This window comes from Triticum dicoccoides, chromosome 7B, assembly GCF_002162155.2.
Source record: "Triticum dicoccoides isolate Atlit2015 ecotype Zavitan chromosome 7B, WEW_v2.0, whole genome shotgun sequence".
NCBI classification, from domain to species: Eukaryota; Viridiplantae; Streptophyta; class Magnoliopsida; order Poales; family Poaceae; genus Triticum; species Triticum dicoccoides.
Genome location: NC_041393.1, coordinates 452,187,816 through 452,247,509, shown reverse-complemented (window position 1 = coordinate 452,247,509; position 59,694 = coordinate 452,187,816). Strand labels below are relative to the sequence as shown.

The following is a 59,694-nucleotide window of genomic DNA, read 5'->3' as shown; positions in this document are numbered from 1 at the left end:
TCAGGATCTTCCTCTGGCAGTGGATCCGTGGGCGGGTTCCGTCCGGAGTCGAGGTGCTGAAGCGTAATGGCCCCGATGATGGGATGTGCCCCCTGTGCGGGACGCTCGAGGATTCCAATCGTATCTTCTTCTCCTGTGTCTCTGCCCAATTCCTGTGGAGTTGCCTCCGCGAAGTAGTAGGAGGTCGTTGGTGTAACACCAACCTCCCAGATCTCTTCGCCGAGGTTCCGGCTTCGCCCCAACCTGGTCGCCACATTAGGTGGCTGGTGGTTGGGGTCCTTGCGTGGACGCTGTGGACGATTCGCAACAAACTAGTGATTCAACGAGTTCCCCTTCGCCGATCGACTGACGCAATCTTCAAAATGCGTGGTTACTTGTAGCTTTGGCAGCTACTTAGCCGCCCCCAGGATCTCGATGCCGTCAACAACATCATCGCGACTCTCCGTGTGTTGGCCATCCGCTTGGCGCCACCGCTTCCTCCTCCTCCCCCATAGCCGGATTAGATCTTGTAGTTGTTGTCCTGCCTGCGGCTTGGCCTTGTTTTTTATGTTTTGGGCTTGCTGAGTTTTGCCCTTAGCAGAACCTAGTACTTTTCGTCTCTGCCGCTCTATGTTTGTGTGTGTGGGTGTGAACCTTATTGTACTCGTTGGCTATGGTGGTTTGCTTTATTTATAAAGCGGGGTGAAAGCCTTTTTCGGTAAAGCCTTTCTAGGACGCACACCGTCCACAAGTAATAAGAATGAGACCGCTTGATTGTAAATCTCTTACTATTATGGTTCAAAAGATAATCTCCTCCACACTCAAAAAATCTCACAAGATGGAGCTCTTGATTTGAGAGGTTGGAGTGGTAAGTGGTGGTGGGGGTGGATTTGCCTGAAAATTAGCACATGATATGTATGAGGTCAAAATGGGATCTTAATGTAGTTGCTTTGAGCTACAAGTGAGTTAGTGGGGTAGGTGTATAATCTAGAGCAACAAATCAGACTATTACACATATTTTTGCAATGTACGTTGGCTCTAAAGGTTTACGCTGGAATCACCGAACAAAACTAAAGGGTGCAATTTTCCGACAGTTAGGACGGTATGGCCATAACTCATTTGAAGGCTTCGACTAGCACTGGCTCACTAGCGCATGCTACTGGAAGCGTACGGAAATTATGACTGCATGTCGTTCAGAATAGGGAGCCACATACAAAGGAGTGCATAGTTGATGTGTATTCGAGTCATAGGAGTGGTTGGTAACCAACAACATGCTCGTATTGATTAAGTTATTGTTGTTGTAATCAAAGAAGCATTGCCCAAAATGCTTTTAGAAAGATCCGAAGTAATTCAAACTGTAATTGTCCATACATGTATAATAATCCACTATGATGAGCAAACTTTCCCCTCCAGACATCACGGACGAGCCCGTGGATTCGCCTTCTCTCTGCTTGCGGCTCCGGCGGCCGGTGGTGGGGAGGGGAATGTTGGTGCCTCCGCTCCGGTTAGTATTTTAGGTTAGGATTTTTTAAAATCCTCGCAGGTGCGTTGTTTGAGCGGATGGGGCGATTTTTCTTTGAGTTTGTCTTCTGGCTTTCGACCCTCCTCGGGTTCGTCTGCCTGGACATAGTCGTTGGAGCTCCGGCATAGATTCATGTCGTCTCCTTGGAGCCGTGAGGTTAGAGTTTCTCGTCATGTGGCGAGGTTTGATGTCAGGTGCTTTAGATCTATGGATGGGTTCAATGACGACCATTGCCTCCATGGCGCTGGTCCTTATAACGTGCAAGAAGACTTTATGTTTGTTATCGACAAGGTCAAGCCGACTCCGGTAGGGGAGTGATGACAACGGCACGTCAGCGGCTCGTTCTCGCGGCAATGGTGATCGATGGTCGTGGAATCTTGATGTAATTTTTATTATGTATGAGATCCTTTGTACTTTTGGTTAACTTTTTAAATAGATAAAATGCTTTTCTCAAAATAAATAAATAATAATCCGCTAATGGATGTTTTTCTAACATGATACGGCGCCTCGTAGTCGGAATGTCAAATCTAGGATTTGAATTCTCGTGGGATTGGTGTACCACTGTTTTTTTAACCATCCAATCACAACAGGTTGTTTTGCAATGAAGATGGATGTTTGAGGGTAGAAATTCACATCCGGTTAGTTTGAACTAGGTTAAAAAACGAAAGATGAAATAAGATATACATTCTAGAGATATAGGGGTTGTTTCTTTCCAGGGACTTTCTGGTGTAGGTACTAGAAAAACTTAGAGATTTTTTAACCAAACAGGAGAGATTACTAGGGACTAAAAGTTGCTTCTTGGGACTAAATGAAGAAGACTCTCAGGAAGAGTCTTTTTTGAGACTTTTCCAATAACTAGATGACCCGTTGCGTCAATGGCACAAAGGGCGAGAGCAAACCAGACATTTGAGGCAAGCTCGTCAGAATATTTAGTCATAAAGAAATATATACTTAGGTATGATGTTGATACATAACAGCCATTTACAATGCTTTTAAAAAGCAAGCAACATAGGCAGAGATACCTCATATAGATAAGCATACATAATTTGAGCAAAGAAGATTTCTTTGGCCGATTGTGGTCTTCTGAGGGTGTGCATGCATGAATAAGCAGACTTGTTATTTGTTGGATAATGCTTGCATGGGCATTCCTCCGAAGGACTTGTCATTTCTCTCCATACAGATCCCCATACGGCAACAATGAAAGTTTCATGAACAAGGGTTTGTGCCAAGTTTGTTTTCCCATGTGCAACATCTCAAGTCTACATTCAGAGTTTGGCCAAGTTACCCCAGAGAATTGCCAGGGTTTCCTCGGGAGGATTATCACACAACAGGCATGTATAGTCATTGGCAACTCTATAGTGCCTCAAGCGTAGCATATTCATATTCATCCTGTCAGCCAAGAGAAGCCAGGCGAACACCTTTCCATTTCATATTGCACTTGGCTTTCCAAATCCAGTTAAACGCAGCATCAACCGACATCTCTCTAAAGCAAAATGAATAGTACCTATTTGTGACAATGCTGGTGGAATCCCCACTTCTCGTATGAGGACTGTAGAAGGAGCAATGCATGAAAAAAAGGAAGTCAAAGTTAGCGGATAGAAAGAAAATATGAGGAATGCACCTATCATGCCTCATGCATGTAACTTCTCATAGTAAACGAAAAGCTGGCAAGCAAACTTCATTTAGCATAGCAAGGGGAGACCAGGCAAACAAAAAAAATTGAAAAATACAGTAACGACTACTAATCCATCAAACTATGAATTCCAGAACTTTGTTTTAATAGGAATATCCATGTCATCGACCAAAAAGAGGGCACAAACGATGAGCTATATTTAGGAATGAAGAAAATCACATTAGAAAAGAAACCCTTCCGAGTTCATTGCTCTTGCGCATGCACAAATGAAATGGAAACCTGTTGTGCTTATGCCCATGATCAAGCCTCTCGCACATAAAAGCTACAATGAGACCTGAAGGGAGGGAAGCTGGAGGAGAAAGGAGAGAGATGACCTGCGTCGCGAGGTTCCTATAGTGCAAACGGTCATCGTGGCACGCTATGGGCAGTGCTCAGAGTACTCTCAACTCAGGAGAGAATTGCCCAGAGTAATCCAAACTGGTACAAAACAATACATAAATTCTTTGCGCCAATATATGATCCTTTCAGTTTGAGAAGAGTTCAAAACTATCTTACGAATTCTTGCAAGCCTTCCTACTGTACTGATCATGTAAAATCTGTGAAATTATTACAGGCATTTTTTTTCTCTAGAAATCTCCAATCCGATGTTTCAAGATGAGCAGTTGGAGTCCATTTTGATGAATTATGAAAAAAAGAAGCCCATTGCACTGTGAATATCTACGTTATGTAATTCCCATAAAGTAAAACAAAATGGTTTAAATAACCTTCTATCAGGGTAAATTCGAGTTCTTGCATTCCTTTTATTTGACTCACACTTGGCTGCTGCTCATTGCCTACTACTCTTAGCTAAAAGGAGGTGATTCGAATATAAGCACTATTTCTTCCGGCTATACAAATTATTGTGGTCATCAAGTTAATTCAACCACTCAACGTTATATTGAAGGAAATATGCCCTAGAGGCAATAATAAAGTTATTATTTATTTCCTTATATCATGATAAATGTTTATTATTCATGCTAGAATTGTACTAACCGAAAACATGATACATGTGTGAATACATAGACAAACATAATGTCACTAGTATGCCTCTACTTGACTAGCTAATTAATCAAACATGGTTATGTTTCCTAACCATAGACATGAGTTGTCATTTGATTAACGAGATCACATCATTAGGAGAATGATGTGATTGACTTGACCCATTCCGTTAGCTTAGCACTTGATCGTTTAGTATGTTGCTATTGCTTTCTTCATGACTTATACATGTTCCTCCAACTATGAGATTATGCAACTCCCGCTTACCGGAGGAACACTTTGTGTGCTACCAAACGTCACAACGTAACTGGGTGATTATAAAGGAGCTCTACAGGTGTCTCCAAAGGTACATGTTGAGTTGGCGTATTTCGAGATTAGGTTTAGTCACTCCGATTGACGGAGAGGTATCTCTAGGCCCTCTCGGTAATGCACATCACTATAAGCCTTGCAAGCAATGTAGCTAATGAGTTAGTTACGGAATGATGCATTACATAATGAGTAAAGAGACTTGCCGGTAACGAGATTGAACTAGGTATTGGGATACCGACGATCGAATCTCGGGTAAGTAACATACCGATGACAAAGGGAACAACGTATGTTGTTATACGATTTGACCGATAAAGATCTTCGTAGGATATGTAGGAGCCAGTATGAGCATCCAGGTTCCGCTATTGGTTATTGACTGGAGACGTGTCTCGGTCATGTCTACATAGTTCTCGAACCCGTAGGGTCCGCACGCTTAAAGTTTCAATGACGATTATATTATGAGTTTATGAGTTTTGATGTACCGAAGGTTGTTCAGAGTCCCGGATATGATCACAGACATGACGAGGAGTCTTGAAATGGTCGAAACATGAAGATTGATATATTGGAAGCCTATATTTGGATACTGGAAGTGTTGCGGGTGAAATCGGGATTTTACCGGAGTACCGGGGGTTTACCGGAACCCCCCGGGGGCTTAATGGGCCATAGTGGGCCTTAGTGGAGAAGAGGAGAGGAGGCCAGGGCAGGGCCGCGCGCCCCTCCCCCTAGTCTGAATAGGATAAGGAGAGGGGGGCGGCGCCCCCCCTTTCCTTCCTCTCTCTCCCTCCTCTTTCCCCCCTTCTCCTAATCCAACAAGGAAGGAGGGAGTCCTACTCCCGGTGGGAGTAGGACTCCCCTTGGCGCGCCTCCTCCCTGGCCGGCCGCCCCCTCCCCCCTTGCTCCTTCATATACGGGGGTAGGGGGCTCCTCTAGAGACACAACAATAGATCATTGATCTCTTAGGCGTGTGCGGTGCCCCCCTCCACCATAGTCCTCCTCGATAATATTGTAGCGGTGCTTAGGCGAAGCCATGTGACGGTAGAACATCATCTTCGTCACCACGCTGTCGTGTTGACGGAACTCTCCCTCGACACTCGGCTGGATCGGACTTCGAGGAACGTCATCGAGTTGAACGTGTGCTAGAACTCAAAGGTACCGTGCCTTCGGTGCTTGATCGGTCGGGCCGTGAAGACGTACGACTACATCAACCACATTGTTTTAACGCTTCCGCTTTCGGTCTACGAGGGTATGTGGACGACACTCTCCCCTCTCGTTGCTATGCATCACCATGATCTTGCATGTGCGTAGGATTTTTTTTGAAATTACTACGTTCCCCAATAGTGGTATCAGAGTCGGGTTTTATGCGTAGATGTTATATGCACGAGTAGAACACAAGTGAGTTGTGGGCGATACAAGTCATACTGCTTACCAGCATGTCATACTTTGGTTCGGCGATATTGTTGGATGAAGCGGCCCGGACCGACATTACGCGTACGCTTATGCGAGACTGGTTCTACAGACGTGCTTTGCACACAGGTGGCTGGCGGGTGTCAGTTTCTCCAACTTTAGTTTTACCGAGTGTGGCTACGCCCGGTCCTTGAGAAGGTTAAAACAACACTAACTTGACGAACTATCATTGGGGTTTTGATGTGTAGGTAAGAACGGTTCTTGCTCAGCCCGTAGCAGCCACGTAAAACTTGCAACAACAAAGTAGAGGACGTCTAACTTGTTTTTGCAGGGCATGTTGCAATGTGATATGGTCAAGACGTGATGCTATATTTTATTGTATGAGATGATCATGTTTTGTAACCGAGTTATCGGCAACTGGCAGGAGCCATATGGTTGTCACTTTATTGTATGCAATGCAAACGCCCTGTAATTGCTTTACTTTATCTCTAAGCGGTAGTGATAGTCGTAGAAGCAATAGGTGGCGAAACGGCAACGATGCTACGATGGAGATCAAGGTGTCACGCCGGTTTCGATGGTGATCATGACGGTGCTTCGGAGATGGAGATCACAAGCACAAGATGATGATGGCCATATCATATCACTTATACTGATTGCATGTGATGTTTATCCTTTATGCATCTTATTTTGCTTTGATTGATGGTAGCATTATAAAATGATCTCTCACTAAATTTCAAGAAGTGTTCTCCCTGAGTATGCACCATTGTGAAAGTTCTTTGTGCTGAGACACCACGTGATGATCGGGTGTGATAGGCTCTACGTTCAAATACAATGGGTGCAAAACAGTTGCACACGTGGAATACTCAGGTTAAACTTGACGAGCCTAGCATATACAGATATGGCCTCGGAACACTGAGACCAAAAGGTCGAGCGTGAATCATATAGTAGATATGATCAACATAGTGATGTTCACCATTGAAAACTACTCCATCTCATGTGATGATCGGACATGGTTTAGTTGATTTGGATCACGTGATCACTTAGATGATTAGAGGGATGTCTATCTAAGTGGGAGTTCTTAAGTAATATGATTAATTGAACTTAAATTTATCATGAACTTAGTACCTGATAGTATTTTGCTTGTCTATGTTTGTTGTAGATAGATGGCTCGTGCTGTTGTTCCGTTGAATTTTAATGCGTTCCTTGAGAAAGCTAAGTTGAAAGATGATGGTAGCAATTACACGGACTGTGTCCGTAACTTGAGGATTATCCGCATTGCTGCACAGAAGAATTACGTCCTGGAAGCACCGCTGGGTGCCAGGCCTGCTGCAGATGCAACTGACGATGTTAAGAATGTTTGGCAGAGCAAAGCTGATGACTACTCGATAGTTCAGTGTGTCATGCTTTACGGCTTAGAACCAGGACTTCAATGACGTTCTGAACGTCATGGTGCATATGAGATGTTCTAGGAGTTGAAGTTAATATTTCAAGCAAATGCCGGGTTGAGAGATATGAAGTCTCCAATAAGTTCTATAGCTGCAAGATGGAAGAGAATAGTTCTGTCAGTGAACATATACTCAAAATGTCTGGGTATAATAATCACTTGATTGAACTGGGAGTTAATCTTCCTGATGATAGTGTCATTGACAGAATTCTTCAATCACTGCCACCAAGCTACAAGAGCTTTGTGATGAACTATAATATGCAAGGGATGGACAAGACTATTCCCGAGCTCTTCGCAATGCTAAAGGCTGCGGAGGTAGAAATAAAAAAGGAGCATCAAGTGTTGATGGTCAATAAGACAACCAGTTTCAAGAAAAAGGGTAAAGAGAAGAAGAAGAAGGGGAACTTCAAGAAGAACGACAAACAAGTTGTCGTTCAAGAGAAGAAACCCAAATCTGGACCTAAGCCTGAGACGGAGTGCTCCTACTGCAAGCAGACTGGACACTGGAAGCGGAACTGCCCCAAGTATTTGGCGGATAAGAAGGATGGCAAGGTGAACAAAGGTATATGTGATATACATGTTATTGATCTGTACCTTACTAATGCTCGCAATAGCATCTGGGTATTTGATACTGGTTCTATTGCTAATATTTGCAACTCGAAACAGGGACTACGGATTAAGTGAAGATTGGCTAAGGACGAGGTGACGATGCGCGTGGGAAATGGTTCCAAAGTCAATGTGATCGCGGTCGGCACGCTGCCTCTACATCTACCTTCGGGATTAGTTTTAGATCTGAATAATTGTTATTTGGTGCCAGCGTTGAGCATGAACATTATATCTGGATCTTGTTTGATGCGAGACGGTTATTCATTTAAATCAGAGAATAATGGTTGTTCTGTTTATATGAGTAATATCTTTTATGGTCATGCACCCTTGAAGAGTGGTCTATTTTTATTAAATCTCGATAGTAGTGATACACATATTCATAATGTTGAAGCCAAAAGATGCAAAGTTGATAATGATAGTGCAACTTATTTGTGGCACTGTCGTTTGGGTCATATTGGTGTAAAGCGCATGAAGAAACTCCATACTGATGGACTTCTGGAATCACTTGATTATGAATCACTTGGTACTTGCGAACCGTGCCTTATGGGCAAGATGACTAAAACGCCGTTCTCCGGAACTATGGAGCGAGCAACTGATTTGTTGGAAATCATACATACTGATGTGTGTGGTCCAATGAATATTGAGGCTCGCGGCGGATATCTTTATTTTCTCACCTTCAAAGATGATTTGAGCAGATATGGGTATATTTACTTAATGAAACACAAGTCTGAAACATTTGAAAAGTTCAAAGAATTTCAGAGTGAAGTGGAAAATCATCGTAACAAGAAAATAAAATTTCTATGATCTGATCATGGAGGAGAATATTTGAGTTACGAGTTTGGTTTACATTTGAAGCAATGCGGAATAGTTTTGCAACTCACGCCACCCGGAACACCACAACGTAATGGTGTGTCCAAACGTTGTAATCGTACTTTACTAGATATGGTGTGATCTATGATGTCTCTTACTGATTTATCGCTATCGTTTTGGGGTTATGCTTTAGAGACGGCTGCATTCACGTTAAATAGGGCACCATCAAAATCCGTTGAGACGACGCCTTATGAACTATGGTTTGGCAAGAAACCAAAATTGCCGTTTCTTAAAGTTTGGGGCTATGATGCTTATGTGAAGAAACTTCAACCAGATAAGCTCGAACTCAAATTAGAGAAATGTGTCTTCATAGGATACCCAAAAGAGACTATTGGGTACACCTTCTATCACAGATTTGAAGGCAAGACTTTTGTTGCTAAATTCGGATCCTTTCTAGAGAAGGAGTTTCTCTCGAAAGAAGTGAGTGGGAGGAAAGTAGAACTTGATGAGGTAACTGTACCTGCTCCCTTATTGGAAAATAGTTCATCACAGAAACCGGTTCCTATGACGACTACACCAATCAGTGATGAAGCTAATGATATTGATCATGAAACTTCAGATCAAGTTAGTACAGAACCTCGTAGGTCAACCAGAGTAAGGTCCGCTCCAGAGTGGTACGGTAATCCTATTCTGGAAGTCATGTTACTTGACCATGGTGAACCTACGAACTATGAGGAAGCGATGATGAGCCCAGATTCTGCAAAATGGCTAGAAGCCATGAAATCTGAGATGGGATCCATGTATGAGAACAAAGTATGGACATTGGTTGACTTGCCCGATGATCGGCAAGCCATTGAGAATAAATGGATCTTTAAGAAAAAGACTGACGCTAATGGTAATGTAACTGTCTATAAAGCTCGACTTGTTGCGAAAGGTTTTCGACAAGTTCAAGGGGTTGACTACGATGAGACTTTCTCACCCGTAGCGATGCTTAAGTCTGTCCGAATCATGTTAGCAATTGCTGCATTTTATGATTATGAAATTTGGCAAATGGATGTCAAAACTGCATTCTTGAATGGATTTCTGGAAGAAGAGTTGTATATGATGCAACCAGAAGGTTTTGTCGATCCAAAAAGTGCTAACAAAGTGTGCAAGCTCCAGCGATCCATTTATGGACTGGTGCAAGCCTCTCAGAGTTGGAATAAAATCTTTGATAGTGTGATCAAAGCATATGGTTTTATACAGACTTTTGGAGAAGCCTGTACTTACAAGAAAGTTGTGGGAGCTTTGTAGCATTTTTGATATTATATGTAGACGGCATATTGTTAATTGGAAATGATATAGAATTTCTGGATAGCATAAAAGGATACTTGAATAAAAGTTTTTCGATGAAAGACCTCGGTGAAGCTGCTTACATATTGGGCATCAAGATCTATAGAGATAGATCAAGACGCTTAATTGGACTTTCACAAAGCACATACCTTGATAAAGTTTTGAAAAAGTTCAAAATGGATCAAGCAAAGAAAGGGTTCTTGCCTGTATTACAAGGTGTGAAGTTGAGTCAGACTCAATGCCCGACCACAGCAGAAGATAGAGAGAAAATGAAAGATGTTCGCTTCAGCCATAGGCTCTATCATGTATGCAATGCTGTGTACCAGACCTGATGTATGCTTAGCAATAAGTTTAGCAGGGAGGTACCAAAGTAATCCAGGAGTGGATCACTGGACAGCGGTCAAGAATATCCTGAAATACCTGAAAAGGACTAAGGATATGTTTCTCATTTATGGAGGTGACAAAGAGCTAGTCGTAGATGGTTACGTCGATGCAAGCTTTGACACTGATCCGGAAGATTCTAAATCGCAAATCGGGTACATGTTTATATTAAACGGCGGAGCTATCAGTTGGTGCAGTTCTAAACAAAGCGTCATAGCAGGATCTACATGCGAAGCGCAGTACATAGCTGCTTCGGAAGCAGCAAATGAAGGAGTCTGGATGAAGGAGTTCATTTCCGATCTAGGTGTCATACCTAGTGCATTGGGACCAATGAAGATCTTCTGTGACAATACTGGTGCAATTGCCTTGGCAAAGGAATCCAGATTTCACAAGAGGACCAAGCACATCAAGAGATGCTTCAATTCCATCCGGGACCAAGTCCAGGTGGGAGACACAGGGATTTGCAAGATACATACGGATCTGAATGTTGCAGACCCGTTGACTAAGCCTCTTCCACGAGCAAAACATGATCAGCACCAAGGCTCCATGGGTGTTAGAATCATTACTGTGTAATCTAGATTATTGACTCTAGTGCAAGTGGGAGACTGAAGGAAATATGCCCTAGAGGCAATAATAAAGTTATTATTTATTTCCTTATATCATGATAAATGTTTATTATTCATGCTAGAATTGTATTAACCGGAAACATGATACATGTGTGAATACATAGACAAACATAATGTCACTAGTATGCCTCTACTTGACTAGTTCATTAATCAAAGATGGTTATGTTTCCTAACCATAGACCTGAGTTGTCATTTGATTAACGGGATCACATCATTAGGAGAATGATGTGATTGACTTGACCCATTCCGTTAGCTTAACACTTGATCGTTTAGTACGTTGCTATTGCTTTCTTCATGACTTATACATGTTCCTACAACTATGAGATTATGCAACTCCCGTTTACCGAAGGAACACTTTGTGTGCTACCAAACGTCACAACATAACTGGGTGATTATAAAGGAGCTCTACAGGTGTCTCCAAAGGTACATGTTGAGTTGGCGTATTTCCATATTAGGTTTTGTCACTCCGATTGACGGAGAGGTATCTCTGGGCCCTCTCGGTAATGCACATCACTATAAGCCTTGCAAGCAATGTAGCTAATGAGTTAGTTACGAAATGATACATTACATAACGAGTAAAGAGACTTGCCGATAACAAGATTGAACTAGGTATTGGGATACCGACGATTGAATCTCGGGCAAGTAACATACCGATGACAAAGGGAACAACGTATGTTGTTATGCGGTTTGACCGATAAAGGTCTTCGTAGAATATGTAGGAGCCAATATGAGCATCCAGGTTCCGCTATTGGTTATTGACCGGAGACGTGTCTCGGTCATGCCTACATAGTTCTTGAACCCGTAGGGTCCGCACGCTTAAAGTTTCAATGACGATTATATTATGGGTTTATGAGTTTTGACGTACCGAAGGTTATTCGAAGTCCCGGATATGATCACGGACATGACGAGGAGTCTCGAAATGGTCGAGACATGAAGGTTGATATATTGGAAGCCTATATTTGGATATTGGAAGTGTTCCGGGTGAAATTGGGATTTTACCGGAGTACCGAGGGGTTACCGGAACCCCCCGGGGGCTTAATGGGCCATAGTGGGCCTTAGTGGAGAAGAGGAGAGGAGGCCAGGGCAGGGCCGCGCGCCCCTCCCCCCTAGTCCGAACAGGACAATGAGAGGGGGGCGGCGCCCCCCCCCCCTTTCCTCTCTCTCCCTCCTCTTTCCCCCCTTCTGCTAATCCAACAAGGAAGGAGGGAGTCCTACTCCTGGTGGGAGTAGGACTCCCCTTGGCGCGCCTCCTCCCTAGCCGGCCGCCCCCTCCCCCCTTGCTCCTTTATATACGGGGGCAGGGGGGCACCTCTAGAGACACAACAACAGATCATTGATCTCTTAGCCGTGTGCGGTGCGCCCCTCCACCATAGTCCTCCTCGATAATATTGTAGCGGTGCTTAGACGAAGCCCTGCGACGGTAGAACATCATCATCGTCACCACGCCGTCGTGCTGACGGAACTCTCCCTCGACACTCGGCTGGATCGGAGTTCGAGGGATGTCATCGAGATGAACGTGTGCTAGAACTCGGAGGTACCGTGCTTTCGGTGCTTGATCGGTTGGGCTGTGAAGACGTACGACTACATCAACCGTGTTGTTCTAACGCTTCCGCTTTCGGTCTACGAGGGTACGTGGACGACACTCTCCCCTCTCGTTGCTATGCATCACCATGATCTTGCGTGTGCATAGGAATTTTTTTGAAATTACTACGTTCCCCAACATATACGACATACATGATCTAACTATTGTCAGTACAGATGTTATCATAGAGTTATCTACAAAAGCTAAATAGGAGTAAACACAAGACAAAATAAAAGTTTGTCACACCAAATCCCTGTCACCTAATCTCTTTCTCACTTTTAACTTCAAACCAACTTCGAAAACAATAATAATCTAAAGCAAAATTAAATCAGACTCATTTGTTCATCGACACAGAAGCAAATAATTCACCTAGTACTAAATCTAACTAAAAGGAGTAACCATAATTTATTGGCTAGGCTGCCCATCAAAAGAAACCTCTGCATAAGAAACAGACCTTGCAAAAACCTGGGACTAATCAGGTGGATCTTAAATAAAACATGTCCTCACCTCCTCCTGTAGTCCTACTCCAACCCCTCGTGTATCTCGGCGCCCCCTCACGTTAAGAGTTAAGACTACGCATTGCCTAATAAGCACTTGTGTCACATACTGAATCAAGAATAAAAAGGACAAAAATGGAAATGGGAAGGTGATATACATGAATGGACTCACCTACATGATTGTCGGTAGACCTCAATGGAGGCCGCTTGTTTACTTTCAAATTGAAGAATGACCATCTTCACACCACACATATAACCACATACAGTCACATAGTGTGCCATGTGAGTCAACATATTACTAAACGTAAATGACAACATTATAATAGCAAAGCACCTGAGTCAATAGAGTACTACACGCAAATGACAGTAAAACATGACAACCCAATGCCATCCTGCTATTCAAGCATTTCTTTAATCAGGGTTAGATGCAAGAATGAAATTTTGTAGACAAGCAAGAGCATGTACGACTGTAATCTAGTAGTATGAAATTAGCAAGATCGCGTATAGTTTTCCAGAAATACTAAATACTAAATAGAAAAAATCACATGCTTTTCTTGTTTGGATTAATTGAAAATCTTATTACTAATACATATAACCATATTGACAGGTTTCCTAACTATAATCATTCGTTTTGACGGATTAATCCCTACCCACCTAGTACTGAAATGAGAATCAGCTCTGCTTTCATTCATGATGCAAACTCTTACACGTAAGAGCTAAATTTGGATCTAGAGGGAGAGGGCGGTTAGAGACTGTGAGGGAGGAAGGAGAGGAAGATTACTCATGCCATGCAAAACTCCTGTTGTGCATGTGGTTTTGATGGCACGCTACAGGTAGGTGCTCAGAGTACTCCAAACTCCTACAAAACTGTACACAAATAGAGTACTCCCTCCATTCCGAAATAGATGACTCAACTTTGTACTAACTTTAGTACAAAGTTAGTATAAAGTTGGGTCATCTATTTTGAAACGGAGGGAGTACTTCAGTAGATGAGCCGTTCAATTGGAGGAGTTCGGAATTGTAAACAAACTCATGAAAGTTCATGTAATGTTTGCTGCAACAGAAAAGAAGGTGATCTTGATATGAGAGAACCAGTAACGTTTGCAATAGCAAAAGGTTGGCATCACCACGAGTAAGCATATGAAACACATGAAGGTTTTCTCTCCTTTTTTTGTAAAGTGAACGTGCATTGGCTTTTATCCATTGAGACGTTGACCAAAGAGGCCCTACATATATATCGTGTACCTTGCTCCTCAAAAACAACAACTCTGTCCTAAGGACAAAACATTTAGGGATTTTTTTAGACTTCCATTTTCAGGTTTGAAACAATAATTAACACACAGGTGGCCAGTATATCTTTCTTATTTTTATCACAAGCTATTTTACTAATTTAATTTTCATCAATAACACTAACCAGAGCGACCAAAATGAATAGAAACAGGAGTGGAACTTTGGTAATGCTGGAAAGCTTCCATTATTTTAGGTTGCCATTGTAACGTTAAAATATTCTAACTCCATATGAAGGACATATTTTGAAATGATTTGGCAACACAACCAAAAACACGGGCAAACCTTGTAACAACCCTGATCTGCTCGAGGGGATTGGGGTCCAGAGAAGGGACGAGGGGAACAGAGGAGAAGGGGGATGAGCTTGGAGAAGGGGGCTGAGATTGCAGAGGAAGGTTGAGTACAGAGATTCGTTTACACACGCATACCCCCACACAGCCATAGGTGGCCACCCTTTAACGCTACCTACGCCTCCACTTGGCCGGCCAGCTGGCTGGGCCCACCAGCCAGCTCCTTCGTCACGCTAACAGCTGCTTAGGCGTGACATTCTCCCCTCCTTAAGACGAGGCTTCTCCCTCCCAGATGGTGGCCGTGGGAAAGCGTCGGCATAGAACGTCGTAGTCCTCCCAGGTGGCCGCGTCCGGAGACGACGATGACCATGGGATCTTGAGCTGCACCACGGGCGCGTCGCCGTGCTTCATCATGCGCCGCTCCAGGATCTTGACGGGTTCTGTCAGTGAAGCCAACAGGTCGTGGACTCGGGGAAGCTCGGCGAACACTAGCGTGTAATCCGTCGTGAACGGCTTCAGCTGGGAGACGTGGAAGACTGGATGCACGCGGCTGTCCGGCGGCAGATCCAGCCTATACGCCAGTGGTCCAATCTTCTCCAAGACGGTGTAGGGGCTGAAGAACATATATCCAAGCTTGGCGCATGGGCGCGAGACCACCAAGCGTTGCACGTAGGGCTGCAACTTCAGGAGGACTTGTTCCCCCACCTGGAAGGAGCGCTCGACGCGGTGCTTGTCCGCCTGCTTCTTGAAGCGGTGCTGGGCGAGCGTCAGCTGCGCACGGATGGCATTCGTATGAGCTGCCTAGTCCAGGTCGTCGCCGGTTGGTGCCTCCTCTGCCCAGGTTGCCATGGTGCCCAAATTGGCTTCTCGGCCATACAGGGCCTTGAAGGGTGTGCAGTTGAGGGAGGAATGGAAGGTCGAGTTGTACCAGAACTCAGCCATCGGTAGCCAGCGGCGCCACTTGTTGGGGGAGTCGTGGACGGCGCAGCGCAGGTACATCTGCAGACACTGGTTCACCCGCTCGCTCTGGCCATCGGTCTGCGGGTGGTATGCCGTCGAGTACAGCAGTTTGGTGCCCGCGCTCTCGAGGAGTTTGCGCCAGAGGTTGCTGGTGAAGATCTTGTCGCGGTCGGGGACAATTGAAGAAGGAATCCCGTGCAGCTTCACAATGTTGTCCCAGAACGCGCGGGCGACTGTTGCTGCGGTGAAGGGGTGGCGAAGTGGCACAAAGTGTGCAAACTTGGTGAAGCGATCGACAACGACCATGATGGAGTTGCAGCTCTCGGACGCCGGCAAGCCCTCGATGAAGTCCATTGTTAGGTCCTCCCATGGCGCAGACGGAATGGGCAAGGGCGCGAGGAGGCCAGCTGGCTTGGTGTGCTCGTGCTTGGCCTGTTGACAGATGGTGCATTGGTGCACGAATTCCTCCACGTCCTTCTTCAGGCCCCGCCACTCGAAATGCTTCTTGACCCGGTGGTAGGTCGCCGTGACGCCAGAGTGGCCGCCCACCGCGCTGTTGTGGAGCGCGGCGATCAGCTTAGTGCGCAGGGCCGTGTTAGCCCCGATCCAGAGCCGGCCTTGGCAACGAATGATGCCTCGATGAAGCTCATACCCCTCTGCATCCGGGCTGGACACGGCTAAGTGCTGAAGATGTTCCTGGGCATCCGCGTCTGTCGTGTAGGAGTTAGCCACCTCCTGCAACCATGCCGGCTGACAGGTCGAGAGCGCGGCCAGGTCCATCAGCTTGCCCACTCTGGAGAGCGCATCTGCCGCTCCATTGTCGAGGCCGCGCTTGTACAAGAAGCGAAATTGAAGGCCGACGAGCTTGGACATGGCCTTGCGCTGAACGTCTGTCTCCAGGTGCTGTTCTCCCAAGTTGCAGGATGTCGAATGGCCCGCACTAAAGACACTGACACCATTTGTCCACTGCCATCATCACCGCGAGAAACTCCTTCTCGTAAGTGGAGAGTTTCTGGTTACGCGCGCCCAGCGCCTTGCTGAAGTAAGCCACGGGATGCCCTTCCTGGGTGAGCACCGCGCCGATGCCCGTGTCGCAGGCATCCATCTCGATGGTGAACGGCTTGTCGAAGTTGGGGAGTGCGAGCACCGGGGTGGTGACCATGGCCTGCTTGAGCAGGTTGAACGCGGCCTGGGCGTGCTCTGTCCACTCGAAGCCTTTCTTGGTGAGGAGTTGCGTGAGGGGCTTGGCGATGATGCCGTAGTGTGGCACAAACTTGCGGTAATAGCCAGTGAGGCCGAGGAAACCACGAAGCTCCGTCGCTGTCGTAGGCGTAGGCCACTGCACCATGGCCTAGGTTTTCTCCGCATCGGTGGCGACGCCCTCGCGGGAGATCACATGGCCGAGGTAGTCGATGTGATCGGTGGCGAACTCACACTTGGAGGCCTTGACATAGAGTTGGTGTCGACGAAGCAGTCCCATCACCGTGCGCACATGTTCCAGGTGTTCTTCCATTGTTTCACTGAAGACCAAAATATCGTCAAGGAAAATGATGACGAACTTGCGGATGTACTTACTGAAAATCGCGTTCATCAGGCACTGAAATGTTGCCGGAGCGTTGGTGAGGCCGAACGGCATGACGCGAAACTGAAAATGGCCGTGATGGGTCTTGAACGCCGTCTTGGCCTCATCTTCTTCTCGTGTTCGAATCTGATGGTAGCCGGACTGTAAATCCAACTTGGAGAAGACTGTGGCGCCCGCTAGTTCATCAAGCAGTTCATCCACGATTGGTAGGGGAAACTTGTTCTTGATTGTTGCGTCATTGAGCCAGCGGTAATCGACGCAAAACCTCCAGGTGCCGTCCTTCTTCTTAACGAGCAACACCGGTGCCGCGTAGGGGCTCACGCTGTGTGTGATCACCCCTGAATCCAGCATTTCACGGACCTGTCGCTCGATCTCGTCTTTTTGCAGGGGAGAGTAGCGGTAGGGGCGAGTGTTGGCCGAAATCGTCCCTTCCACCAACGTGATGGCGTGGTCGTACTGTCAGTGTGGCGGCGGGCCGTGGGGCGCGGCGAAGACATCTGCATACTCATCGAGGATATCGGCAAGCGGGGTGTGGCTCGGTGTCTTGCGCTTAGTCTGGACAGGCGGGCAGGCATCCACCATGGCCATTGCCCACACCTCATTGCCGGCGATCAACTTGTGAAGCTCTGCTGGTTCCACCGCCGTCAGGGTCTCGGTGGTCTTGGGCTTGACGCCGCGCAGCGTGACTTGTTCGCCGTCGTGGATGAATGAGACAAACTTGTCTTGCCAGTGGCAAGTCATGGGATTGTGCTATGCCAGTCAGTCCATGCCCAGAATGCCGTCATAGGCGCCGATGTCGAGCTCCCGCATTGGTGTGGAGAAGGTGTGCCCCTGCATCCACCATTTCAGATCGGGCACGATGCGATCACAGGTGATGCGATCACCGTTGGCGACACGTACTTCCACCGGAGGCAGCGGTTGAGTTTGCACGCCGATACGGTCGACGAAGCTCTTGTTGACGAAGCTGTGGGTGCTGCCCGAGTCGAGGAGCAGCAGCATCACCTGATTCCTCACCAGAGCACACAGCCAAATGGTACTTGGCGAATCGGAGCCGTCCAGCACCTGAGCTGACAGCACGTAGCACTCCGCCGGCCGCGCTGGTGGTTCGGGATCGTCCAAGAGTTGGAGAGCATGGATCGCGTTGTCGGAGAGAACCTCGCCATGCTCCCCCACATGGATGGTGAGCAATTGTGCCGGCTGCGCGCAGCGGTGCTCCCGGGAGTATTTGTCCCCACACTTGAAGCAAAGATTGTTGGCGCGCCGATAATCTCGCAGCTGTCGCTCCCGTGCGAATTCGTCACCGGTGGCGCGTGGAACAGCCGCATGCCGCGGCGGCGCCGCGTTCGTTGGTGGAGGCGGGCGCCCTGGAGGAACCGGTCGGACCCGTGGGCGTGTCGTGCCCAGCTCTTCCTCTTGAATGCGCGCAAGCACAGACGCGCGGGTGATGCTCGACGGGCTTGTAAGCAAATTGCTGCGCGTAGCTCGTCCTTCAAGCCCAAACAGAACTGAGTGATGAAGAATTTGTTGTTGATGGAGGGATCCAGCGCCAGAAGATGATACATGAGCTCATCAAACAATGTGCGATACTCGGCGACGCTGCCCGTCTGCCGTAGTTGAAGGAGACAGTGCATGGTGAGCTCGAACTCGTCTGCACCGAATTCTTCAAGCACGGCGGCGGCGAACATGTCCCATGACAAGTTGCGGTGGCTCTGGCGAAACGCCTGGAGCCAGTGTGCTGCCTGGCCCTCAATGTACAGAGCAGCGGTGGGCACCCAAACATGTTGACCCACCTTGTAGAGCTCAAAGTATGCTAAACACCGATCCAACCAGAGGTAGGGTGCGGATCCATCGAAACGGGGAAAATCGTGTTTCGGTGGTTTGTGGTAGGAGTTCTCTGTGTAGTTGGGGCTGGGCGGCGGCGCGGTGACCCCAGCCATGGGCGCACCAAGAGGGGGAACCGGGATGAGTGGTGGTCGATTGTCCCCCAAGCGAGCGTGAGCAGAAGCGGGGCGATGGGGTTCCGCGTGGTGGGGCTGGTGACGCGGAGACGGAGGCGGCGGCGGCGGCGGCGGCGGCGGCGGTGGTGGTACCAACGTGGTGACGGATCCCGCATGTGAGGCCGAGCAGTCGACGGTCTTGCGGGTCGCATCAACGTCGGCCTGCGTCAGATCGAGCTGCCGCGCAAGACCCCGCAGCTCCTGCGCGATCTGGTTGTTGAAGGAGAGTTGCGCCTCCAGTTGCTTGTCGCGGAGGGCGGTCTGCTCGTCGAGCTTGGTGAGGAGGGAGTCGAGCATCTTTGCGATGTTGGCGTTCCCTTCCTCCATGGCCTCCAGGACTTGCCGTGTCGCAACGGAGGGCTTCGACGGTGCCGTTGCTTCGGCCTGAAAGGGGATCGAACCCTGTGACGGATTTTGGGCGAGATCCGGCGAGCGGACTCGCACCGTACGCGGTGGATGTTACCGATCCACCTCCCAAGCTCCGGCGGTGCAGCGGCGGTGAGGGGAAGAAAATTTGGCTCTGAAAACCAATGTAACAACCCTGATCTGCTCGAGGGGATCGGGGTCCAGAGAAGGGACGAGGGGAACAGAGGAGAAGGGGGATGAGCTTGGAGAAGGGGGCTGAGATTGCAGAGGAAGGTTGAGTATAGAGATTCGTTTACACACGCATACTCCCACACAACCACAGGCGGCCACCCTTTAACGCTACCTACGCCTCCACTTGGCCGGATAGTATGTAGACAGAACGACCTATTAGTTTGTAGATAACAAAGCACAAAGTTAGATGAAAGAAATATATGATTGACCTGTTACTGAAGAGAAATAATCACATCTGGACAAGCACCTCAAAATGTCCTTTTGAACAATTACGCAAAGAACCACTGGCTACTGGACCTGAATAACAAATGTAGCATAAAACGGTGGCGTTACACATGGATTTGTAATCAGATCGTTATTGTAGCTGGAACTATTTTATAACTGAACATCTTGAGAAATGTCTTGAATTCCTATCTCTTTGTCAAATATTCAGATCTGCAAGCATTTGTGCCTTATCTTTAAGCTAGTTCTTTCTTTAAGATCAAAACGTTATGCATTGTTGAGATTGAAATTAGTGTTATACTTTGTGGCTCTTCATGTTCATCTCCATTGTTATTAAGTTAGAAACTTGGTACCTCACAGCCATTGCTCACATGTTATGTCTTCAATTAATTCAAACCAGAAGTCCTGGGTGCTTGGTGTGCTGACATTTGATATCAAATATGCAGGACTTGCCATTCACCAAAGTACCTTGTGACCTTCACTGTTGGATATGCATAGAAAGAAAATATAAACAGAGCAGTGAAGAAGGTAATGCTGTTGTCAACTTTATTGAGCAGAATAACCTAAAAATTAGCTCTGCGCAGTTTTAGTAGAAATTGAATTTTCTTATCAACGCATGCCATTTCACTTGATTACCATCCTGATTGTTTTTTCTTCTTCTTTGTTGCAGTTTTCCGACAATTTCGCTATCCTGTTATCTCATTTTGTGTGCTTTTGATGTTAACTTGCAGCAATATCCAAGAGTATATTTGACAAATTCTGGTTCCCATCCAACTCTAGTTATAGTTAAAGAGGTAAAGGATGACATAATGTATTAGATGTTTTTTCAACAAACTATGTACTGTTGTATGTTTTATACTTCTATTGGATTTAAAAATCTAACATGCATAAGTAATTTCCCATTTTCCAGTCATGGTCACCATTTCTCCTTGGCAACAATGTAGCTTCTGGTGAGATTGGGAGAAACACCAGTCGCTCAGATCACCTCTTTGATTCTTTGGTAAGCTGGTATTAGTGTGCTACATTATTTTCTTATGCTGTATTCATATTTGCAAATTCTGTTTTCCTGCTTATGAACATATTTGTCTTGAGTTTCCCTGCTCTTATTGGACCAAGAAGCACATCCTCACTGTATGTTCTTGGGGCCTGGGTATTTTAGCCTACATTATGCCTTTACAGGTTTTCTTCTACTTTTGTTCTTGTCCCCTAGCCACTTGATTACTTGAGTTCCTTGAACACTACTTTTTACTGTTGTATTATATGTTGGTAAATATTTTAAGTAGGAATTAGGAACTATCTTTTGGATGTTAAAAGACTATTTTGCAATACTTATTATCATAGTATTTGGCTTCCTCATTTTTCTGTGTCCGAAGTATCTGATTCAGTTTTACCCTTCTTCAGAGATTTTCTTTGTTGACCGAGGCTATGGTTGAAGCATCGAATGACACAGGTGCTAATAATGGGCTTAAGGTAAATCCCTGATGGTCTCTAACTCCAGAGAATATTGGAAAAGTCCACTTCTCAAACTTAAACTTCCACAAATGCCCACTTTTAAGTCACAAACTCAACTGTACGAGTTGTGACTTGAACTATCCTGTCCATTTTTCAATCACAGGTGGTTTTAGTTGACGCAGATGCCGCATGTACGCACATCAGCACCATGTCATTTAACAGATCAGTCCAAGTTGACTGGATGGATGAGTCTAGGTTAAACCACCGAAAGAGGCCTACCCCTGATCCACTTATCCTCCTAGAATCTAATAGATTTGCCATTCCCCACACTAAATGATCCAAACTGAACAAATCTATCCTTACTTTCATGAGGCCCTTCCAAAAGTGAGAGTCCGTTGGTTTGGCTTTAATCGCCATGAGTGATTTTTGCCCCAAATACTTACTTCATAGGAGCGACCGCTAAATTTCATCCTTGCTTAGCAGCTTAAACAACCATTTACTCATAAGTACATAATTTTTTACTAGTAATTTATGAATCCTGAGGCCACCCTGGTCTTTTAGGGGTACAGAAAGAATTCCCATCGTGCTAAACGATCCTTTCTCTTGTGCTTCTGGAGAAAAATCCTGCTTGTTGTCTCCAAATGGCAACAAAAAAGTTTGTGTTCTTTAACTAAGTCTGAAACGTGACTATGTTTAGCCAGGTCCCTAAAACTCTTGCTATTCCAAAAAATCCCTCTCATTTCTTATTATTCTTTCATTTTGAGAACCGCCAAAGTAAATGATACCTAATAAAGATAACCTGAGGGTGTACCTCAAATTAGGAAGGGTTACACTATGAGTTTTTCTGTTATGGTATCGCATTCCTTGGCAGTACTATGGAAACTTTGCATCTATAATATACGTTTCTTTGTCTGTTGTTGAGATTTGAAGCTTGTTCTGTTCTGTAATTTAGCATATAGAGAACATGGTGCTGTTCCAATATCTCGTTCGCACACTTGAGGCTGATTTTGTACCTCATCATATTGCATATAAAGGTAAAAGTGCCTGTCAACTTAACTGTTTTACATTCCTGTGTATAAGACAATATATTCTTAAACATTCTTGTGATTTTGTTGCAGAGTCATTAGACTGGGTGATTATCAGGGAATCTGTTTTAAACGTGCTTCTGGTAAGACCTACCTACATCTGTAATTTATAAAAAGTAGCTTAGCTTTCTGGGCTAAAACTTTGTTTGTTGTTTCTTTGCCTCGTCATATTTTATTGAAGATTTTTTTTACCATTGACATAGTCATAGTTATGTGAAAGTATTGCAACGTCTGCGTTATTTTATGACATTTTTGGAATCCCTAATATTCATTAACAGGGATCGCGAAAACTGGTATTCAAAATGTTTGTCAAGAACTGCATATCCCTTCTGAACCAACATCAGCGGGAAGTTGAAGATGACATATCTTCTAAATCAGCATCTGATTTAGATTCTTCCTTAACCTTTCCATTGGTTGAGTTTGAAAGAGAAGCGCTTATATCCGTGAAAAAACTTTTCATTATGGTGAGCTATACCATAGTGTTTTTGATCATACACAGATTGGTGTGAAGTGCAGATGCTAACTATTTCAGTTTTTTTGTAGGTTATAAACCTTGACTTGATTAGGAAAGAAGCAGACAAATTGGGCCTGACTTCAAGGGCTGATGGCCTCAGGTTTGGTTCTTAGTTTCATTTGCTTAAGAATGTAGCCATTGTGCCTGACATTCCATTTCCTTCTCTGTAGGAATCCTATCCTGGAAGTTATTCTAGAGGAGCTAACTTACAACACAATCTACTTATCCCCATTTCTTTTGGTAAATGCAAACCACTGCATCCTTCTGGCCTCTTACTCATTTTTCATGGATATCTTAATGTTATTATAATGTTGAACTTGCACGAGAAACTGAATTGGTGGTTCATTTAAAGCTTGTTGTAAACCCACTCAAAGTTCCTAGTAAAGCTTGACTGAATGCTTACCAATTTTCACTTTATTACGAGTTCGCTTGATGCCAGCTAAAGATAGGAAATAAAGACCACATACTGAATTAGAATAGCTGACTTTACTTGAAATCTAGTACTCTAATGTTCTGTTAATTCATCAATCAGTAATCCGCACATGTGCTGGATTTTCCCCAGGAAAAGGAAATGTGCACAACCCTTAAGCTTCCGCGTACTAGTTGCTGAGATAGAAGAATAAGACTGCACAGTCAAGCATAATGCCAGTTAAATTAGCTTTAGTTGTTACACATCTATAATTAATTTTCCTATCCCCTGTGTGATGTCCCTGTTGTATAGGGGGATTCCTGTTCTTTTTTCCAAGATCATGCAGGAGAGCTGCATGCATCAGTAATAAGATAAAATGAGTTCTACAATGTCATTTGAAAGGCATGACCCAAAGAAATGACACAACCCAGAAAAAGGGAAACACACAGCCACCTAGGCAGCCTGAAACGACCTAAGGATTGCTACCACTAAAATACTTGTGCCGACGGCCATCCATGACCTCAAACACAATCGTCCTCACCAGGCCACACCCTAGTCAATTACAAGTATAATCTGTAAGGCATGGGAAGCAGTCATCCACCATGGGAGTTTGCAGCAACAGCCAAATGTACAAGCATCACGGAGGCAGCAGCAACTTTTTTTTTTGGAAAAGGAGGATATACACCCGGCCTCTACATCTGGACGATGCATGCAGCCATTTTATTAATTATTCACAAAGACCATACAAAGTAATACATCAGTAACCCTGAAGCCACCATCTAGGCAACACCTGTTGCTATTCCTACCCCTTCGATGAAGGTGTGCTGAATATCCGGGCCGAATACCAAACAGACATTGCACCAAACCCTAACATCTAAAGTCGGATGCCCCAGCCCAGCCACACACCGGGACTGGGTCACACCGGTCCGATGCACTCTCAAAGATCACCGCAGCCGTCTTCCACCAATCCCTCTCCAGAGCAAGCACTGACGCATCACCATTGCCAGGCTGCCGTCGACGCCACCACGGCGCCACACAGCGCCACCACCCTTCACGTATCCATCCACACGTGCTCGTTGCCGAAACTCCGCGGCGCCATGCCACCGAGATCCGTTGCCGGCCATGCGGTAGATGTAACACCGCTTGTCCTCTTGTCCCCTCTAGCCAGCGGTTGCTCCAAAACGACGCCCCTAGGAGGGAGAACGATACCGCAGGCGTCATCATCGTCCGATCCGGTAGACCCAGATCTAGGGTTTCCCCCGGAACACCCACCACCTTCCCATGCTCACCGAAGGCGACACCTCCATGAAGATGACGACGCCATGAGCGTCACTGCCGCCCAATCCGGAGGGATTTGGGTTTTCACCCCGGTACACGAGCAAATGAGGGAGGCAGAGGCGGAATGGAGAACCTTGACGACGCTTATATGTAGGGGACGGCGCCCGCCGGCGTCGCCGTCGTCGTGGCCGGAAGATCCGGCCTTGGATTTCTCTGGGCTCCACACTTCCCCATCCCTTTCTTCAGACGCGGCACCGGCGACCAAGGGCAGCCGGAGACCAGATCAAGAGGCTTGGATTGGGACGGCGTCAGATCCGGGACGGGTGCCCCCGAGGCCACCACGCCCGCAGGCACCACCCGCCACCATCTCGCCACCCGTGCGGCCAAGGGGGGTGGCCAGCACCTGCAACAGCCGCCGACCAAGGGCTACCTCATGAGGCCGCCTCGGTTCCAAGTCCCCCGTGCGCGGCAGGGCGGACAGGATCCTCACCGCCATCTTCCCCGACGGCATGCGGCATTCCAGCGACCCCCTCCCATGGCAGCGAGGGAGAGGAGAGAGGGAGAGGCGGCCGGCGGCGGACTAGGTTTAGCGCCGCCCAAGTCGGCCCTGCGGGAGCGACGCGGGGGCTGCAAGCTGTGATCACCTTAATTCTCAATTTCAGAGGCAGCAGCAACTAGTCCCTAGCGACGACCGACCTCCAGTTGCATGAGCATCAGGTTGACCAGGGGCAAATGAACCTGGTGTGGAGAATGGTCAATGCAGCCACTCCAACCACGACGCCTTCAAGGACCGTCACCAGCCTGTCCAGCACCGTCAAGACTACCAATGCCTAGCCATGGAACCGAACGGATAGAAGAGAGCCGGCAGTGACGAGGGTTTGGTGAGGTGGGAGAACGACGAATGGTTTGGGATGGGGTTGAGGCAGTGAGGGTTTGCTTCATGGGTTTACAAGTTACCCTAACATTGGTCGTTTTATTTTTGAGAGCCCCCGTTTTAAATTCCACTGAATCTATACAAATCAGCTAAAGGTGACTGACTAGAGTTAAGGTCTCAGTAGAGATCTGATATGCATATTACTGACTACTTTGATTGCTTTGCTTCATGAGTAGTACTCAAACTTGCACAAGAATGTCTTAGTAATACCCATGATTGTACTTTCCAAATTCCTAACTTTTACGTCTTGTAAAGCAATCAAACCAAGACCTATGATGGTTAAGCAGCTACTATGTTAGTGTTTTGGGTCTTCATGTGGTTTTACAGGTAAAAGGGTGTTCCGGGTCAGCTGTACGGTTGAAACTGAAACTTGTCTCTTTTATTTTGGGTCATTTATATGGAATAGCTGTGCTTTAGCAGGCTATACACTAATAGAAACAGCACCACTATGAAGGAAATATGCCCTAGAGGCAATAATAAAGTTATTATTTATTTCCTTATAATCATGATAAATGTTTATTATTCATGCTAGAATTGTATTTTCCGGAAACATAATACATGTGTGAATACATAGACAAACAGAGTGTCACTAGTATGCCTCTACTTGACTAGCTCGTTAATCAAAGATGGTTATGTTTCCTAACCATGAACAATGAGTTGTTATTTGATTAACGAGGTCACATCATTAGTAGAATGATCTGATTGACATGACCCATTCCATTAGCTTAGCACCTGATCATTTAGTATGTTGCTATTGCTTTCTTCATGACTTATACATGTTCCTACGACTATGAGATTATGCAACTCCCGTTTACCGGAGGAACACTTTGGGTACTACCAAACGTCACAACGTAAATGGGTGATTATAAAGGAGTACTACAGGTGTCTCCAATTGTCGATGTTGGGTTGGCGTATTTCGAGATTAGGATTTGTCACTCCGATTGTCGGAGAGGTATCTCTGGGCCCTCTCGGTAATACACATCACATAAGCCTTGCAAGCATTACAACTAATATGTTAGTTGTGAGATGATGTATTACGGAACGAGTAAAGAGACTTGCCGTTAACGAGATTGAACTAGGTATTGGATACCGACGATCGAATCTCGGGCAAGTAACATACCGATGACAAAGGGAACAACGTATGTTGTTATGCGGTCTGACCGATAAAGATCTTCGTAGAATATGTAGGAGCCAATATGGGCATCCAGGTCCCGCTATTGGTTATTGACCAGAGACATGTCTCGGTCATGTCTACATTGTTCTCGAACCCGTAGGGTCCGCACGCTTAAGGTTACGATGACAGTTATATTATGAGTTTATGCATTTTGATGTACCGAAGGTTGTTCGGAGTCCCGGATGTGATCAAGGACATGACGAGGAGTCTCGAAATGGTCGAGACGTAAAGATTGATATATTGGAAGCCTATGTTTGGACATCGGAAGTGTTCCGGATGAAATCGGGATTTTACCGGGTTACCGGGAGGTTACCGGAACCCCCCGGGAGCCATATGGGCCATCATGGGCCTTAGTGGAAAGGAGAAAGGGGCAGCCCAAGGTGGCTGCGCCTCTTTCCCCTCCCCTAGTCCTTTTAGGACTAGGAGAAGGTGGCCGGCCCCCCTCTCTCCCTTCCCCTCCGAGGAATCCTAGTTGGACTAGGATTGGGGGGAGGAATCCTACTCCCAGAGGGAGTAGGACTCTCCTGCGCCTCCCTCTTTGGCCGGCCAGCCTCCCCTCCTCTCCTCCTTTATATACGGAGGCAGGGGCACCTCTAAACACACAAGTTGACACAAGTTGATCCACGTGATCGATTCCTTAGCCGTGTGCGGTGCCCCCTGCCACCATATTCCTCGATAATACTGTAGCGGAGTTTAGGCGAAGCCCTGCTGCTGTAGTTCATCAAGATCGTCACCACGCCGTCGTGCTGACGAAACTCTTCCCCGACACTTTGCTGGATCGGAGTCCGGGGATCGTCATCGAGCTGAACGTGTGCTCGAACTCGGAGGTGTCGTAGTTTCGGTGCTTGATCGGTTGGATCGTGAAGACGTACGACTACTTCCTCTACGTCGTGTCATTGCTTCCGCAGTCGGTCTGCGTTGGGTACGTAGACAACACTCTCCTCTCGTAGCTATGCATCACATGATCCTGTGTGCGCGTAGGAAAATTTTTGAAATTACTACGAAACCCAACAGTGGTACCAGAGCCTAGGTTAATGATGTTGATGTTATATGCACGAGTAGAACACAAGTGAGTTGTGGACGATACAAGTCATACTGCCTACCAGCATGTCATATTTTGGTTCAGCGGTATTGTTGGACGAGACGACCCGGACCAACCTTACGCGTACGCTTACGCGAGACCGGTTCCCTCGACGTGCTTTGCACAGAGATGGCTTGCGGGCGATTGCCTCTCCAACTTTAGTTGAACCAAGTATGGCTACGCCCGGTCCTTGCGAAGGTTAAAACGGAGTCTATTTGACAAACTATCGTTGTGGTTTTGATGCGTAGGTGAGATTGGTTCTTACTTAAGCCCGTAGCAGCCACGTAAAACATGCAACAACAAAGTAGAGGACGTCTAACTTGTTTTTGCAGGGCATGTTGTGATGTGATATGGTCAAGGCATGATGCTGAATTTTATTGTATGAGATGATCATGTTTTGTAACCAAGTTATCGGCAACTGGCAGGAGCCATATGGTTGTCGCTTTATTGTATGCAATGCAATCGCGATGTAATGCTTTACTTTATTACTAAACGGTAGTGATAGTCGTGGAAGCATAAGATTGGCGAGACGACAACGATGCTACGATGGAGATCAAGGTGTCGTGCCGGTGACGATGGTGATCATGACGGTGCTTCGGAGATGGAGATCACAAGCACAAGATAATGATGGCCATATCATATCACTTATATTGATTGCATGTGATGTTTATCTTTTTATGCATCTTATCTTGCTTTGATTGACGGTAGCATTATAAGATGATCTCTCACTAAATTATCAAGAAGTGTTCTCCCTGAGTATGCACCGTTGCAAAAGTTCTTCGTGCTGAGACACCACGTGATGATCGGGTGTGATAGGCTCTACGTTCAAATACAACGGGTGCAAAACAGTTGCGCACGCAGAATACTCAGGTTAAACTTGACGAGCCTAGCATATGCAGATATGGCCTCGGAACACGGAGATCGAAAGGTCGAGCGTGAATCATATAGTAGATATGATCAACATAATGATGTTCACCGATGAAACTACTCCATCTCACGTGATGATCGGACATGGTTTAGTTGATTTGGATCACGTGATGTCTATCTAAGTGGGAGTTCTTTAATAATATGATTAATTGAACTTAAAATTTATCATGAACTTAGTCCCTGATAGTATCTTGCTTGTTTATGTTGATTGTAGATAGATGGCTCGTGCTGTTGTTCCGTTAAATTTTAATGCGTTCCTTGAGAAAGCAAAGTTGAAAGATGATGGTAGCAATTACACGGACTGGGTCCGTAACTTGAGGATTATCCTCATTGCTGCACAGAAGAATTACGTCCTGGAAGCACCGCTGGGTGCCAGGCCTGCTGCTGGAGCAACGCCAGATGTTATGAACGTCTGGCAGAGCAAAGCTGATGACTACTCGATAGTTCAGTGTGCCATGCTTTACGGCTTAGAATCGGGACTTCAACGACGTTTTGAACGTCATGGAGCATATGAGATGTTCCAGGAGTTGAAGTTAATATTTCAAGCAAATGCCCGGATTGAGAGATATGAAGTCTCCAATAAGTTCTATAGCTGCAAGATGGAAGAGAACAGTTCTGTCAGTGAGCATATACTCAAAATGTCTGGGTATAATAATCACTTGATTCAATTGGGAGTTAATCTTCCAGATGATTGCGTCATTGACAAAATTCTCCAATCACTGCCACCAAGCTACAAGAGCTTCGTGATGAACTATAATATGCAAGGGATGAACAAGACTATTCCTGAGCTCTTCGCAATGCTAAAAGCTGCGGAGGTAGAAATCAAGAAGGAGCATCAAGTGTTGATGGTTAACAAGACCACTAGTTTCAAGAAAAAGGGCAAAGGGAAGAAAAAGGGGAACTTCAAAAAGAACGGCAAGCAAGTTGCTGCTCAAGAGAAGAAACCCAAGTCTAGACCTAAGCCTGAAACTGAGTGCTTCTACTGCAAGCAGACTGGTCACTGGAAGCGGAACTGCCCCAAGTATTTGGCGGATAAGAAGGATGGCAAGGTGAACAAAGGTATATGTGATATACATGTTATTGATGTGTACCTTACCAATGTTCGCAGTAGCACCTGGGTATTTGATACTGGTTCTGTTGCTAATATTTGCAACTCGAAACAGGGACTACAGAATAAGCGGGCACTGGCAAAGGACGAGGTGACGATGCGCGTGGGAAACGGTTCCAAAGTCGATGTGATCGCGGTCGGCACGCTACCTCTACATCTACCTTCGGGATTAATATTAGACCTAAATAATTGTTATTTGGTGCCAGCGTTGAGCATGAACATTATATCTGGATCTTGTTTAATGCGAGACGGTTATTCATTTAAATCAGAGAATAATGGTTGTTCTATTTATATGAGTAATATCTTTTATGGTCATGCACCCTTGAAGAGTGGTCTATTCTTACTAAATCTCGATAGTAGTAATACACATATTCATAATGTTGAAACCAAAAGATACAGAGTTGATAATGAAAGTGCAACTTATTTGTGGCACTGTCGTTTAGGTCATATCGGTGTAAAACGCATGAAGAAACTCCATACTAATGGACTTTTGGAACCACTTGATTATGAATCACTTGGTACTTGCGAACCGTGCCTCATGGGCAAGATGACTAAAACACCATTCTCCGGTACTTTGGAGAGAGCAACAGATTTGTTGGAAATCATACATACCGATGTATGTGGTCCGATGAATATTGAGGCTCGTGGCGGATATCGTTATTTTCTCACCTTCACAGATGATTTGAGCAGATATGGATATATCTACTTAATGAAGCATAAGTCTGAAACATTTGAAAAGTTCAAAGAATTTCAGAGTGAAGTTGAAAATCATCGTAACAAGAAAATAAAGTTTCTACGATCTGATCGTGGAGGAGAATATTTGAGTTACGAGTTTGGTGTACATTTGAAAAACTGTGGAATAGTTTCGCAACTCACGCCCCCCGGAACACCACAGCGTAATGGTGTGTCCGAACGTCGTAATCGTACTTTACTAGATATGGTGCGATCTATGATGTCTCTTACAGATTTACCGCTATCATTTTGGGGATATGCTTTAGAGACGGCCGCATTCACGTTAAAATAGGGCACCATCAAAATCCGTTGAGACGACGCCTTATGAACTATGGTTTGGCAAGAAACCAAAGTTGTCGTTTCTTAAAGTTTGGGGCTGCGATGCTTATGTGAAAAAGCTTCAACCTGATAAGCTCGAACCCAAATCGGAGAAATGTGTATTCATAGGATACCCAAAGGAAACTGTTGGGTACACCTTCTATCACAGATCCGAAGGCAAAACATTTGTTGCTAAGAATGGATCATTTCTAGAGAAGGAGTTTCTCTCGAAAGAAGTGAGTGGGAGGAAAGTAGAACTTGACGAGGTAACTGTACCTGCTCCCTTACTGGAAAGTAGTTCATCACAGAAAACTGTTTCAGTGACACCTACACCAGTTAGTGAGGAAGCCAATGATAATGATCATGAAACTTCAGATCAAGATACTACTGAACTTCGTAGATCAACCAGAGTAAGATCCGCACCAGAGTGGTACGGTAATCCTGTTCTGGAGGTCACGCTACTAGATCATGATGAACCTACGAACTATGAAGAAGCGATGGTGAGCCCAGATTCCGCAAAGTGGCTAGAAGCCATGAAATCTGAGATGGGATCCATGTATGAGAACAAAGTATGGACTTTGGTTGACTTGCCCGATGATCGGCAAGCGATTGAGAATAAATGGATCTTTAAGAAGAAGACTGACGCTGATGGTAATGTTACTGTCTACAAAGCTCGACTTGTCGCAAAAGGTTTTCGGCAAGTTCAAGGAATTGACTACGATGAGACCTTCTCACCCGTAGCGATGCTTAAGTCCGTCCGAATCATGTTAGCAATTGCCGCATTTTATGATTATGAAATTTGGCAAATGGATGTAAAAACTGCATTCCTGAATGGATTCCTGGAAGAAGAGTTGTATATGATGCAACCAGAAGGTTTTGTCGATCCAAAGGGAGCTAACAAAGTGTGCAAGCTCCAGCGATCCATTTATGGACTGGTGCAAGCCTCTCGGAGTTGGAATAAACGTTTTGATAGTGTGATCAAAGCATTTGGTTTTATACAGACTTTTGGAGAAGCCTGTATTTATAAGAAAGTGAGTGGGAGCTCTGTAGCATTTCTGATATTATATGTGGATGACATATTACTGATTGGAAATGATATAGAATTTCTGGATAGCATAAAGGGATACTTGAATAAAAGTTTTTCAATGAAAGACCTCGGTGAAGCTGCTTACATATTAGGCATTAAGATCTATAGAGACAGATCAAGACGCTTAATTGGACTTTCACAAAGCACATACCTTGACAAAATTTTGAAGAAATTCAAAATGGATCAAGCAAAGAAAGGGTTCTTGCCTGTGTTACAAGGTGTGAAATTGAGTAAGACTCAATGCCCGACCACTGCAGAAGATAGAGAGAATATGAAAGATGTTCCCTATGCATCAGCCATAGGCTCTATCATGTATGCAATGCTGTGTACCAGACCTGATGTGTGCCTTGCTATAAGTTTAGCAGGGAGGTGCCAAAGTAATCCAGGAATGGATCACTGGACAGCGGTCAAGAACATCCTGAAATACCTGAAAAGGACTAAGGATATGTTTCTCGTATATGGAAGTGACAAAGAGCTCATCGTAAAAGGTTACGTTGATGCAAGCTTTGACACTGATCCGGACGATTCTAAATCGCAAACCGGATACGTGTTTACATTAAACGGTGGAGCTGTCAGTTGGTGCAGTTCTAAACAAAGCGTCGTAGCGGGATCTACATGTGAAGCGGAATACAAGCAGCAAATGAAGGAGTCTGGATGAAGGAGTTCATATCCGATCTAGGTGTCATACCTAGTGCATCGGGTCCAATGAAAATCTTTTGTGACAATACTGGTGCAATTGCCTTGGCAAAGGAATCCAGATTTCACAAAAGGACCAAACACATCAAGAGACGCTTCAACTCCATCCGGGATCTAGTCCAGGTGGGAGACATAGAGATTTGCAAGATACATACGGATCTGAATATTGCAGACCCGTTGACTAAGCCTCTTCCACGAGCAAAACATGATCAGCACCAAAGCTCCATGGGTGTTAGATTCATTACAGTGTAATCTAGATTATTGACTCTAGTGCAAGTGGGAGACTGAAGGAAATATGCCCTAGAGGCAATAATAAAGTTATTATTTATTTCCTTATAATCATGATAAATGTTTATTATTCATGCTAGAATTGTATTTTCCGGAAACATAATACATGTGTGAATACATAGACAAACAGAGTGTCACTAGTATGCCTCTACTTGACTAGCTCGTTAATGAAAGATGGTTATGTTTCCTAACCATGAACAATGAGTTGTTATTTGATTAACGAGGTCACATCATTAGTAGAATGATCTGATTGACATGACCCATTCCATTAGCTTAGCACCTGATCATTTAGTATGTTGCTATTGCTTTCTTCATGATTTATACATGTTCCTACGACTATGAGATTATGCAACTCCCGTTTACCGGAGGAACACTTTGGGTACTACCAAACGTCACAACGTAAATGGGTGATTATAAAGGAGTACTACAGGTGTCTCCAATGGTCGATGTTGGGTTGGCGTATTTCGAGATTAGGATTTGTCACTCCGATTGTCGGAGAGGTATCTCTGGGCCCTCTCGGTAATACACATCACATAAGCCTTGCAAGCATTACAACTAATATGTTAGTTGTGAGATGATGTATTACGGAACGAGTAAAGAGACTTGCCGTTAACGAGATTGAACTAGGTATTGGATACCGACGATCGAATCTCGGGCAAGTAACATACCGATGACAAAGGGAACAACGTATGTTGTTATGCGGTCTGACCGATAAAGATCTTCGTAGAATATGTAGGAGCCAATATGGGCATCCAGGTCCCGCTATTGGTTATTGACCAGAGACATGTCTCGGTCATGTCTACATTGTTCTCGAACCCGTAGGGTCCGCACGCTTAAGGTTACGATGACAGTTATATTATGAGTTTATGCATTTTGATGTACCGAAGGTTGTTCGGAGTCCCGGATGTGATCACGGACATGACGAGGAGTCTCGAAATGGTCGTGACGTAAAGATTGATATATTGGAAGCCTATGTTTGGACATCGGAAGTGTTCCGGGTGAAATCGGGATTTTACCGGGTTACCGGGAGGTTACCGGAACCCCCCGGGAGCCATATGGGCCATCATGGGCCTTAGTGGAAAGGAGAAAGGGGCAGCCCAAGGTGGCTGCGCCTCTTTCCCCTCCCCTAGTCCTATTAGGACTAGGAGAAGGTGGCCGGCCCCCCTCTCTCCCTTCCCCTCCGAAGAATCCTAGTTGGACTAGGATTGGGGGGAGGAATCCTACTCCCAGAGGGAGTAGGACTCTCCTGCGCCTCCCTCTTTGGCCGGCCAGCCTCCCCTCCTTTCCTCCTTTATATACGGAGGCAGGGGCACCTCTAAACACACAAGTTGACACAAGTTGATCCACGTGATCGATTCCTTAGCCGTGTGCGGTGCCCCCTGCCACCATATTCCTCGATAATACTGTAGCGGAGTTTAGGCGAAGCCCTGCTGCTGTAGTTCATCAAGATCGTCACCACGCCGTCGTGCTGACGAAACTCTTCCCCGACACTTTGCTGGATCGGAGTCCGGGGATCGTCATCGAGCTGAACGTGTGCTCGAACTCGGAGGTGCCGTAGTTTCGGTGCTTGATCGGTTGGATCGTGAAGACGTACGACTACTTCCTCTACGTCGTGTCATTGCTTCCGCAGTCGGTCTGCGCTGGGTACGTAGACAACACTCTCCTCTCGTTGCTATGCATCACATGATCCTGTGTGCGCGTAGGAAAATTTTTGAAATTACTACGAAACCCAACACGACCCGCATCTCCATAACACTCGACCCAAAATAGGAAGAAGCGCTCATCCAGTTCCTCCGTGAGAACTGGGACATTTTTGCATGGAAGCCCGCTGACATGCCAGGTGTTCCCAGGGGACTGGCTGAGCATCGCCTAAGAGTCGACTCGTCTGCAAAACCAGTCAAAGAGCATCTTCGGCGGTCCGCCGTCCAGAAGAGAAAGGCCATCGGTGAAGAAGTGGCTCGACTGTTGGCGGCAGGATTTATCCGAGAGATATACCACTCCGAGTGGCTCGCTAATGTCGTCATGGTTCCTAAGAAGGACAAGTCGCTCCGAATGTGCATTGATTTCAAGCACATCAACCGGGCCTGCCCGAAAGATCACTTTCCTCTCCCTCGCATAGATCAAATTGTTGACTCGACCGCGGGATGCGAGAGGTTGTCTTTTTTAGATGCTTACTCCGGGTACCACCAGATCCGTCTGTACGGGCCCGATGAGGTAAAAACAGCTTTCATCACTCCATTCGGGTGCTTCTGCTATATCACCATGCCATTCGGCCTCAAGAATGCCGGAGCCACTTTTATGCGAATGATTCAGAAGTGTCTACTCACCCAAATCAGTCGGAATGTGGAAGCTTATATGGATGATATGAAGGAAATATGCCCTAGAGGCAATAATAAAGTTATTATTTATTTCCTTATAATCATGATAAATGTTTATTATTCATGCTAGAATTGTATTTTCCGGAAACATAATACATGTGTGAATACATAGACAAACAGAGTGTCACTAGTATGCCTCTACTTGACTAGCTCGTTAATCAAAGATGGTTATGTTTCCTAACCATGAACAATGAGTTGTTATTTGATTAACGAGGTCACATCATTAGTAGAATGATCTGATTGACATGACCCATTCCATTAGCTTAGCACCTGATCGTTTAGTATGTTGCTATTGCTTTCTTCATGACTTATACATGTTCCTACGACTATGAGATTATGCAACTCCCGTTTACCGGAGGAACACTTTGGGTACTACCAAACGTCACAACGTAAATGGGTGATTATAAAGGAGTACTACAGGTGTCTCCAATGGTCGATGTTGGGTTGGCGTATTTCGAGATTAGGATTTGTCACTCCGATTGTCGGAGAGGTATCTCTGGGCCCTCTCGGTAATACACATCACATAAGCCTTGCAAGCATTACAACTAATATGTTAGTTGTGAGATGATGTATTACGGAACGAGTAAAGAGACTTGCCGTTAACGAGATTGAACTAGGTATTAGATACCGACGATCGAATCTCGGGCAAGTAACATACCGATGACAAAGGGAACAACGTATGTTGTTATGCGGTCTGACCGATAAAGATCTTCGTAGAATATGTAGGAGCCAATATGGGCATCCAGGTCCCGCTATTGGTTATTGACCAGAGACATGTCTCGATCATGTCTACATTGTTCTCGAACCCGTAGGGTCCGCACGCTTAAGGTTACGATGACAGTTATATTATGAGTTTATGCATTTTGATGTACCGAAGGTTGTTCGGAGTCCCGGATGTGATCACGGACATGACGAGGAGTCTCGAAATGGTCGAGACGTAAAGATTGATATATTGGAAGCCTATGTTTGGACATCGGAAGTGTTCCGGGTGAAATCGGGATTTTACCGGGTTACCGGGAGGTTACCGGAACCCCCCGGGAGCCATATGGGCCATCATGGGCCTTAGTGGAAAGGAGAAAGGGGCAGCCCAAGGTGGCTGCGCCTCTTTCCCCTCCCCTAGTCCTATTAGGACTAGGAGAAGGTGGCCGGCCCCCCTCTCTCCCTTCCCCTCCGAGGAATCCTAGTTGGCCTAGGATTGGGGGGAGGAATCCTACTCCCAGAGGGAGTAGGACTCTCCTGCGCCTCCCTCTTTGGCCGGCCAGCCTCCCCTCCTCTCCTCCTTTATATACGGAGGCAGGGGCACCTCTAAACACACAAGTTGACACAAGTTGATCCACGTGATCGATTCCTTAGCCGTGTGCGGTGCCCCCTGCCACCATATTCCTCGATAATACTGTAGCGGAGTTTAGGCGAAGCCCTGCTGCTGTAGTTCATCAAGATCGTCACCACGCCGTCGTGCTGACGAAACTCTTCCCCGACACTTTGCTGGATCGGAGTCCGGGGATCGTCATCGAGCTGAACGTGTGCTCGAACTCGGAGGTGCCGTAGTTTCGGTGCTTGATCGGTTGGATCGTGAAGACGTACGACTACTTCCTCTACGTCGTGTCATTGCTTCCGCAGTCGGTCTGCGTTGGGTACGTAGACAACACTCTCCTCTCGTAGCTATGCATCACATGATCCTGTGTGCGCGTAGGAATTTTTTTGAAATTACTACGAAACCCAACACACTATTGGGTGCAATAGCTGCCATAGCTGTATCAGCGGAACTCCATGCGTAGCTGTGATAGATAGCTATTTAGAAAACTACTTGGCAACTAAACTGTTTGCCAATGATTGAGTAAATTGCACGAAACCACCACTTTGAAGGCTAGGTTTGCGATAAACACTAGGATACATTTTTTCGACAGAAAACACCACGTCTTGCGTATTTTTTTTGCAAAAAACACTGATCAGCGGATTTGACTCGATTAAGCATGTTTATGACAGACTGGGCCTGCTAGTCAGGCTGACGTGGCACCACCTAATTAACGGCGACGTTGGCTAACGTTATCATCATGTGTGGCCCTGTGGGGTCCACCTGTCATTGAAAGAAAAAAGGAAAAAAAATCTGGTGCTCGTCAACCTCCCGCCGCTGGACCAATTCGTCCAGATCCGTTGCTGCTCGCCGCGGCCGCCGCGCCTCGCTGCTGCTGCGCCGCGCCTGCTTGCTTCCGCGCCCACTGCTCGCCGCGGACCCCGCGCCTCGCTGCTACCGCGCGCGCTGCCTGCTCGTCGCGCCCGCTGCTTGCTCGTTGGTCGCCGCGCCCGCTACCTGCTCGTCGTGCTTGCTGCTTGCTCGCTGGCCGCCACGCCCACTGCCTGCTCGCCGCGCCTGCTCGCTGCTCACCGCACCAAGGGCGAGGCAGAGGACACCGCATGTCCCGCCCCCGCGCCCGGTTGAGGAGCGGCCTGCCGCAGCTCGCCAACAGCCCGCCGCCGCACCTTCTCGCCTGGAACCACCTCGCCGCCGCCCAGTTCGTCGCGGCCGCACCTTGAACTCCGGCGAGCGGCCAAGGTGCATGGCCGCACGCGGAAGATGCCATCGCCCCTGCTCGCGCCGACGAATTCCGGGAGCGCACCCCTGCTGCCCGCGCCCCTGTACTTCGATGTCGTCACGGCCCGCTCCAGCGTCACCGGAGACCGCCTCCGTGAACCTCCGACGCCCCACAACACCGGCCCGCTCCAGTGTTTCGCTGACGAGCCGGTCTCGCGCCCAGCAAAACCTTTCGTTGTAACGGTGTGAGAGATTGATGCCATGTCAGCCTGATTGGCGGGCCCCATCTGTCATAAACACACTTAACCGAGCCAGATCCGCCGATCAGTGGTTTTTGCAAAAACAATACGCAAGACATGGTGTTTTTTGTCAAAAAATGTATCCTAGTGTTTTTCGCAAACCTAGCCTTCAAAGTGGTGTTTTTTTTGCAATTTACTCCCAATGATTAGGCACATGGCTTGGTTTACCAGCTTCTTTTTTTGGTGAAGTGCGGACTTTGGAGTTTGGACCATCGCTGATGGGTACCTCAAGTGTTTAATAACTGTTTGGACACAAGTTAGATATCTGGTGCCATTTAGATATGAAAACTTGCACCTTGAATTCTTATCCGATGAATGCTATATGATTTTTTTTTGGAAATGAAAATAAAGAGATGAAAGCTATTTAGATATCAGAACCTGTACGCATAATTTTGTTTCTATTTGCTGCTCATTTTCCTGGTACTCCACTTTGATAGTAAATTAATGATTTTGTTTATCAACCGCAACAGGCCTTCACGGAGTGGAAGTGGAAATTGCAGATTATCCTGCTGTACTTCTCAAGATATCAAGTTAAGGTATGCTAAATTTACTTTATAATCACCTGATTCTTAGCATGCAAATGCCTTCTGTGCAACTAAAGAAATGCCCCTTTGGAGACAGTGATTGGTGTTTCAGTATATACAGCAGAAGTGTGACAATTGTGGTATCAAATGTTGGTATCAACTGTTGCTCTCCAGTTGATACAAATTTTCTTGCCTCTTAGATAGGTTCTCCAAATATTCCACCCCCATCATGTCTTCATTGGCATTATCTGGACTGGTTTGTTTTATTAATTACATAGGACTTGAATATGTACCTATAATTTCAAACTGAGTTCTGAAATAAATGGAACATCATTTAAAAAATTCTACAAGTTTAATCTGACAGACAGAATCACCTTGAATTTGGCCACAACGAAAATGAATTCCAATGCTGAAACAGCAATATTGGTTCTCACAGCTTAAGCTATCATTTGCAGGCTTATCCACAACACTTAGATCATCTCAAACACACTTGACTTTAAAAATGACACCACAATAGTAAATTTTATGCTAAATAGACATCACAAGAGCAAACTTTGTGGTAAATAACACTCCCGGGGAATATTCCATTGTTGGGCACAAGCCGGCGCAATGGGCCTCAGGGTAGTTCTTCCCACTAACTGGGATGTTCACTGATAGGGTGCTGACCCATGTAACCCTCACCTCCTAGGAGGATTGTATCTTCTCATGTTTTGAATGAAATGAAACGCAAAGGTCCTTTGCGTTTTCTCAAAAAAAGTTTCATTTAAAATGACACAAAGCGCTTCTCTTCCCTGCCTCCATCTCTTATCAACCAGTGACGTCCATTACCCTGTTTCCTAGGCTGCATGCATGTTTAGCTCCACTCAACCATGCATATGGTACTCCTTCCGATCGATCATAAGTGTTGCAGTTTTGAACTAATATTAGTTCAACCTTGGTTCAAAACCGCGATACTTATTATGAATCGGAGGCGTACCATTTTACAGATCTTTTGCTCTTTCCTATGTTATTTGAAAGTCTAGCATGATTGGATTATTTGTCCTCTAAACAAGAATCTTAGGAGTGTTACTGACCTGTACTAACTATTGTTTTTTGGACATGTTGATAGAAGTTACAAGTACTACAGTTTAGATGTCAATTAGAAAAGGATGTCAAGTACTACTGTTTGGTTTTTATAGGCAACTTTTCCCACACACATGGAGCTCTTATTTCTAGTAGCATTTTTGAGAGATAGACATCAAAATGCCAACTAACAGGTGCAGATGTATGTCACAAACTAACGTATTATTTATGAACTCAGTTTTCTGTGTGCATGGAGTTAAAATGACTAGAGATCATTATTAAATGTTAATATTGACATGCTAATTGGTGTATTGTCCTCGTTATCTCTTCTACCTGAGAGCTTTCACATAAGTTCATTTTGTGATCAAAGCAAAATCATGGATGCTATTGCCGCCTTTTTTGTTGCTCATGGTCTGCAGTACGTACTCGGAGGTCAGATAATTCTCAACAAGATTTGACAGTGGAAAGCGCTCTGAGTATGTTTTCAACAGAAGCAAGCGCAAAGGCCATGGTTAAGATGATGTGTCCAGAAGTTGCTCAGCTTCTCTTAGCACATGCATACCAGGTTAGGGCATTAATTGCCTTCTCCTTATTTTCTATACAAGATTTTTTTTTGTATAGATTTTGGACAGAGGCGACTAGATATTTGATTTGACCCCAGAAATGTATGTTTTGACCCGAGAAATAGTGACATGGAATAATATAGATGCATACACATCTCCAGAATATAGTTTCTAAGGCGATACTCCTTGGTAGATAGGCAGTAAGCGTATGTGTCTTTAACTCGTATGGCCATCTTTGCATTGTACTGTATATTGCCTGATTATCTGTCATTCAGGTTGAGAGCATAAATGCATCATTCATCCATTATTTGCCGCTAGCTTGATACTGTCTAGAGCATAATTCCTTTTCTCTTTGTTTAATTGAAGAGCGTAATACTATTGTTATTAAGAAACTTGAACAGGTGGCATTGTAGATCTCTGTCTTCCATGTTCCCACCCTGATGTTCTCTGCTGTTCTGATATTCTTCCATTTACAGCAATCTACATCTTGGGTTATAATTTTGACAATCATAAAACCTTTCAGGTCTGCCTATCCGTTGATGGTGGTTCTAGCGAAGCTAATGATGCAGCAAAAATGATGGGAGCGTCTCTTCTCGAGATATCTTGCAAGTTTGTGTTGGCTTTCCAGAATCTGAGAAAAATCAACACGTGAGTATTTTGTTGTGTTTATTATCGTAGCGGCCACCACGATTCTAAAGCTGTCAGGACTCAGGAGATGAGTGTCAGATGGTACTCTCGCTGCATGTCGGGCAGCCATATCAGACTATCAGTACGGATCTGCCAACAAATTCACTAAGTTCCCTGTGCATTTGATTTCTGTATACTGTTTTGCAGGAACATTCAGATTTCACAGTTTGAGAAAGAAGCTTTGTTCACTGCAGCAACGCTGACAAGAAAACTGCAGAATGAGTGAAGATTAGAGACTTGAAGTATTCATTTTCGATTTTGGAGACTTGGAAGCGATGGGATCAAATGGTTTATCTTAAGAGAACGATGGATCTTTGTCTCGTCTATTGTACGGCAAAGTTTGTTACCTGTGTATATATATTTCGGTTATCTATTTCCTCTGTAGTAGAGTATCTGACCCTGACGTAAAGAACTGAAGCATCTGGGCTGCTCATCTCGGGGCAGATATTAAATTCACTTGGTTTTCTGCTCGGCAAATATGTACTACTAAAGAATGCAGGTTTCGTCTTAGATGGTAACCAAGCAAACCAGCCCGGGTGTACTAGAAGAGGCTGAAATCTAGGGCCTTGTTGTTAGCCCTGAGAGCAAGGCTAATCTTGTTCTCCTCCGTACCTAAATATAAGTCTTATTAGAAATTTCAATGTGAAGTACATACGGAGCAAAATGAGTGAATGTACACTTAAAAATATGTCTATGCGTCTGTATGTAATTCCTATTGAAATCTCTAAAAAGATTTATATTTAGAAACGGAAGTTTAAGTACATCTAAATAGCTTATCCACTAACCTATTTTTCTCATACATGCAAGTATGTCACCTTGGCATACAACATACATCTAGAAAAGTCCACCACAATATGTAATCATACATAGGAAAAAGCCCACATCAACATGCAAAAATGCATGAGGATTTTCCATTCTATTATGCTATTTATTATTAAATAAATATTTTACAATTATATAATAGTAATACACAATAAATCATATGTATTTTTAATTTTAGTTCTCAGAACAATGCCCTACGTTGCAACAGGATATAAATATTATAGTACGTTTGGTTGTGATTTACCTGTCCATAATATGCGATTGTGTAAATAAATGTTGATCAAATTTTGTTCGTGATTTACCTTATATTTTGATCGGAAGTGATTTACCTGCCCATAGTATGCGATTGTGTAAATAAATGTTCATCAAATTCTGCTCCTGATTTACCTTGTATTTTGATCAGAAGTTTGGTAAATAAATTAAAGTGGAATTGGTTTAAAAAGTAAGTAAATTAAGGTAATTTATTATTACATGGGGAAGGTTGGATGAAGGGATGATACGAAGAAAGGTGAAACAGTAACCTTATGTTCTTTTGAAGTAGTAGAGAAGAGATACTATTTGTTGTTCGGCCAACAATTCAGCTCACTTGTGTGTGAAACATGCAAGCACACTGGGTGTAACTGATTGCTGGATGAACTCCTCCCAGTTTCCTGTTGGTTGATCGCGCTGGAGCTGGAAATGACTGAATAAAGCTCTATGATTCCTGCAAAAGAAAAATACAATCAAATCTCATTGGCATATATTGCAAAACATTAATGCAACAAAAGTGTGGGGTAACTTCTAGTAAATAATATTCCCAACAATTGGCTGTATGAGATCGGCGTGTCATTCATAGCCAACATACCTAATCACTCATATAATAGAGTTGGTTATAAGGTTGGCTACTAGGTTAGTATATTTTTTTGCACCTTTTTGATTTCCTTTTTCTCGCATTTACTCTTTTTACCTACTAGCATGACAAATTGACGAAGCTTTGACACCAAGTTGTAGATCTCGGCTTCTTGGTCGGAGTCACACGTAAAGCAAGTAAAGGCCCCTAGTGGTTGTTGTCTAGGGTTCTAAAAGAACCCCCCGATAGAGTCGTGAGTATGTGTTTTGTGTTGATCTCTCTGCCCATGTTGTGGTTCTCGGATAATTTAGGGGTAGTCTGACAACTTGTCTGGCCTTGCTGACTGCTAGCATTTCCTCTTGTACGCTCGTTTGAATCTAGGGAGGGGGGATGGGTTGAATAGACTATTAAAACAACATGGTAGAAGATCCCCCACCCCCACCTAAATTTTAGTTCTTGCCAATTTTCAGCTTAGCTAGGGGCTGCCTAACACATCCTACACATGCAAATCTACTCCAACCATTCTTAAATATACGCCTTTTTATAGATTTCAATATAGACTACATACGGATACAGATGTATATAGATATATTTTAGAGTGTAGATTCACTCATTATGCTCTGTATATAGTCCATATTGGAATATCTAAAAAGACTTATATTTAGGAACGGAGGGAGTACAAAAAGTAAGGCGAGCGAAAACAAAAACTTGCACAAAGACTAAGGTTAGAGGAATGCAAACAAGTAGTCTCGACGACCTCTCTTGTGGCTTGGATAGTTGGAGCTATCCTACTCCATGTCTTTGTATGCTTGAAATCACGAAGATTCTAGGCCATAGGGATCTTGGTTGCAAGGTCCTCCACAAAGGTCCACAAAAGTGCAGCCAACATATCCCACGACGGCTTACGACAACAAAGGTCTAGCCTGAGTCATGGTAGATCTTCACGAAGTAGGCGATCTTCGGGCTCATACAAACTTCTTGGTTCCTTCAGGCCTTGAAGTCTCTCAAGCAGACCTAGCCGATCTAGAAGGCGCACACCCTCCAAAAGTTATAAGATTGACGTTGATTGGTGATGAATACCTTGGGATTGTGCTTTGGAAGATAATCTCCTCCACAAAACTCTTATAAGATAAATCTTTGGATTTGCGAGTTTCAAGTGGTAAGTAGGGGATTAGAGATCAAATGTTTGGCTTGGAAGTTGGAGTAGAAAGTGAAAGTGCGTTATATTGACTAGAGGGGGGGGGGTGAATAGGCGACTTTTACAAATTCGTCACTGAGGAATTTCTAGGTGACGAAATTCGTAAGCAACGACACACTAGCAGCGGAACAAGTACTCAGGTATAAGCATAACAGAGCAACAACATAGTCACCATGATGAAATGAAAACAAGCACAAAGTATACATAGCGTGAAAATAGGATAAGCAGGCTGAAGACTATGTGACTGAAGAAATAGGATTGAGGAAATAGAGAAAGTCTTCAGTCAATGTCTTCATACAATAATGATCAGGTTCATCAACACATGAATGAGGAAATGAAAGGGTTGAGGAAATAGAACCAGTTGGTTTGGTGAAGACAATGATTTGGTAGACCAGTTCCAATAGCTGTGATAGTTGTACGTCTGGTTGGAGTGGCTGGGTATTTAAACCCGAGGACACACAGTCCCGGACACACAGTCCTCACGTACTCTCCTTAAGCTAAAGTCACACAGACCTCACCCAATCACTTGTGGTAAGTCTTCAGGTGACTTCCAAACCTTCATAGACTTGGTCACTCGGCAATCCACAATTCCTCTTGGATGCTCAAACCATGACGCCTAACCGTCTGGAGGATACACAGTCCTCAAAGGTAACAAGCGTGGGTTCCACACAGGAACAATATCTTCAGTGATGCTCAATCACTTTGGGTTGTAGGTGTTTGGGTTTTGGGTTTTTCCTCACTTGATGATTTTCGCTCAAAGTCCTCGGAGGATGGGATGCTCTCAATGACAAGTGTCAGTTTGTCTTGGAGTAGCCAACTAGCTAGTGGTTGTAGGGGGCGACTATTTATAGCCTAGGGAACAACCCGACATGATAAGACATAAATGCCCTTCAATGATATGACCGTTAGGTGGGTAGATATTTTGGGACAGCTAGCACATAGCACAACAACGGTCGAATATTTGAGGTTCAAAATTCTCGGGGCTATCATGTTCCTCACTGTGTAGGCAATCCGCACTGGCGAATTCCTAACTTCTCGGTCAAAACAAATTCCTTAGAGACCAGAAGATCTTCATCTCTGTCACTGAAGAAATTTACTGAACTAATATGAGATTTCCAATGGCTTCACTCGAAAGGATTGGGTAGGTGTAGGATTTTGAGTTGAGCATGAAATCACTTTCCTTAGTATTACCTCGACCCCCTTTAACAGTACGGTGTTTCCTATGACTCAAGAAAGATAAAATGAAACTACAAAAATAAAAGTCTTCACGCTTCATAATCCTCGCATGAATATCCAAGTCTTCAAGGTCACACCAATTTCTTCACTTTCAAAATCTTCAGGAGAACCAAAGTCTTCAGGTGAAGACATACATTTTTAGGTATCGACTTTCATCCTAAATATCAAACTCCTCATCGACTTATAGAGCCTGTGTACACTCACAAACATATTAGTCCCTTAACCTATAAGTCTTCAATACACCAAAATCACTAAGGGGCACTAGATGCACTTACAATCTCCCCCTTTTTGGTGATTGATGACAAATAGGTTAAGTTTTCAACGGGGATAAACATATGAAGTGTAAATGCTAATATTGAGGATTTTGATTGCAAGATATAGAAGAACTCCTCTGAAGATGTGCATATTTGAGGAATTTGCTTTGGATAGCTAATGCACATTGTAGAGTAATATCATGGAGATATCCCCCTATATCTTGTAATCCATACACGCATTTGACATATCGTATGAAGAATTTAAAATGCATGATGAAATATGGTGTCTGATGAAATTTAGCATGCGTGCATTTAAGTACTTGAGGAAATAAGCATGCAGAAAGCAGTCAAAAGTATCAGACCACCATAGGACTTAAGTTCACAACTTGACAAAGCAAACACTTCAGAAGAACAAGAGTTGTAACTTAACCAAAAAATGCCCATATAATAGACCCTCTTGAAGACTAACTCAAATTTCTCCCCCTTTGTCATCAAATGACCAAAAGGGATGAAAAATGAGGACTAATGCCCCTGAAGAATATCATCATGATGTCGATGGAGGAGCGCCAACGTTGTTGGGGTCGTCCGTTGATGTAGGGCCTGCCACAGTGTTGTCCAAATCTTCAGCTTCGTCTGTCTCGCGCAATGAAGAATATGAACTTGCAACCAGCTGATGAACTTTGACCTTGTTGAATTTCTTCGATGGAAAGGGACGAAAATTAGGACTAACGCCCCTGAAGAATATCATCATGATGTTGATGGAGGAGCGCCGGCGTTGTTGGGGTCGTCCATTGATGTAGGGCCTGCCACAGTGTCATCCAAATCTTCAGCTTCGTCTGTCTCGCGCGATGAAGAATATGAACTTGCAACCAGCTGAGGAATTTTGACCTTCTTGAATTTCTTCGATGGTGGTTGAGACCAGTCAAAGTCCTGTTGGAAGTCCATCTCCTTGAGTTCATCATCAGTGTATAGATGCGAAAGAATAGCCCAGGTGCGGTCGAAGACTTGATGCAGATAATGGTGATTCTTCTTCATAGTGTTTTGAGTAACGACCATGTTCTGAAGAATTGCACCAAACTGACGCTTGACCCACTTGTGATTTCTATCCACTTTCTGATGAAGATTGAGGAGCAGCTCACGATCAGTCATCACACGCGGAGCAGTGGCTTGAGGATTTTTCTTTGAAGCATTTGCGGCAGAGTCATCATTGGTCGAGTAGGATGCAACCTTGCGAAATTGACCATCCAGAGGACGCGTGCCTTCATCAATGACCGCACCCTTGCCCTTCTCATCTGCTCAGGAAATAGTCTGTTTGAGGACTTCAATTGGGGGTAAATAGCTGAGATGATTCTGAAAATCAGCCTCGTAATGAATTGAAGACCTTGATCTGATGAATTTCATGACCCAGGGAGCGTAAGGCTTCAACTCAAAAGGTGACAGAGCAGCATTGGCCAAAGTTCTCATGAAGAAATCGCGGTAGTTGATAGGAATACCATGCATGATGTTAAAGAGCAGATTCTTCATGATGCCAACAACTTCTTCTTCATCTGAGTTGTGGCCCTTGATTGGACTGAGGGTTTTGGCCAAAATGCAATACACTGTCCTTGGCACATACAACAATTCCTTCACGAGGAAAGTGGTCCTTGGAGCTTGGCCAACCTTCAAAGGCTTCATCAGTACTTGCATCAGATGATTTGACAATTTAGGTTCCTCATAGAGTTTTAGAGCGCCTTCAGTGGGAGGACTGACTGGGATGGCATGAAGCAATTCAGAGGCTGGAGCTTTGTAGTGAGTATTTTCAGTTATCCAGTCAAGCACCCACGAATTGACTGTTGGGGAACGTTGCAGAAAATTAAAAAATTTCCTACGATTTCACCAAGATCCATCTATGAGTTAATCTAAGCAATGAGTCATGGGAGATGCATCTACATACCACTTTGTAGATCGCGAGCGTAAGTGTTCAAAAGAACGGGGTTGAAGTAGTCATTCTCGTCGTGATCCTATCACCGGAGATCCTAGCGCCGAACGGACAGCACCTCCGCGTTCAACACACGTACGGAGCGGATGACGTCTCCTCCTTCTTGATCCAGCAAGGGGGAAGGAGAGGTTGATGATGATGGCTCCAGCAGCAGCACAACGGCGTGGTGGTGGTGGAACAGCAACACTCTGGCAGGGCTTCGCCAAGCACGTGACGGAGGAGGAAGAGGTGTAGCAGGGGGAGGGTGGCGCCAGAACTTCAGGGTGCGGCTACCCCCTCCCCCCTCCCTTTATATAGGCCCCCAGGGGAGGGCGCCGGCCCTGGGAGATCCAATCTCCCAAGGGGGGCGGCGGCCAAGGGGGTGGAGTACCCCCCAAGCCAAGTGGGGCGCCCCCCCACCCTAGGGTTTCAACCCTAGGCGTAGGGGGTGGGCCAAGGGGGGCGCACCAGCCCACTATGGGCTGGTTCCCCTCCCCACTTCGGCCCTTGGGGCCCTCCGGGATGGGTGGCCCCACCCGGTGGACCCCCGGGTGAAGGAAATATGCCCTAGAGGCAATAATAAAGTTATTATTTATTTCCTTATAATCATGATAAATGTTTATTATTCATGCTAGAATTGTATTTTCCGGAAACATAATACATGTGTGAATACATAGACAAACAGAGTGTCACTAGTATGCCTCTACTTGACTAGCTCGTTAATCAAAGATGGTTATGTTTCCTAACCATGAACAATGAGTTGTTATTTGATTAACGAGGTCACATCATTAGTAGAATGATCTGATTGACATGACCCATTCCATTAGCTTAGCACCTGATCGTTTAGTATGTTGCTATTGCTTTCTTCATGACTTATACATGTTCCTACGACTATGAGATTATGCAACTCCCGTTTACCGGAGGAACACTTTGGGTACTACCAAACGTCACAACGTAAATGGGTGATTATAAAGGAGTGCTACAGGTGTCTCCAATGGTCGATGTTGGGTTGGCGTATTTCGAGATTAGGATTTGTCACTCCGATTGTCGGAGAGGTATCTCTGGGCCCTCTCGGTAATACACATCACATAAGCCTTGCAAGCATTACAACTAATATGTTAGTTGTGAGATGATGTATTACGGAACGAGTAAAGAGACTTGCCGTTAACGAGATTGAACTAGGTATTGGATACCGACGATCGAATCTCGGGCAAGTAACATACCGATGACAAAGGGAACAACGTATGTTGTTATGCGGTCTGACCGATAAAGATCTTCGTAGAATATGTAGGAGCCAATATGGGCATCCAGGTCCCGCTATTGGTTATTGACCAGAGACATGTCTCGGTCATGTCTACATTGTTCTCGAACCCGTAGGGTCCGCACGCTTAAGGTTACGATGACAGTTATATTATGAGTTTATGCATTTTGATGTACCGAAGGTTGTTCGGAGTCCCGGATGTGATCACGGACATGACGAGGAGTCTCGAAATGGTCGAGACGTAAAGATTGATATATTGGAAGCCTATGTTTGGACATCGGAAGTGTTCCGGGTGAAATCGGATTTTACCGGGTTACCGGGAGGTTACCGGAACCCCCCGGGAGCCATATGGGCCATCATGGGCCTTAGTGGAAAGGAGAAAGGGGCAGCCCAAGGTGGCTGCGCCTCTTTCCCCTCCCCTAGTCCTATTAGGACTAGGAGAAGGTGGCCGGCCCCCCTCTCTCCCTTCCCCTCCGAGGAATCCTAGTTGGACTAGGATTGGGGGGAGGAATCCTACTCCCAGAGGGAGTAGGACTCTCCTGCGCCTCCCTCTTTGGCCGGCCAGCCTCCCCTCCTCTCCTCCTTTATATACGGAGGCAGGGGCACCTCTAAACACACAAGTTGACACAAGTTGATCCACGTGATCGATTCCTTAGCCGTGTGCGGTGCCCCCTGCCACCATATTCCTCGATAATACTGTAGCGGAGTTTAGGCGAAGCCCTGCTGCTGTAGTTCATCAAGATCGTCACCACGCCGTCGTGCTGACGAAACTCTTCCCCGACACTTTGCTGGATCGGAGTCCGGGGATCGTCATCGAGCTGAACGTGTGCTCGAACTCGGAGGTGCCGTAGTTTCGGTGCATGATCGGTTGGATCGTGAAGACGTACGACTACTTCCTCTACGTCGTGTCATTGCTTCCGCAGTCGGTCTGCGTTGGGTACGTAGACAACACTCTCCTCTCGTTGCTATGCATCACATGATCCTGTGTGCGCGTAGGAAATTTTTTGAAATTACTACGAAACCCAACAGTGGCATCCGAGCCTAGGTTAATGATGTTGATGTTATATGCACGAGTAGAACACAAGTGAGTTGTGGACGATACAAGTCATACTGCCTACCAGCATGTCATATTTTGGTTCAGCGGTATTGTTGGACGAGACGACCCGGACCAACCTTACGCGTACGCTTACGCGAGATCGGTTCCCTCGACGTGCTTTGCACAGAGATGGCTTGCGGGCGACTGCCTCTCCAACTTTAGTTGAACCAAGTATGGCTACGCCCGGTCCTTGCGAAGGTTAAAACGGAGTCTATTTGACAAACTATCGTTGTGGTTTTGATGCGTAGGTGAGATTGGTTCTTACTTAAGCCCGTAGCAGCCACGTAAAACATGCAACAACAAAGTAGAGGACGTCTAACTTGTTTTTGCAGGGCATGTTGTGATGTGATATGGTCAAGGCATGATGCTGAATTTTATTGTATGAGATGATCATGTTTTGTAACCAAGTTATCGGCAACTGGCAGGAGCCATATGGTTGTCGCTTTATTGTATGCAATGCAATCGCGATGTAATGCTTTACTTTATTACTAAACGGTAGTGATAGTCGTGGAAGCATAAGATTGGCGAGACGATAACGATGCTACGATGGAGATCAAGGTGTCGCGCCGGTGACGATGGTGATCATGACGGTGCTTCGGAGATGGAGATCACAAGCACAAGATAATGATGGCCATATCATATCACTTATATTGATTGCATGTGATGTTTATCTTTTTATGCATCTTATCTTGCTTTGATTGACGGTAGCATTATGAGATGATCTCTCACTAAATTATCAAGAAGTGTTCTCCCTGAGTATGCACCGTTGCAAAAGTTCTTCGTGCTGAGACACCACGTGATGATCGGGTGTGATAGGCTCTACGTTCAAATACAACGGGTGCAAAACAGTTGCGCACGCAGAATACTCAGGTTAAACTTGACGAGCCTAGCATATGCAGATATGGCCTCGGAACACGGAGACCGAAAGGTCGAGCGTGAATCATATAGTAGATATGATCAACATAATGATGTTCACCGATGAAACTACTCCATCTCACGTGATGATCGGACATGGTTTAGTTGATTTGGATCACGTGATCACTTAGAGGATTAGAGGGATGTCTATCTAAGTGGGAGTTCTTTAATAATATGATTAATTGAACTTAAAATTTATCATGAACTTAGTCCATGATAGTATCTTGCTTGTTTATGTTGATTGTAGATAGATGGCTCGTGCTGTTGTTCCGTTAAATTTTAATGCGTTCCTTGAGAAAGCAAAGTTGAAAGATGATGGTAGCAATTACACGGACTGGGTCCGTAACTTGAGGATTATCCTCATTGCTGCACAGAAGAATTACGTCCTGGAAGCACCGCTGGGTGCCAGGCCTGCTGCTGGAGCAACGCCAGATGTTATGAACGTCTGGCAGAGCAAAGCTGATGACTACTCGATAGTTCAGTGTGCCATGCTTTACGGCTTAGAATCGGGACTTCAACGACGTTTTGAACGTCATGGAGCATATGAGATGTTCCAGGAGTTGAAGTTAATATTTCAAGCAAATGCCCGGATTGAGAGATATGAAGTCTCCAATAAGTTCTATAGCTGCAAGATGGAAGAGAACAGTTCTATCAGTGAGCATATACTCAAAATATCTGGGTATAATAATCACTTGATTCAATTGGGAGTTAATCTTCCAGATGATTGCGTCATTGACAGAATTCTCCAATCACTGCCACCAAGCTACAAGAGCTTCGTGATGAACTATAATATGCAAGGGATGAACAAGACTATTCCCGAGCTCTTCGCAATGCTAAAAGCTGCGGAGGTAGAAATCAAGAAGGAGCATCAAGTGTTGATGGTTAACAAGACCACTAGTTTCAAGAAAAAGGGCAAAGGGAAGAAAAAGGGGAACTTCAAAAAGAACGGCAAGCAAGTTGCTGCTCAAGAGAAGAAACCCAAGTCTAGACCTAAGCCTGAAACTGAGTGCTTCTACTGCAAGCAGACTGGTCACTGGAAGCGGAACTGCCCCAAGTATTTGGCGGATAAGAAGGATGGCAAGGTGAACAAAGGTATATGTGATATACATGTTATTGATGTGTACCTTACCAATGCTCGCAGTAGCACCTGGGTATTTGATACTGGTTCTGTTGCTAATATTTGCAACTCGAAACAGGGACTACAGAATAAGCGGGCACTGGCAAAGGACGAGGTGACGATGCGCGTGGGAAACGGTTCCAAAGTCGATGTGATCGCGGTCGGCACGCTACCTCTACATCTACCTTCGGGATTAATATTAGACCTAAATAATTGTTATTTGGTGCCAGCGTTGAGCATGAACATTGTATCTGGATCTTGTTTAATGCGAGACGGTTATTCATTTAAATCAGAGAATAATGGTTGTTCTATTTATATGAGTAATATCTTTTATGGTCATGCACCCTTGAAGAGTGGTCTATTCTTACTAAATCTCGATAGTAGTAATACACATATTCATAATGTTGAAACCAAAAGATACAGAGTTGATAATGAAAGTGCAACTTATTTGTGGCACTGTCGTTTAGGTCATATCGGTGTAAAACGCATGAAGAAACTCCATACTAATGGACTTTTGGAACCACTTGATTATGAATCACTTGGTACTTGCGAACCGTGCCTCATGGGCAAGATGACTAAAACACCGTTCTCCGGTACTATGGAGAGAGCAACAGATTTGTTAGAAATCATACATACCGATGTATGTGGTCCGATGAATATTGAGGCTCGTGGCGGATATCGTTATTTTCTCACCTTCACAGATGATTTGAGCAGATATGGATATATCTACTTAATGAAGCATAAGTCTGAAACATTTGAAAAGTTCAAAGAATTTCAGAGTGAAGTTGAAAATCATCGTAACAAGAAAATAAAGTTTCTACGATCTGATCGTGGAGGAGAATATTTGAGTTACGAGTTTGGTGTACATTTGAAAAACTGTGGAATAGTTTCGCAACTCACGCCCCCCGGAACACCACAGCGTAATGGTGTGTCCGAACGTCGTAATCGTACTTTACTAGATATGGTGCGATCTATGATGTCTCTTACAGATTTACCGCTATCATTTTGGGGATATGCTTTAGAGACGGCCGCATTCACGTTAAATAGGGCACCATCAAAATCCGTTGAAGACGACGCCTTATGAACTATGGTTTGGCAAGAAACCAAAGTTGTCGTTTCTTAAAGTTTGGGGCTGCGATGCTTATGTGAAAAAGCTTCAACCTGATAAGCTCGAACCCAAATCGGAGAAATGTGTATTCATAGGATACCCAAAGGAAACTGTTGGGTACACCTTCTATCACAGATCCAAAGGCAAAACATTTGTTGCTAAGAATGGATCATTTCTAGAGAAGGAGTTTCTCTCGAAAGAAGTGAGTGGGAGGAAAGTAGAACTTGACGAGGTAACTGTACCTGCTCCCTTACTGGAAAGTAGTTCATCACAGAAAACTGTTTCAGTGACACCTACACCAGTTAGTGAGGAAGCCAATGATAATGATCATGAAACTTCAGATCAAGATACTACTGAACTTCGTAGATCAACCAGAGTAAGATCCGCACCAGAGTGGTACGGTAATCCTGTTCTGGAGGTCATGCTACTAGATCATGATGAACCTACGAACTATGAAGAAGCGATGGTGAGCCCAGATTCCGCAAAGTGGCTAGAAGCCATGAAATCTGAGATGGGATCCATGTATGAGAACAAAGTATGGACTTTGGTTGACTTGCCCGATGATTGGCAAGCGATTGAGAATAAATGGATCTTTAAGAAGAAGACTGACGCTGATGGTAATGTTATTGTCTACAAAGCTCGACTTGTCGCAAAAGGTTTTCGGCAAGTTCAAGGAATTGACTACGATGAGACCTTCTCACCCGTAGTGATGCTTAAGTCCGTCCGAATCATGTTAGCAATTGCCGCATTTTATGATTATGAAATTTGGCAAATGGATGTCAAAACTGCATTCCTGAATGGATTCCTGGAAGAAGAGTTGTATATGATGCAACCAGAAGGTTTTGTCGATCCAAAGGGAGCTAACAAAGTGTGCAAGCTCCAGCGATCCATTTATGGACTGGTGCAAGCCTCTCGGAGTTGGAATAAACGTTTTGATAGTGTGATCAAAGCATTTGGTTTTATACAGACTTTTGGAGAAGCCTGTATTTACAAGAAAGTGAGTGGGAGCTCTGTAGCATTTCTGATATTATATGTGGATGACATATTACTGATTGGAAATGATATAGAATTTCTGGATAGCATAAAGGGATACTTGAATAAAAGTTTTTTAATGAAAGACCTCGGTGAAGCTGCTTACATATTAGGCATTAAGATCTATAGAGACAGATCAAGACGCTTAATTGGACTTTCACAAAGCACATACCTTGACAAAATTTTGAAGAAATTCAAAATGGATCAAGCAAAGAAAGGGTTCTTGCCTGTGTTACAAGGTGTGAAATTGAGTAAGACTCAATGCCCGACCACTGCAGAAGATAGAGAGAATATGAAAGATGTTCCCTATGCATCAGCCATAGGCTCTATCATGTATGCAATGCTGTGTACCAGACCTGATGTGTGCCTTGCTATAAGTTTAGCAGGGAGGTACCAAAGTAATCCAGGAATGGATCACTATACAGCGGTCAAGAACATCCTGAAATACCTGAAAAGGACTAAGGATATGTTTCTCGTATATGGAAGTGACAAAGAGCTCATCGTAAAAGGTTACGTTGATGCAAGCTTTGACACTGATCCGGACGATTCTAAATCGCAAACCGGATACGTGTTTACATTAAACGGTGGAGCTGTCAGTTGGTGCAGTTCTAAACAAAGCGTCGTAGCGGGATCTACATGTGAAGCGGAATACATAGCTGCTTCGGAAGCAGCAAATGAAGGAGTCTGGATGAAGGAGTTCATATCCGATCTAGGTGTCATACCTAGTGCATCGGGTCCAATGAAAATCTTTTGTGACAATACTGGTGCAATTGCCTTGGCAAAGGAATCCAGATTTCACAAAAGGACCAAACACATCAAGAGACGCTTCAACTCCATCCAGGATCTAGTCCAGGTGGGAGACATAGAGATTTGCAAGATACATACGGATCTGAATATTGCAGACCCGTTGACTAAGCCTCTTCCACGAGCAAAACATGATCAGCACCAAAGCTCCATGGGTGTTAGATTCATTACAGTGTAATCTAGATTATTGACTCTAGTGCAAGTGGGAGACTGAAGGAAATATGCCCTAGAGGAAATAATAAAGTTATTATTTATTTCCTTATAATCATGATAAATGTTTATTATTCATGCTAGAATTGTATTTTCCGGAAACATAATACATGTGTGAATACATAGACAAACAGAGTGTCACTAGTATGCCTCTACTTGACTAGCTCGTTAATCAAAGATGGTTATGTTTCCTAACCATGAACAATGAGTTGTTATTTGATTAACGAGGTCACATCATTAGTAGAATGATCTGATTGACATGACCCATTCCATTAGCTTAGCACCTGATCGTTTAGTATGTTTCTATTGCTTTCTTCATGACTTATACATGTTCCTACGACTATGAGATTATGCAACTCCCGTTTACCGGAGGAACACTTTGGGTACTACCAAACGTCACAACGTAAATGGGTGATTATAAAGGAGTACTACAGGTGTCTCCAATGGTCGATGTTGGGTTGGCGTATTTCGAGATTAGGATTTGTCACTCCGATTGTCGGAGAGGTATCTCTGGGCCCTCTCGGTAATACACATCACATAAGCCTTGCAAGCATTACAACTAATATGTTAGTTGTGAGATGATGTATTACGGAACGAGTAAAGAGACTTGCCGTTAACGAGATTGAACTAGGTATTGGATACCGACGATCGAATCTCGGGCAAGTAACATACCGATGACAAAGGGAACAACATATGTTGTTATGCGGTCTGACCGATAAAGATCTTCATAGAATATGTAGGAGCCAATATGGGCATCCAGGTCCCGCTATTGGTTATTGACCAGAGACATGTCTCGGTCATGTCTACATTGTTCTCGAACCCGTAGGGTCCGCACGCTTAAGGTTACGATGACAGTTATATTATGAGTTTATGCATTTTGATGTACCGAAGGTTGTTCGGAGTCCCGGATGTGATCACGGACATGACGAGGAGTCTCGAAATGGTCGAGACGTAAAGATTGATATATTGGAAGCCTATGTTTGGACATCGGAAGTGTTCCGGGTGAAATCGGGATTTTACCGGGTTACCGGGAGGTTACCGGAACCCCCCGGGAGCCATATGGGCCATCATGGGCCTTAGTGGAAAGGAGAAAGGGGCAGCCCAAGGTGGCTGCGCCTCTTTCCCCTCCCCTAGTCCTATTAGGATTAGGAGAAGGTGGCCGGCCCCCCTCTCTCCCTTCCCCTCCGAGGAATCCTAGTTGGACTAGGATTGGGGGGAGGAATCCTACTCCCAGAGGGAGTAGGACTCTCCTGCGCCTCCCTCTTTGGCCGGCCAGCCTCCCCTCCTCTCCTCCTTTATATACGAAGGCAGGGGCACCTCTAAACACACAAGTTGACACAAGTTGATCCACGTGATCGATTCCTTAGCCGTGTGCGGTGCCCCCTGCCACCATATTCCTCGATAATACTGTAGCGGAGTTTAGGCGAAGCCCTGCTGCTGTAGTTCATCAAGATCGTCACCACGCCGTCGTGCTGACGAAACTCTTCCCCGACACTTTGCTGGATCGGAGTCCGGGGATCGTCATCGAGCTGAACGTGTGCTCGAACTCGGAGGTGCCGTAGTTTCGGTGCTTGATCGGTTGGATCGTGAAGACGTACGACTACTTCCTCTACGTCGTGTCATTGCTTCCGCAGTCGGTCTGCGTTGGGTACGTAGACAACACTCTCCTCTCGTTGCTATGCATCACATGATCCTGTGTGCGCGTAGGAAAATTTTTGAAATTACTACGAAACCCAACACCGGGACCCTTCCGGTGGTCCCGGTACAATACCGGGTGACCCTGAAACTTTCCCGATGGCCGAAATATCACTTCCTATATATAATTCTTCACCTCCGGACCATTCCGGAACTCCTCGTGACGTCCGGGATCTCATACGGGACTCCGAACAACATTCGGCATGCTGCATACTCATATTCATACAACCCTAGCGTCACCGAACCTTAAGTGTGTAGACCCTACGGGTTCGGGAGACACGTAGACATGACCGAGACGCCTCTCGGGCAATAACCAACAGCGGGATCTGGATACCCATGTTGGCTCCCACATGCTCCTCGATGATCTCATTGGATGAACCACGATGTCGAGGATTCGAACAACCCCGTATACAATTCCCTTTGTCAATCGGTACGTTACTTGCCCGAGACTCGATCGTCGGTATCCCAATACCTCGTTCAGTCTCGTTACCGGCAAGTCACTTTACTCGTACCATAATGCATGATCCCGTGACCAAACACTTGGTCACTTTGAGCTCATTATGATGATGCATTACCGAGTGGGCCCAGAGATACCTCTCCGTCATACGGAGTGACAAATCCCAGTCTCGATCCGTGTCAACCCAACAGACACTTTCGGAGATACCTGTAGTGCACCTTTATAATCACCCAGTTACGTTGTGACGTTTGGTACACCCAAAGCACTCCTACAGTATCCGGGAGTTACACGATCTCATGGTCTAAGGAAAAGATACTTGACATTGGAAAAGCTCTAGCAAACGAACTACACGATCTTGTGCTATGCTTAGGATTGGGTCTTGTCCATCACATCATTCTCCTAATGATGTGATCCCGTTATCAACGGCATCCAATGTCCATAGTCAGGAAACCATGACTATCTGTTGATCAATGAGCTAGTCAACTAGAGGCTTACTAGGGACATATTATAGTCTATGTATTCACACGTGTATTACGATTTCCGGATAATACAGTTATAGCATGAATAAAGACAATTATCATGAACAAGGAAATATAATAATAATCCTTTTATTATTGCCTCTAGGGCATATTTCTAACAGTCTCCCACTTGCACTAGAGTCAATAATCCAGTTACATAGTGATGAATCGAACACCCATAGAGTTCTGGTGTTGATCATGTTTTGCTCGCGAGAGAGGTTTAGTCAATGGATCTGCGACATTCAGATCCGTATGTACTTTGAAAATATCTATGTCTCCATCCTGAACATTTTCACGGATGGAGTTGAAACGACGCTTGATGTGCCTGGTCTTCTTGTGAAACCTGGGCTCCTTGGCAAGGGAAATAGCTCCAGTGTTGTCACAGAAGAGTTTGATCGGCCCCGACACATTGGGTATGACTCCTAGGTCGGTGATGAACTCCTTCACCCAAATTGCTTCATGCGCTGCCTCCGAGGCTGCCATGTACTCCGCTTCACATGTAGATCCCGCCACGACGCTCTGCTTGCAGCTGCACCAGCTTACTACTCCACCATTCAACATATACACGTATCCGGTTTGTGACTTAGAGTCATCCAGATCTGTGTTGAAGCTAGCGTCGACGTAACCCTTTACGACGAGCTCTTCGTCACCTCCATAAATGAGAAACATGTCCTTTGTCCTTTTCAGGTACTTTAGGATATTCTTGACCGCTGTCCAATGTTCCTTGCCGGGATTACTTTGGTACCTTCCTACCAAACTTACGGCAAGGTTTACATCAGGTCTGGTACACAGCATGGCATACATAATAGATCCTATGGCTGAAGCATAGGGGATGACACTCATCTCTTCTTTATCTTTTGCCGTGGTCGGACATTGGGCCGAGCTCAATCTCACACCTTGCAATACAGGAAAGAACCCCTTCTTGGACTGATCCATTTTGAACTTCTTCAAAATCTTATCAAGGTATGTGCTTTGTGAAAGACCTATGAGGCGTCTCGATCTATCTCTATAGATCTTGATGCCTAATATATAAGCAGCTTCTCCAAGGTCCTTCATTGAAAAACACTTATTCAAGTAGGCCTTAATGCTGTCCAAAAGTTCTATATCATTTCCCATCAGGAGTATGTCATCTACATATAATATGAGAAATGCTACAGAGCTCCCACTCACTTTCTTGTAAACGCATGCTTCTCCATAAGTCTGCATAAACCCAAACGCTTTGATCATCTCATCAAAACGAATGTTCCAACTCCGAGATGCTTGCACCAGCCCATAAATGGATCGCTGGAGCTTGCATACTTTGTTAGCATTCTTAGGATCGACAAAACCTTCCGGCTACATCATATACAGTTCTTCCTTAAGATGTCCGTTAAGGAATGCAGGTTTGACGTCCATCTGCCATATCTCATAATCATAGTATGTGGCAATTGCTAACATGATTCGGACGGACTTCAGCTTCGCTACGGGAGAGAATGTCTCGTCGTAGTCAATCCCTTGAGCTTGTCGATAACCCTTAGCGACAAGTCGAGCTTTATAGACGGTAATATTACCATCCGCGTCCGTCTTCTTCTTAAAGATCCATTTGTTTTCTATCGCTCGCCGTTCATCGGGCAAGTCTGTCAAAGTCCATACTTTGTTTTCATACATGGATTCTATCTCGGATTTCATGGCTTCAAGCCATTTGTTGGAATCTGGGCCCGCCATTGATTCTTCATAGTTCGAAGGTTCACCGTTGTCTAACAACATGATTTCTAGGACAGGGTTGTCGTACCACTCTGGTGCGGAACGTGTCCTTGTGGACCTACGAAGTTCAGTAGCAACTTGATCCGAAGTACCTTGATCATCATCATTATTTTCCTCTTCAGTTGGTGTTGGCATCACAGGAACATTTTCCTGAGCTGCACTACTTTTCGGTTCAAGAGGTAGTACCTCATCGAGTTCTACTTTCCTCCCACTTACTTCTT

At 45.1% G+C, this 59,694-nt stretch overlaps 1 protein-coding gene across 1 annotated transcript; it reads left to right on the top strand.

Moving 5' to 3' along the window:
- The first annotated feature begins 20,532 nt into the window (after positions 1–20,532).
- On the top strand, positions 20,533–41,477 carry LOC119338979 (negative regulator of systemic acquired resistance SNI1-like). The gene is made up of 13 exons (XM_037611174.1): positions 20,533–20,675; positions 20,763–20,886; positions 21,003–21,092; positions 21,494–21,562; positions 22,497–22,578; positions 22,663–22,712; positions 22,908–23,093; positions 23,173–23,243; positions 23,314–23,383; positions 38,856–38,921; positions 40,384–40,536; positions 41,058–41,182; positions 41,369–41,477. Exons 1-13 carry the CDS (start codon positions 20,533–20,535, stop codon positions 41,445–41,447), a joined length of 1,308 nt encoding a protein of 435 aa, XP_037467071.1. The 3' UTR covers positions 41,448–41,477.
- Positions 41,478–59,694: the final 18,217 nt, after the last annotated feature.

Bases quoted from the DNA above. Each gene is read 5' to 3' on its own strand.
- LOC119338979 (XM_037611174.1), top strand. From the start codon at position 20,533: ATGCAGGACTTGCCATTCACCAAAGTACCTTGTGACCTTCACTGTTGG. The intron at 21,093-21,493 runs GTAAGCTGGTAT...ACCCTTCTTCAG, and splicing joins ATCACCTCTTTGATTCTTTG to AGATTTTCTTTGTTGACCGA. The intron at 23,384-38,855 runs GTAAATGCAAAC...CAACCGCAACAG, and splicing joins ACTTATCCCCATTTCTTTTG to GCCTTCACGGAGTGGAAGTG.